This window comes from Cyprinodon tularosa, unplaced genomic scaffold (assembly GCF_016077235.1).
Source record: "Cyprinodon tularosa strain WSP-4 unplaced genomic scaffold, ASM1607723v1 ctg921, whole genome shotgun sequence".
Taxonomy (NCBI): domain Eukaryota; kingdom Metazoa; phylum Chordata; class Actinopteri; order Cyprinodontiformes; family Cyprinodontidae; genus Cyprinodon; species Cyprinodon tularosa.
In genome coordinates this window covers 1-71,459 of record NW_024039698.1, presented here as the reverse complement: position 1 = coordinate 71,459, position 71,459 = coordinate 1, and the positions used below count along the sequence as shown (strand labels likewise).

Here is a 71,459-nt window from a genome sequence, read left to right as displayed (position 1 = left end):
AGACAGCACCACTGTTAGCAAGAAAAATAAAGCAATAAGACTAAAAAAAAATTAATCCTTTTCTTTTTAATAACTGATCTAAATCCTGACACTCACTCTACAGACATGATGACGGCGTCCAGATCTTCTGCCATTTTCCGACAAAGAAGGTCATAGGAGCGCATCTCTGCAAAAGCAAACACAAGTGGCAGATGTTATAGTTTAAAAACTGATCAAATATGTTAATGTGGAATAAAACATCTGCAAATGACATTTATAATAATAGCCTTTTATAATCATTTATCATTTCAATTAAGTTTATTTATAGAGCACCAATTCAAGAAACATGACTCCAGGGATTTTATTCAATTCAATTAAACCAGATGATATTATTGTGAAAATAAAACATGTTTTTCTTGAAAGTATGCCACATCAATTTGTGTATAAGTGTAGCTTATCTAAAATGAGACTGTTTACAGTAAAGTTTATGATCACTGCAGCTGCTCTGCTTTACATTACATGGGAGCTGTTTTAAAAAAGGAAAAAAAGGATTTCATGTTACTTTTAGGTCAAAACTAAAAATAATAAGCATCTGGTTTAAGCTAAAGAAGACAAAACTGCAGAGGTAAACCTGGGAATTATATACAAGGGGTTAACATATTACATAATGGATTCAAATATGAATGAACTCAATGCGATTGGTGAATGGTGTCCAGGTCCTGAGGCTGCAAAACAAGCCCAAATCACTACAGGTGCTGGTCATAAAATTAGAATATCATGAAAAAGTAGATTGATTTCAGTAATTCCATTTAAAAAGTGAAACTTGTATATTATATTCATACATTACATACAAACTCATATATTTCAGATGTTTATTTTGTTTAATTTTGATGATTACAAATGACAACAAATGAAAATCTCAAATTCATCATATCAGAAAATTAGAATATTGTGAAAAGGTTCAAAATTGATGGCCCCTGGTGCCACACTCTAATCAGCTAATTAACTCAAACCACCTGCAAAAGCCTTTAAATGGTCTTTCAGTCTAGTTCTATAGGCTACACAATCATGGGGAAGACTGCTGACTTGACAGTTGTCCAAAAGACGACCATCGACACCTTGCACAAGGAGGGCAAGACACAAAAGGTCATCGCTAAAGAGGCTGGCTGTTCACAGAGCTCAGTGTCCAAGCACATTAATAGAGAGGCGAAGGGAAGGAAAAGATGTGGTCGAAAAAAGTGTACAAGCAAGAGAGATAACCGCACCCTGGAGAGGATTGTGAAACAAAACCCATTCAAAAATGTGGGGGAGATTCACAAAGAGTGGACTGCAGCTGGAGTGAGTGCTTCAAGAACCACCACACACAGACGTATGAAAGACATGGGTTTCTGCTGTCGCATTCCTTGTGTCAAGCCACTCTTGAACCACAGACAGCGTCAGAAGCGTCTTGCCTGGGCTAAAGAGAAACAGGACTGGACTGCTGGTGAGTGGTCCAAAGTCATGTTCTCTGATGAAAGTAAATTTTGCATTTCCTTTGGAAATCAAGGTCCCAGAGTCTGGAGGAAAAGAAGAGAGGCACTTCATCCACGTTGCTTGAAGTCCAGTGTAAAGTTTCCACAGTCAGTGATGGTTTGGGGTGCCATGTCATCTGCTGGTGTTGGTCCATTGTGTTTTCTGAGGTCCAGGGTCAACGCAGCCACATACCAGGAAGTTTTAGAGCACTTCATGCTTCCTGCAGCTGACCAACTTTTTGGAGATGCAGATTTCATTTTCCAACAGGACTTGGCACCTGCACACAGTGCCAAAGCTACCAGTACCTGGTTGAAGGACCATGGTATCCCTGTTCTTAATTGGCCAGCAAACTCTCCTGACCTTAACCCCATAGAAAATCTATGGGGTATTGTGAAGAAGAAGATGCAATACACCAGACCCAACAATTCAGAAGAGCTAAAAGCCACTATTAGAGCAACCTGGGCTATCATAACACCTGAGCAGTGCCACAGACTGATCGACTCCATGCCACGCCGCATTGCTGCAGTAATACAGGCCAAAGGAGGCCCAACTAAATACTGAGTGCTGTACATGCTCATACTTTTCATGTTCATACTTTTCAGTTGGCCAACATTTCTATAAATCCTTTGTTTTTATTGGTCTTCAGTAATATTCTAATTTTCTGATATGATGAATTTGAGATTTTCATTTGTTGTCATTTGTAATCATCAAAATTAAACCAAATAAACATCTGAAATATATGAGTTTGTATGTAATGTATGAATATAATATACAAGTTTCACTTTTTAAATGGAATTACTGAAATCAATCTACTTTTTCATGATATTCTAATTTTATGACCAGCACCTGTAATCTGTCCTCCACTGACTTTGGTCCATCTGTTCTTAGAACAGCATTCCAGAAATCTTGTGATTCACTCAAATTTTGTAAATAACTGTGAAAAACTAAGTTCATACTAACCTGAGCTTTGCTTCCATATTTGATCTAAAGAGCCTTCCTCCTTCAATCATCCCTAGCAGGATCTTAAACATGAACCACAAAGGCCTGTAGATCTAGAAAGCAGTTTTTTTTTTTTTGCAGGGTTGTAGCCAGATGTGGGTGCCAGGGGTCGCCATTGCCACCCTCAACCAATTACTGGCCACCCAGACAAAAAAAAAAAAAATTCTCCAGAAGCCTTAAGGCTGGTTTATGCTCAGAAACCAGTAGGGGTGTAAATAATAATCGTTTTGTATTGATGCATTAAACCAACAGCCGACGATCCGATGCATCGACACGTCCGCAAGATAATCGATTCATGTTTTTTTTTTCCCTCTGGTCTCCTGCACGTAATTCTCCCTCCCGTGCTGCGGTGGCGCTAAACCTATTTTGTCCTCCTACCTCGCTTCCTGGTTATACTCTTACAGCAGTGTGTTGCAGTGAGCTTGACACAGACATTTTTAAATTATGCTCAATATTGAAGCGTGGTCTGTGCTACACACTGTGGGTCTAGATACGGCCGAGGAAGTGGGGGCGCGTTTAGTCGACGACGGAGGGACATGAGGGCCAAAAAAGGCGGAGATCCCGGTGGAAAAAGGGTCCGAGCGTTCTCGTGCACCTCGCTCTTCTTGCAGGTCAAACTTCATGAGTTGTTTTCCGCAATTTCGGTCATAAAAACAAAACAAGCCGGCCTCCTGTCTGCGGTCAGCTACAATTTGGGAGAGGAGCAGCGGAGCGTCTGTGGAGGGGGCGGGACGTTTGGAGCCGAGGTATTGCATTGCACTCATTGCACTGATTTTGTGCAGGATTTTTGATGCAAAGCCTTATAGAATCTATAACGCAGGGGTATTAATATTTTTCAGTGAATGAGGTTTTAATAGGAATAGATGGAGTGCAACTTTTCTACTTCTGTTATTTGCTGTTGTTTCTCAAAAAAAAATGCATAACGATATTAGGTGTGTGCAAAATAATCGTCATGATGATGCATCGTGATTCTAATTTTCGTGATCTACTGCATCGATTCTTGATGCCAAGTATCGATTATTAATTTAAAAAAATGAATAAATAAAATTGCATGAATGGTTGGCGAACATCAGCCAAAAACAAGTGTAATACAACTTCCAGTCCAGTAGATGTCGCTGCAAATGGGTTGACGCACGCTGCCTTGTGTCACAAGCATTTCCGGCCGCGGGATACTGTGCCGAGTCATTCAAAAACAAAACATTGAGGAGAAAATATTGCAATGCATCGCAATAATTCAAGTATTGTGATGCATCATGATAGAATCGCATCGTGGCCTGTGAATCGTGATTCGAATCGAATCGTGACTTCTTTGGCAATACCCACCCCTAAACGATATTACAGCTTTCATTTATTTATTTCAAATTTGAAACATTGTCTAGCCTGTAAGGTGTAAAAAAAAAAAAAAAATGAACCCATTAATCGAATCGAATCGTGGTGTATTCTTGAGTATCGAAAACAATCGAATCATTGGGTCAAGAAATCGATACTGAATCGAATCGCCATGATGGATGTGATTTACACCCCTAGAAACCAGGTCGCCTGCGTATGTGTCACAGTGAACGCAGATAAGCGCCCTCCCCTTCCGCAGACACTCTGCTGCACATCTTCCAAATTGTAGGTGACCGCAGACAGGAGGCTTCTGATTGGTCAAATCTACATCCACGCTACAGTATGTGTATTACCTGTTTGGAAGCTTACCGGCTTGTTTCGTTTGTGTGACCACCATTGTTGAACATGAATTGTGAAGTTGGACCAGCTAGAAGAGTGAGGTGCACTAGAACACTGGGACCCTTTTTCCACCTGGACCCTCGCTCTTTTTCGCCCTCATTGTCCTTCCGTTGTCACAACTTGCCATTTGCGTTTTTCTACTTCCTTGCCTCTGTATCTAGACCCACAGCTAGTTCGTGATTGTGCCTCTAGCGTTGTGGAGTGGAACAACATAGCGCAGACCACACTTGAAAATTGAGCATAAATCAAAAATATCAGCATCTTACCTGCGACCAGCTCACTGCGACACTCTGCTGCAGGAGTATAACCAGCCCTTTAGTCCTCAACACTGCAAACCCGGATTCAAATCCGACCTGCGGTCCTTGTGCCACTAGTGCTGTGTTCTAACTAATTTGAAGTTTAAAAAAATATATTGACCATAAACAGAAAACAGAAATACTGTAGTTAATTATTTAAATCACTATAACAATATTAAAGGTGGCAAAATAAAAATTCTTGCGACTGTTGTCCACTTTTAAAGTGAGAGCAGTGAAGCTACGAATAATATCTAAAACTGAAGCCAACTGGACGCATAGATGCTAGAAGTGTGCAGACACAGCAAGAGGAAATGAGCTCATCATAATGATTGGCATGGGGAACAACCAATGGATGAGGTGATCCCACCTGGAACTCAAAACCAAAGATTGTCCATTATGCCTTAATTCAGACAGCATGGATGTTGATTCATTGGCAACAGTTTTAGGCTAAATCTGGTGTTTCTTCAGCGATCTATTCAGAAAATGTGGACGTTGTGCTTGTTGGCAGAATGGGCACTGAACTTATCCATTTTTCCCCCACCTCATTGGTCCAGCCGGGCCACCCCCATGAAAAATGTGGACCTTTTTTTGCCATTTGTATTATCATATGGCGAATTACTAGTAAGTCCACCCCGTGAAGGTTATCAGCTTCCAAAGATATTTTAGCAGAATAAGATCTGATAATGAGTCGATACAGTGATTTATGCCTTTTCTGAACATGTCTGAAGTTTTAGTTAAATCTAAATAAAGTTAATCCATTTGTTCTAACTGAATTACACAAAAATAAAAAGAAATGACTTCTTAAACCATGCTATTTTTACTTTTGATGGAGAAAATACTGAATTGAACAGAATCAAACCCACTTGCACTGCCCAGCGCCCAGCCTCCTCCGTGGAAATAGATCACGCCTCTTCTCAGCTTCTTTTCCCCTTTCGGCTGAAACACCCGGGTGGGGACACCTCCCAGTGTGGAGTCAGTCACGTTCACAGCGGAGCAGGAGCGAGCCTCTATCACCTCCACCCAGGACACCACCCGGTTCAGCAGGTGAACACGGTGGCACACACCCAGGGTGTGGGCTGCATCACTCTGAAATGCACAAACAAGCCACGTTCATCAACTTTAAGCCCCAAAGGGTTCTCCTGAAGTTTGTGCAAAAAATAAGAACCAGAATAAAAGGTTTCCCTGCATCTTCAACCTATCTAAACAAGCTTGATATCAAAATAAAACAAACACTTAAGAGATGCTATCAGGGTTACAACAGAGAAAATGTTGGAACTGAGAAAAATAGGAGGATTTTTTTTCTCCTCGCATGAGATTTTATTTGCATTATTCAATAAATTAAAATGTAGACATATTATAATAAAGGCTAAAAACTTCTGGAAACCTGAGATCCAGGAGTGACATTACCCATGCAAGCTTCATGCAGCTGAGGGAAATTTAAGGAAAGTTACAGAGGTTTTAGTAACGATATATTGGAATTCAGGTGAAGATTCTCAGTCATCCAGGTCATAGTCATTCCAGAAAAGTAAAAAAAAAAAAACACTGGAATTTGTTTCGAAGTTTAAAGATATTTTGCTTCCCATCCAGAAGGTTTTTTCAATTCAAAATTGTTCAGTTCAATTTGCATGTTTTCTAAGCAAAAAACAGGCTTTGTTTTTGTTCTATTCTATAAAGCAGAGGTCATGGATTAGCAGACCGCGGACCGAACCTGATTTAAAATATTTATAAATTACTGTCATGTTTGTCCCATGATAGTGTCTAACTTCACTTGCGCCGCTTCTCCTTTTAATATGTTAAAGCCTTCCAGAGTGTCTGTGACCAGGCTGCAGGTGATCCAAATGATCCAATGAGCTGCTGTCAGTCTGGGTTGCTGCTGCTGCTATTTTTAGACACAGCAGGCAAACCTGCAGCAAGCCGGGCGATGGGAAAGAAGGAGAAGATGATGAGAAAAAGAGAGCAGAGAAAGTGTGGACTGCTGGAAGAACTGCGGTGAACTGCTGAAAGAAAAGTGAAATGGTGCTCAAAGATGGTCCTGAACATTTAGAGGATGTTTGGTCAACCTGCTGCTGTGAAGCAGGATTCTCCACCATGAACAGAATCAACAATAAATATGGATGCAGGATCAAAATGAGCTCCTTGATATGTGCTTTAGAATGGCTTAGTCTCCATTAAACAAGGTTTAAAGCCTTGCAGGGCAGCAGAAAGCCCACTGCCAACATTAAGACAGAAAATAGAAAAAATTAAAACAAATGGTCAGTTCAGGTGTTTAATAAAATATGTGAATCAGGAAATTGACTATATACCAAACTGAACGACTGTTGATCTGTTGTTCTCTACTTCAAAAAACACTTTAGATTTTAAACTGGAAAAATGTTCTATTTTTTTATTTTATTTTAAAAGTCAATGTATAACATGGATGCATAAAAAACTCATTTTATTTCAGTGTTAAATTCTGTTTAAAGTAACATTATAATTAAAAATGTTTCTGGACCTTTACTGGTTTTTGATTTTCTTTATTCGGACCCCAATGATTTTTAATTGGTTTCTGACATTTTGAATTGAGAAAGCTTTCTGGATGGGAAGCAAAATGTCTTCAAACTTGGAAACAAAGTCCAGTGGATTGTTTTTTAAACTTTTTTGCAATGACATATTGAAATTTGTTGCACAGTTTGGCACCATTTAGAAAAATGGAGTCTCCTTCAAGCTTTACTTGCAAAACTTGATACATTCTCTTTATACATCTAAAATATCATCTAATACTAATCACACCGTTTCAATAATAGAAACAGCTATGTTTGACTCCAGATAGATTAATCTTTAAAACATCCAGCTTAGAAAAACTTAATCTTTAAATCATCACAAACTCCCAAAGCATTCACTCCTCTGACAGCTAAAAACTATTCGTTTTGAATGTGAAATCATCTTCCCTACGACTTTAAGTGGAAAGTTTCCATCCCACTGACGAATGAAGGTGAAATCACTGAACAAGGAGTCAAACCTGTCCTCTGACAGGACTTACAGCACTTGTAAAACTTGTTCTTTTTTAAATAAATATACGGGCGCGGCATCTGCTGCTGGGAGCCAGTAATTAACATGTAAAACAACAGTTTCTGCCCCGACATGTGTGTCTCTGTAAAAGCTGAGCAACATAAAGGCCTTTTGGCTGCACAGACAGAGGATTATTTTATCATCTCATGTCACCTGCAGAGCAGCTTTAAAGAACAAGAAGTTCCACTTAGACCACAAAAGACTGAGGATCAGACAGTTTCACCTTAAGTAGCTGGTAAAACACTGAAAATATCTGATTTTATGTAATAAAGAAAATACATCAAAACTAAGGATTAACAATTCTTCAGTTTGCTTAATGCATAACTAGCTATTTCTCCATCCACCTGATTTTTGGCTCATCAAAAGGCAGATAAAGACAAAGGGACGAATAGTTTAAAGCTGGAACTGAAATGATGACATAATTCCTTAGTTTTATTTGACTGGAGATTGTTGGTCATGTTTTACAAACTTTTAAAAAAGACCAAGAATCAGATCAAAAACCAATCTAAATAAATAAATTCCTAACGCCTAAAAGAAATATGTAATTTAATAATCTTGATTAACACGTTTAATTTGTAAATCACTGCTTCTACTGCTGACTTTGAAGTTGTTTATTTAGTTATTCTGACAGAGAAAACCAGCTGTTTTTGCAGTTACTAATCTACCTGTATTCATTAAACCCAGCTATAAGTGCATTGAGAAGTATTTTCTTCCTACAGAAACCTAGGAACTGTTACTCTTACAGCATTTACAGCATTTCACCGTTATACTGACCTGCATGAAGGAACATATCCAAAAATAAAACATATCTAATTATTAAATTATTGAAGTTATTTCTCAAAATGCACCTTTAATGCTTTAATCAAGCCTTTATATGTTCTTAAATTTACCTCACAGAAAATTTACAGTAAAAACATTGTAAATTAGATTAGCTGAAAATTTAATGGCTGCAATTCAGATTACAGAGAACCTTTTGCACAGCATATCTATGCAGAAATATTTTAAAAAGACATAATTTAGAGTTTTTGAATTTTTTTTTTAGCTCTATAATATTTCCACATCTTTTCCATGTATTTAGTGTATCTCTATCAGTTTATATTAAGCCTTTTAACTCCATCCATCCGATTCAAAACAACGCACATTTGTAATAATAAACAAAAAAAAAAATAAAAAAATATATTAAATAATAATAATAAGCTTTCAGAAATACATCTTAAGATTAAATCACCTTAATACAGTTTTTATTTATAAATTTAACACATTTTAAGGAGCATACTATGAATATGTTTCAGATCCCAGACAGGTGTTTACGTCACCCGCGTGCCTCTAATCTGCCTTATCTGTCCCTGCGGGGCTCCAGAGCCTCCAACCTGTCCCCCGGTGTTCCACCTCCAGCAGCTCAGCGCATCCCTCAGCCACTCACCGCCTGCATGAAGCTCCGGAACAGGGCGTCCAGCAGCATCAGCTTCCAGGGCTCGCTCACGCCGCTAGGTAGCGGCAGGTACACGTAATAGGCGGCCGCCGCCAGCAGCACGGCTCCGGCCAAACGGAGCCTCATCACGCAGCGGGAGGAGGAGAGAACCTGCCCGGTTTCATACGGCACTGCCTGCTGTCAGGTAGCCAACGGTCAGGGAGGAGGGAGCGGGGTGAAGGAAGGCTCCTTCAGGGATCGACGAAACGCCGAGGAATGACCCTAGTTTGAAAATAAAAGCATAAAATGACACCTTGGTCGGCAGTTTTTACTATGGAGAAACCTGATGAAACTTTTATTTTGAAATGCCTCTACCGGAAGTCAGTTAGATCTTGCGTAAGGACTTTGCTTATGGGATTTGTAGTCCATAATAAGAAAAAAAATAAAAAAAACTTACCCCAAAAAAAATGACGTTTAACACATTATGTTGCCAACATTTCTTTAAAAATAAAATGACCCGTTTTAAGTAATACTCAGTTATTAACCTGAATATATAATTCAGGTTTGTTTAATAAATATATTCATAGTGTAGGTAGGGTGGAAATCACTGGCCAAGAAGTGTCCCTCATTTAATATTCATGAATCTGGCAACCCTATTCATGGCTAAACTCAGACATGAAGTTTTAGAAGGACATCATACCGACTTGATTTAAAAAAAAAAAAAGATTTGTAGGCTTATTTCACTACATAACTAACTACCACACAAAATTACGGAAAGTTATTTTTTCAACATCTCATGCAGACACTAAGGTTGTGAAACGCTGTGTTTTTGATAGATTTAATAAGATGCAAACCTTTAAAAAATTAAAACGACCAATTTTTTTCCCCCAACTTTCACAACTGTTTTTATTTAAACATAAGCTATTTTTAATTTAAAATGAATAAACAAGTACACACTAGATTCTCCTAGATGAAGATGCCCTTTACACATACTTAAGCACACAAGGGCTTAACTTTAATAATTTCCTTTTTGTAAAAGTAGTCAGTTTAATTGTCTACAGCCTTGGACTTAACAACCCTTTAACACTCCCCCATGAATGAGAGAAATTGATCTAAGCTTCTGAACGTAGTTGTAAAATTAAGGGGCCACATTTCTGCAAATTACCATTGTTTTTTTGTTTTTGTTTTTTTAATGTAAGGTCAGATGTAGCAGGCAGTGATAATAGGGAAAATATTAGATAAAAATCGAATTAATTAGATAAAAGGCTATAGTTAAATTTGGCAGGGGCTTATTGGCCCAGGTAACAGGTTCATCAGAGTATCACTATACCTGGAGCAAACCTAAACATCTGGATCACCATTTACAGAGTACTTGTATGTACAGGCGTGTGTGTGTGTAGTAAAGTCAAGTAGATAAGTAAGTAAAATAAAATAAAAAATCCCGTACAGTTAAATAATCTAACCTCCCAAAACATATTCATCTCATTTTGATGTTTCCGTTTTTACAATGGGCTGGTGTTTACTAATGGTATATTTGTCTATTTTGGGGTGTTTTTCATATTTTTCAAGTACCACTACTCTCACACTAGAAAGAATGGCTTAGGGGAGGAATACCAAGTTTTAGAAATGTAGAATAAAATTGTCGGACACTTAAAACATATTAGTATTTGCCTGGCAAATTAAAATAAAGGAAATAAGCTAATTTATGATTTTGGGGTTACATTGGCTGTGTCAGATTTTATTGAGGGGATGCACACATTGCTCATTATTATTGCAGAGTTCACCTCCTAAACTAAAGAAACTACAGTAAAATATTATTTTATCAACAGAAACACTGAACAAGTAATTTTTACAACAAACAATATCTGCAATAAAAAGTGACATTGAAACCACATTTAAAAATATAAAAGTATGCTTAAAATACACTCTAACTTTTCTTTACTTTGTATAGACACCAAACCACTAAGATAAATAATTTATTTCAGTATATATGAGGCAACAATATGTAAAATCATTCAAGAGTATAAATAGGACAAAATACATTCCATTCTTTAATAAGTGTCCTAATAATATGTGAAATGGAAAGAGCGTAATTTTGAAATCCATTCAGTAGAAAAAGAAACTTGACTAGTGACTAGATATATTTACTCGATTAAATCTTTTAAAAAATAAGTTCTCCATAGTCCATACTTTTACCTATAAGGGTTTCACTACCCTTATTTAAATTAAAAATGTATTTTTTACCAAATACTTTACCAAGTAATTTCTTGGAATGGCCACTTTTTAGTTTCACTTGAGTAAAATAATGTTGAGGTAGCGCTACTCTTAGTTGAGTACAATTGTAGGTTAATTGTTTGGCTGCCAGCTTCCAGCTGTTTCTAATTAGACAACAGGGAACATTAATATATATACTCCAGCCTCTCTTTCCAATTCAGTTTGCTGTTTGGTGTGGCTGAGGCCATGGGGAATTTCTTAAGGCAAGTTGAAATGTTATGTTTTACTGGAGGAAATGATTACTATGACAATAGTCACAAAAATGGAGCCTCCAAATTTCATGTTGCACTCTTTGTCAATTTCCATCTTAACTAAGAATAAGCCTTAATTTTGTTATTCAAAATCATGTTTGCTGTTTTTGCATAACCAGTTTGACTTAAATTAAAATTGATTTTGTTTTTTGGCTGTTTTAGGTTGCTACTGCTTTGTTTGTTGGCTATTGGAGTACACCACACATTCGGTAAGTACTGCTATAACTAATTGTCTGGCTAGTAATATTCACAAACTAATACTTTCTTCAAACAGCTGATGGTGATGAATCTCCAGAGGACAAGAGGGAAGATTCACTGGCTGCTGTCTCTGAAAAGGGTGCAAGCAGCAATAATACTGGGGATGAATTGCTACAAAGCACATTGCCACCTAATGAAGACTTCTTGAATGAAAATGACACCAGTTGCTACAATACAACTGCTGATGACTTGGAGGCTGAAACACCGAAGCAAAACACATCTGAGTCGGAACCCCCATGTCCAACCAGTTCCTCTCACAACCCACCAATGAAAGATTCTGCTCAGGGGCCAGCACAAGTTCGAAGCTCCTCTTCCCTAAATGCCCCTGACTCTGATTGCCCAACTGAGAAGCCAGCAAGTACAAGCCATCCACCCCAGATGGCGATACAGCACAGGCTGTCAAAGTCATTGTCTCAATTATCTGAATTACTTCATCGAATAAAGGTTGACTGTGGTCCAGAAGAAAAAGAGCAGCAGGAGAAGGGAGCTGAAGGGGAGAGTGCTGGTGAGGAGCCACAAAAATGGCTTCATGACCTACAGCAGCGTGGGTACCCACAAAAATGGCTTCATGACCTACAGCAGCGTGGGTACCCACAAAAATGGCTTCATGAACTTGAGCAGTATCATCTCCTAAAAAAGGCACTTAAGAATCCCAAGGCTAATGGTAACCAACCGGAGGTGCCCATTTCTCCCCAACTTCATGCTACTCAAGGTCATCAGTCCCAGTGGCATCTGAGTCACCCTTTCCCTCTGCATCATGAACCCCCTTCCCAAGGTATCCCCTCCAGGGACCACCTGTTCTATGGGTCACCCCTGGAAAAGCCTTGGCCCAAAGTGTCTCCAGAGCCTAAGCATTATTACTTCAATCCTAGTTTTCCCATGGTGCCACAACTTGCTCAAGGCTTTCGTCCCCAGTTGCCTGTGAAACCCCAACAAGAGCATGGCTTTGGCTTTCATCCCCAGCGAGAGTATGGCTTCCAACCCATGGAGCCCCAGTATCGGAACAGTCTCACAGTGCCTGTGAAACCCCATGATCATGGCTATGGGCCTATAAGCCCCATGGAGCCAGAGTTGCCCCAACAAGAGCAACAGAGTTTCCAGGCGTTTGGGAAACCCCATGAGCACATCTACAGGCCCACACTCCCCTTAGAGCCTCAGATGCCTAAACGGCAACCCCAAAGTTACCAGGGGCACAGAGCAGCGCGCCTTTTGGCCAGGTGGCCAAACTTTCTGCCCCAGAGGCCAAATTATGTAGTGCTAGCACCAGGCCACACAAATAGGCCAAACTACAAAGCCAGGCAAGGGGTTCTACCTCAGAGGGTGTATCATGTGCCAGCGTAAACCCATTCAGCCCATCAGGTCAGTCTGTAACCTTTAAGTTTTGATTTCACGGGCAATCAGTTGAGATGTTCAAATTGTGCTTCAACTGCAACAAGACCATCCAGGTGTACATGCAATTGTTTTTAATTTATTGTATTTGACTTCAAGCTTGTTGGCTGTGCTGATCTGTTGAATAAAGTATTCCATCTTGCCCTGATGTTTTGTCTTGTGTTTAAATTGTTTGGGTCCTTTATTTCTAGCTCACCAATGCTTATCCCTGTTTTTTAAACTCTGATAGACTAAAGGACTTATCAGCTTAGAAATTTTGCTATGGATGGAACATTTTAAACCATCAACTCTAATGAATGCACATGAAGAAAAATTTGTTAATCCAAGTTGCAGTCAAGAATACTAAAGTGTTCAATCTGCAACTGGTTTCTACTGTAGTTGGTATGTGGGATGTTGCCATCTTGACTGGCTTGTTGATCTAATTACATCAAAGGGATACATTTTGGACTACTCTCCTTCAGATATGAAGCTTAACCACATTTAGTTTAACTGAAAGTGTAGATTTTTCACAGGCAAAGTTAACTTGTAATGCACAATTCAAAGTCAACCTGATGTGATGCAGTAGCGTAATTAAAGCAAGTTTGGTCTAGACTGCTTCAGGTGAAGTTTAAATGACCATACAAGCACCTCCCTTTTTTTTTTTTTTTTTTAGGGTGTCCAGATTTTGATCTGGGTAACTGGAGCATAAGAACTAAATGCTGCTTCTACAGGTATAGGTCCTAAGGTGGTACCTAAATGCATTCTTGGAGTTGAAACTTGCCATCCAGTCCCAAAATTTGTATTTTGAAAAATGGATTTCATGCGTCGATGCAATCAACTGGTTTTCCTTCACACTTTGAATAAGTTTGAACTGTAAAGGGCCTTGAGATGTGGTGTGAATTGGTACTATATAAACTGAATTGAATGAGTCCTGTTTTGAACTACAGATGTTTGAATAAATGCTTTTTCTGTTGAGATGGTGCCTTAAACTATTCTGACACTAGAACTTCTAAAAACAATATTTTTTGGGGGGTAGTCCCAAGACTAGAGAATGTGCTCCATAGATCAAAGATCACTTACTCTTTGGTGAGAGGGCTTTAAAGATCATTGAAGCTTTTGATGAATGTGGTTGCTTTATTCCAGCTGTTAAACCAATTCCTCTGTACCAAGATGTAGTGCTGTCTCTCTACAGTGGTTTTTTTTTTATTCCTAAAGCTTCAGTGTTTCATTACTATCTCAGCAGCCACCCAATCTTGACTCCTTATTAGACCTGTGTTATTCCATTTTATTATATTTTTTTTAAGCCTTCGCATACTCTACCTTTTTTACAAATGGGTCTTTCTGATCTTTTATAAAGGTCCAGCAATCAACTGATTAAGAGAAGTTATGCACAGAGCACAAGCACAATGTTTTAAACGAAAATCTTTTCCTGAAAGTTGGACTTTGTAAAGTTAATTGAAATCTGAAATCAAAGTTGGACTGAAAATGTGTTTTAGCAAAACGAATGTTTTTGCTCGGTGTAATTCTTAAGAGAAGATAAAACTTGCATTTTCTGGTTGGTGGGGTGAGTGCTCCAGAGTTAGGGTGCCATGGAACAGGAAAAAGACTGTTGAAATATTTCAGATGTTGGGACTAAACAGTCTCCACTGACGGTGATAGAGCTTTGGCTTCTATAGTGAGAATAGAAAGCAATTGTGACAGTACTTAATGATTGTTCAAAGATGTAAAATTAAGCCTAAAAATGCTGTGAGTCAGGATTTGTTTTAGTTTCTGCCATTGCATGTCAATTAGGAGGGCAGCCATGTGAAACATTTTGAGCTAGAACTGTACAAAAAACAACTGATCTGCAAAAATGTAGTGCCTTTGGATTTAAGACTTTTAATTCTATTTCTACATATTTCTATAAACTTAAATATGTCCAACTCCGCCTCTCGCCCATTGACTGCTGGAGATAGGCACAAGCACCCCTCGCGACCCCACTCGGGACAAGCGTGTCAGATAATGGATGGATGGATAAATATGTCCAAGGTAAAATCATAGTGGCTGCATCGCAAAGTTTCTGCACAAATGCTCCACTGTTAATCAACAGCTCAGCTGTAGCGGTGGTCAGCAACACCAAATTCCCCGGGGATGCACATCACTGACAACCTCAAATGGACTGTAAACAGCACCTCACTGGTCAAAAGGGCACAGAAGCGCTTGTACTTCCTGGGGAGGATGAGGAGAGCCAACCTGTCCCCACCCATCCTTGCGAGCAGAAGAAGCAATGAGAGCGTTCTGACCAGCAGTCTCACTGCGTGGTGTGGAGGCTGCAGCGCTTCAGATGAAAAAGCGAGGAGCCATTTTATCACAGCGCTGCGTGTCCCGAGGCCAAAATATCATAAAAGACCCCTCACACCCCCACCATGTACTGTTCTCCGTGCTGCCCTTTGGGGAAAGGCTTCACAGCATTCAATGTAGGTCCAGTAGATTCTGCAACAGCGTCTTCCCCACCGCCATCAGACTGCTGAACTTTTGAGAAAAGTCTAAATCATGTCACAGACTCTGCATCACACTGTGAACACCAAACCAAAAATACTGCATATTTGCACCATATAAATTATTGCTCTGAACTTCTATATCAATGCATTTTTTTGCACCAAGTTGTTTTTTTTCTTCTCCCACAATGTTTACATTTGATCACTGCTGCATTTTATGGATTGGAAATGATCGTTTACTTTCTGGAAAGCTGTACTAAATTACATTTTGTTTTGTATACACTCTGGGCCGGATCTATCAAAGGTTTGCGTGTATTAAAACGTGAGCTATTTCACTGCGCACGCTAAAAAATGTACAAACTGATCTATCAACAGCGTGCTAAAAGGATTTGGTCTTTAAAACGTGCTAAATAGCGCCTCTTATCCATTTAGTACTTTTTCTGCAATGAATATGCAATATTGGGCGTTTACACGCAAAAGGGCGTCTTGTGGGAGGAGAACATGTAAATATATTAATTTAGAACTCGCAAAGTAATTTATCAAACCTGAAAGCAATTTTGCTAACGGTATCTGACTCTATATTTAACACGTTTCAAAAGAAGGTGCAAATGGTCTGTATGCGTAATTGCGCACACATGGCAGCGGTTATTGTCGCAAGAAGGAGACATCGAAATGAAGCAAGGAGACGCAGAGAACGCAGTTTTTCACTCCGTGTGAATATTTTTGGAATGAACGAGGAAACGATCATCAAAACATATCGTTTATCCAGCATTGCCATTTTGGAGCTGTTGGGGGAACTCCGAATGGATTTGGAGCCAGCCGCAAGGAGGACCCACGCAATACCAGATATCACTAAACTCCTTGCAACATTGCACTTTTTTTAATCTGGGTCATTCCAGCGTACGGTTGCAGCGAGAGCTGGGATCTCCCAATCTCGTTTTTCAGAAGTGCTGTCCGACGGGGTCGGGGTTCTCCCCCTGCGCCTGTGGAGCAACATGCCAATGCTGCGGGGATGCGTAATCTCATCCACAGTCACTTCTTGTGAGCCATTTGGTATGTGCATTTTTCTACAGGCCAATACAAAACACCTGTTTTTTTTTTTACTGCAGTGAAGTAGAAATTCAGCCACATACCACCTTAGGGAATAAAGGTTGCCAAAGTTTTTTCTTTATATATCACTGTAAGATTTAAATTTCTTAATGCACTAGTTTGTAGAAACTACAAACTACTTTGCCGCAAACCACAAAACGCGCAAAACCATCATTTAAATAGGGCGTCTCCAACAGTTTTGCACCTGCCACCAGTTACGCAATCACTCTGGTTAAATCAACCGCAAACCATGGTTCAGCCCCTCGCGCAAAATTCCAGTTTGCGAGCGAAAATTACTGCACGCAAAATTGGATCTTGATAAATCCGGCCCTCTGTGTATACATAATGACAATTAAAGTCATTTCAACTTTTCAAAACTGAACTTCTGATTTCTTTCATTTACATGGAGCCCTATAAATGTACTCCCATTTATTTTTCATTTCAAGCCTCTTTGTATAATTTAAATGAACATACGTCTTCATATTATGTGCCTTTTTTGGCTTGGAGGGACTGATATCTGAAATTTAAAATGTGTGTTATTGAGTTAAATGATAGAAAAACTACATTTTGTATTAATTTCAGTTATCTGTGTTTTAGTTTGTCTTGTGACCGTAAAACATTCTCACAACAACAACAAAAATGTAGAAAACTGTCTGCAAAATACAAATACCTTTTCATAGAAGTATCTATGTACCTTGACAAAAACCTACATGTATGTTGCATGTATTATTCTTCTGTGTTGAATACATGGATACAGATGGCAATTTCTTTGTGTAAATCAATGCTAAACCAATACAGTGTATTGGCTAAACACATTGAAGTATAAGTATTTATGAATCTATGCACTGTTTAATAGTTCATATTCATGTGATGTACTTTAAGATGTTTTCTCTATTTCTCATGTATAGCATTCTGTCGTTCAACTTAAAGGAATACTACACCCAAAACATGATTAGCCTTCATTTTCTACTCACCCCCATGCTGAACAACACTCTGGAGTACTTTTTTGATATCTCAAATGCATCTGGAGATCTGGGGGGCTTCTTGCTGTCTGCTGACATTCAAATAATGGAGGTCTATGGTGACCGAGACAGAAAGGTCCATAAAAGTCCACAAAAAACGTGTCAATATTCCTCCATACTGCTCTTCCAATGTATTCCAAGTGTCCTGAGTGGGTAGCATCCAGAATTTACTCGAAACGAAGTCATTTAGAATGTTTTTAGAGCATAAACAGTAGTGTATAGGTGATACAGTGAAATAGTGATATAGTGAAAGCGCGCACATGCACGCTCACAACGCTACGGAAGCCGGCAGACCAAACCAGCGCATTCAGCTCGGCAAAGAACTCATGCTCTTCCTCAACACTGAAGTCCTCAGACATTTTTCTTTCGTTGTTTCTTTCTTTGCACAGGTAAACAGCACATTTCTTCTTCTACGCTTGCATTATTGGCAGAGCAGACGCTGAATGCGCACTTTCATCTGGTTTGGTCTGCCGGCTTCCGTAGCGTCGTGAGCGCGCATGTGCGCGCTTTCAGGAAATCCTATACACTACTGTTTATGCTCTAAAAACATTCTAAATGACTTCGTTTCGAGTAAATTCTGAATGCTACCCACTCAGGACACTTGGAATACATTGGACGAGCAGTATGGAGGAATATTGACACGTTTTTTGTGGACTTTTATGGACCTTTCTGTCTCGGTCACCATAGACCTCCATTATTTGAATGTCAGCAGACAGCAAGAAGCCTCCCAGATCTCCAGATGCATTTGAGATATCAAAAAAGTACTCCGGAGTGTTGTTCAGCATGGGGGTGAGTAGAAAATGAAGGCTAATCATGTTTTGGGTGTACTATTCCTTTAAACTGTAGTCCAGAATTATACCAAACAAATCTAAATTCAAAACGCTTCAATTGTTGTGTATTTGGTTTATGATTTCTATGTTTTGGACAGTTTCTAGAGTTTAGCTAAGTGTGATTACTTTCACTTTTCAGCTGGAATTTGCACTTTCTGCATCCTTTTCTATGCCCTCTTTTCTGTTTTTTTCTTTTTAGTGTTTATTTCTATCTGCAGAGTGCAGTGGAATGAGGTCAATTAGGGGCCAAAGGGAAATTAGTCTTCTTCACTGAATAAACCAGCTCTTAGAACCGGTCATCATTGCAGCATCCTCAGAAATCTGACCTCTGATATTTCCAAAAAGGCAATTCTGCCATGTTAAAAGATTCTCAGTAATTCCTAACCAAGTAATTCCTAATACATCCTATGCTTTAGACATTTTTATTTAAACCTTCCTCAAAGATCTTAACTCTCTATGTTAGTGAACATTTTCACCATGTTACCTAGCAACAGATTATATCTAATTTTTTATTTCTAATCTTAGATTTTGCGTGTGGAGTTTCATATTTAACCAGACCTTTAAATGTCAATATATATGACAGCAATAAGTTATAGGCATTTTAGTTAAAATTGAGACAAATAATTCTTGAATGAATTTAGCATTTTATTTCTTCTTTATATGTTCAGCACATTGGCTACTGTGTTGTCTGAAATGCTAAAAATCTAATTTGAATTTTAAGATTTATTATTTCTGTTGCTGTTGATCTGGTCCTAAACCAGAAGTTTATGTTTTACTATAAATGTATTCTGAGAGTTTCCTTTTTAGTATAAATGAAAGGAAAGATTTTTTTTTAAGTGGGGTTTATTTCCACCTGTATGGAGTAGTAAAACTAGAAACTTTTTTTATTTATAATTACCTGCATATAAGTCATACAAATAATTTAAAAGCGATGTATATAAATTAAATAAATTCAAGAGAGGATCAAGCCAAATTGTTGTTTGAGTTGTAATGTAGATGAAAAAAACCCTCTCCCTGTCTTTTTTTTTTTTTTTGCACTGCAGTAAACCTCTCTTGTAAGATAATTAGCCACACCTGACTTGAATTTGGACACCTGTCATTTACCAAACTATGGCCAGAGGATGATGTATAAAAGGCTTCAGAGCTGAATTGACAGTATGCACTTTATCTGACTGATGGCTGCCTGAGTACTGTGCTGGCTTTCAACTGGCTGACATTACATTATGGGGTTTTTGTTAAGGTATGTGTCAAGCTATAAAATAATTAAATGTGTTGGATAGTATTTTTACTGCCTACTTTTTGGTGTTTTTTTTTTTTTCTTTATTAGGTTGGCGGTTGCTTTCTTAGTATCAGTGGGGACAAGTAAAGTAAATGGTAAGCAGGCTGAGTTGTGTAAACTTTTTAAAATTATATATAAAAAGACTCCTCATCATGTGTTTTTTTTTTTTTTTTTTTTTTTTTTTTTAACAGCTAGGAGTGTGCCATCAAGAACTTTTAAATCTGACCTTTCCACTGAGGGGCCAGAGAAGCTGGGCTATTCGGCTTGGAAGAAAAGGCTCTTTCAGCCCCAGGAGAAACAAGGCATTAACTGGAATCGGTTTCCCAAGTCCCAGTACAAAGTTGGTTTTACCCCTCAAGTCCAGCAACCATGGTTTCAAGAAAAATATCCTTGTTCAATTGGAACTTGGGTAGGTTCTTGTGAGCCATCAAGGCTATCCTTTGACTCCAAATACCCAATGGGAGGACCCGCCCTTCAGGTGCAGCCACAGTTCCCTGGAAAGTTTTCTTGTTCAATGGGATCTCAAGCAGGTCCTTGTGGTCTTGCGCTCCAAAGAGGTGGTCGCTTTCCTCAGGTGCAACCATCAGTGCTTCCTGTAGAGCCCAAATTTCCAATAAGAGCTCCAGTCCCTGGGGTCCAGCCACCAAGGCTTCCTGGAGAGCCCAATTATCCAATTGGAGGTCCCATCCTTCAAATGCAGCAACACTTTCCTGGAAAGTTTACTTGTTCAATGGGATCTCAAGCAGGTTCTTGTGTGCCATTAAGGCCTTCTTTTGATCCTACACTTCAAAGAGGTGGTCCCGTCCCTGTGGTCCAGCCACCGAGGTTTCCTGTAGAGCCCAAATTTCCAATAGGAGGTCCCGTCCCTGGGGTCCAGCCACCGAGGTTTCCTGTAGAGCCCAAATTTCCAATAGGAGGTCCCGTCCCTGGGGTCCAGCCACCGAGGTTTCCTGTAGAGCCCAAATTTCCAATAGGAGGTCCCGTCCCTGGGGTCCAGCCACCGAGGTTTCCTGTAGAGCCCAAATTTCCAATAGGAGGTCCCGTCCCTGGGGTCCAGCCACCGAGGTTTCCTGTAGAGCCCAAATTTCCAATAGGAGGTCCCGTCCCTGGGGTCCAGCCACCGAGGTTTCCTGTAGAGCCCAAATTTCCAATAGGAGGTCCCGTCCCTGGGGTCCAGTCACCGAGGTTTCCTGTAGAGCCCAAATTTCCAATAGGAGGTCCCGTCCCTGGGGTCCAGCCACCGAGGTTTCCTGTAGAGCCCAAATTTCCAATTGGAGGTCCCGTCCTTCAAATGCAGCCACACTTTCCTGGAATGTTTCCTTGTTCAATGGGGACTGGAGCAGGTCCTTGCAGCCCACCAGGGCTTCCTTTTGATCCTAGGCTCCAACGAAATCGTGTCCCTCAGGTCCAGCCACCACACTCTTCTGGAAAGTTTCTTTGCTCAAGTGGGACTTCAACAGCTCCCTGTCTTTCACATACATTTGATGCTGGGACCATGCACCCTTCAACAAGTCAAAGCAAACAACTGCCTTCTACTGAATCCCTCTACCCAGTAGGGGGCCCAGCAAGCCACAGAATTGTGCCCCTGATGTTCAACATGAAGCCTAGAGAGGCTTCAAAAAGAACCTTGAACCATGGATATCCACTAAAGAGTCCAGGCTGCAAGAGCGAATGGCCATTTCTGACTCCAATTGCCTGTTAAGATCTGAATCAGGTTAGTACCAACTTAAGTTGTGTGTGTGTGTGTGGTTTTATTTTTTTATAAATGTCAGAGTTTAATTTTTTTTTTTTTTTTTTTTTCTTTAACAGGTGCAGTAGTGGTAAAGTCTGAAGGGTCATTCATCTTAAAATAAAGCAAACTTTTCATTACACAAGCCTGTTCTGTTTGATGCTTAGTTTTACTGGGCTACAAATGCTTCTCAAATCATGGATGCAAAATATCCTTCAAATGTATAAATTGTCCTAAACAAAATGGATGGCTACAAATGAAGGCTTCGCCAACTATTTAGGAGTAATTGTGGTTATAGCTCCACAAACCACTTGGAGAGGCAAAGGACATTCTTCTGCACATTAGCTGCTTTCATGCCAACCTTCAGAAGGCTACTCCTTCCAGAAGCAATTTTCCTGACCACAATAATAGTGGGAAATGGCTTTCAGTGTGCTGAAAGCCAGAAGTGACTTGATCTTGTGGTGCTCTCTGGAGTAGTGAAGCAATGCAGGTACATAACTTCATTAAAGCAGTAAAGTCAAACATTAAGCCAGTCAATTTCCATAAATGCAATGTTATCTTTCTGCGAAACTAGTCAGCCACTCCAAACTTTAATTTATATTCCAACTTCCTATGCTTTCTGTCAGTGAATGTAAATTAAGTGGGGAAATTATGCAATCTCACTCCAGAGTCCAGGGAGGGTTTTTTGTGGTGAGCCCTTTTATTGATGGGGCTTGAATTCAACTTGTACAGCAGGGGTTTCTGAAGCTGGAAGATCTTCAATCATGCAGGTTTCATAAAGCATCCCTACTCCAAAACAACCATATCAAATGAATGGCTTGTCAGGCCTTTGCCAACTTGATGGCATGCTGGAGTACTAATTCAAACTTTGAAGTGACGCTAAGAACTTGAATATCACCTGTGTCCAATGAATCACTCTCCCATACTTCTGTTAATTTTTAACAGACTACATTGGGGGGGAAAACAGGCCGATCTCTGACATAAACAAAGGTGTTGATGGCAACAGCGCAGCTGATATTTCTCTCCAGGAAGGGGTCAAAGCCAAACGGGAACAGACCAGACGAAGCTATGAGGAAAGAGAATAGTTACAGATTGAACTAAAAGATTCTGCTGAGAGAATGATATAGGGGTCCCTATGTCCTCCAGCAGTCCAAGCCTATAGTGCAATAACTATAGAGATAGCTGAGCCACTCTACCTATAAGCCTTGTCAAAAGAGAAAGTTTTAAGCATACCCTTATAAGTAGACAGGACTGCCTCACAAAATAAAACTGGTAGTTGGTTCCACAGGAGAGGAGGCTGATAACTAAAAGATCAGCCTCCCATTCTTTTAGAAATTCTAGGAACCACTAATAACCTGCAGATTGAGAGTGAAGTGCTCTGTTAGGAACATAAGGAACAATCATATCTGATATCAGATGGAGCTTGGTCATTTAAGGCTTTATATGTGAGAAGGAGGATTTTAAATTCTTTTCTTGATTTAACAGGAAGCCAATGAAGAGAAGCCAGGATAGGAGAGATATGATCTCTTTCATTTTCATCAGAACTCTGGCTGCAGCATTTTGGATCAGCTGAAGGCTTTTAACTACAGTTTGTGGACTCTGATAGTAAAGAATTACAATAGTCCAGCCTTGAAGTAACAAATGCATGGACTAGTTTCTCAGCATCAACCCTGGACAGGATATTTCTAATTTTTTGCAATATCCCGCAGATGAAAGAAGGAAATTCTAGAAACCTATTTGATATGGGATTAAAATTTGATTAAATGATAAAAAAACACCAAGATTTTTTACTTTATCTGAAATCAGTTTAATCCCATTCAAATGAAGTGGCTGACTAATCAGTTTATTTTTCAAAGACTCTGTTTTGTCTGCATTCAGAAGGAGAAAGTTAAGAGTCATCCAGGTTTTTATGTCTTCAAGACATGCCTGTAATTTATGTAATGGGTTAGCTTCATCTGGATTTATAGACAGCTGGGTATCATCAGCATAACAGTGGAAATTAATCCCATGCTGTCTAATAATTCTACCGATTAGGAGCGTATATATGGTAAAGACAATTGGTCCTAGCACTGATCCCTGTGGTACTCCACAGGTAACCTTTGAGCATGTTGAAGATCTGTCATCAACATGAACAAACTGAAATCAATCAGATAGATAAGATTTAAACCAGTCTAGTACTGTTCCTTTAATCCCAACAAAATATTTAAGTCTTTCTAAAAGAATATTATGGTCAACTGTATCAAATGAAGAACTAATATAATCTATTAACCTATAGCATAAGCAGGGTATGGCTGTTACATGTCAGGTACACCGGTCTTTGACCTTGACCAAGGCACCTTGTAGTAGAACTGTCAAGTCCCTGGACTGGCATGGCTATTACTGCCACTACATAGGGACAAATTCCCACTAGGATCAGCTTCATAATCATGGTAGGCCACTAATTTGATTTTTTATTTTTTATTTTGCTCATGCTACTCATAAGCCCACAGCATGCCAAATGTTGAAAGGGCAATATCATTGCTGTTAATATATAGCAGAAATTTTACACATTCAGTAGTAAAATGTCACAGGGGATGGTATGGGGGGGATGGTCATTTAAGAAGGGGGTTGATTTTGAAGATTTTTGTGGGATGTCATCCCACCTCAACTCCAGTACTATATATATATATATATATATATATATATAAATATATATATATATATAAATATAAATATATATATATATATAAATATATATATATATATATATATATATAGAGAGAGAGAGAGAGAGAGAGAGAGAGCTTCCTCCCGAGCTTGGAGGACGAAAGAGGGAGACCGCTCTGTGGGTGAGGATGAGTTTTTATATAAAAACAAAAACATATATATATATGTGTGTTTTTTTGTTTTGTTTTTTTTTTATATGGAAACTCATCCTCACCCACAGAGCGGTCTCCCTCTTTCGTCCTCCAAGCTCGGGAGGAAGCTCACTCCAAGCTCAGCTCTCTCTCTCTATATATATATATATAGATATATATATAGATATATATATAGATATATATATGTGTATATATATAGATATATATATGTGTATATATATATCTATATATATATATATATATATATGTGTATATATATATATATATATATATATGTGTATATATATATATATATCTATATATATATAGATATATATATATATAGATATATATATATATATATATATAATTATTTTTGTCAATTTAAATTTATTTCACTGGCAGCTGGTCCTTTTATGTAAGGGTATGTACACATTTAAGCAAAACTGTGCCCCCTATTGGCCTAATTGCATGGTGTCAGCTACATATCACAGAGAGAATTTTATCCAATAAAATGTTCTATGCAATTATTTTTAAAGTACACAGATATATAGAATATAGCCTTCATAACTTTGCAATTTATTCATCATACATACAAAATATCTGAATGTGATGCCTTTTTTGCCTTGTGAAATTTCATTCAACTGGGAAGTAAGGTATAAATCTGGTTTGAAATCTGTGAAGTACTGTATGTCCCAAGCTTGGTATCCTACAACCTGGTTGGTGAAAGAGATGTACTCTGTAGAACAATTAGCTCCACCTGTCCTCAGCTAATTACACCTGCTGTGTCCATTTTAAGCATGTTAATGAGACATAGCAACCTTAGAAAAACACTGGTGTCACATTAGTTGCTGTTTTTGAACAGATATTACTGAATCTGCTGCTTAGCAACTCCCATAGCTTTGGTTAAGTTATGGGATATTTTCATGGGTAAGTTTGGTGAGGCGCATTTATATATTTTTATATTCCAAATTGCAAAGATTTTAAACACTACTGAGACCAACACAAATTGGATACATTTTTTTTTCTCCCAGGTTGCTGCTTTTATCAGTAGCTGCTGTTGAAATACTGCAAGTAAATGGTAAGGGTATATTATTATGATGGATAAGTGATTGGTTATGTAGTGACTAAAACTCTCTTTGAACAGGTGATTATACCGGTTTTGACAAAAAGTATCTAAATGAAGAAACCCACCTACTTGGTTCTGGACCACATTCTAAAGGGCTTCAATTTTCATTTGAACCTAAATACACAAAAGAGGATCCAGGGGGCACCCAGTATCTGCAGAAGGGGCCCAACATACCCACGCACTATTATGCCCAGCCACCACAGAATGTGCAGTCGCCCAATAAATTGTATCAAGGCTACCCGTCCAAGGGTTTTCAGTATCAACAGCAATATGGTTACTCTCCCCAGGGCCCGGTAGTGCAACAGTATGAGGACTTGGTTATTCCACAACATTTGCAGCAGCGCGGTGGCCCTATGCCACCCCAAGGTCATCAGCTGCAGCGTGGTGGCCCCATGCCGCCCCAAGGTCATCAGCTACAGCGTGGTGGCCCCATGCCACCCCAAGGTCATCAGCTGCAGCGTGGTGGCCCCATGCCACCCCAAGGTCATCAGCTGCAGCGTGGTGGCCCCATCCCGCCCCAAGGTAATCAGCAGCAGCGTGGTGGCCCCATGCCGCCCCAAGGTAATCAGCAGCAGCGTGGTGGCCCCATGCCGCCCCAAGGTAATCAGCAGCAGCGTGGTGGCCCCATGCCGCCCCAAGGTCATCAGCTGCAGCGTGGTGGCCCCGTGCCACCCCAAGGTAATCAGCAGCAGCGTGGTGGCCCCATCCCGCCCCAAGGTAATCAGCAGCAGCGTGGTGGCCCCATGCCGCCCCAAGGTAATCAGCAGCAGCGTGGTGGCCCCATGCCGCCCCAAGGTAATCAGCAGCAGCGTGGTGGCCCCATGCCGCCCCAAGGTCATCAGCTGCAGCGTGGTGGCCCCATGCCACCCCAAGGTCATCAGCTGCAGCGTGGTGGCCCCGTGCCGCCCCAAGGTCATCAGCTGCAGCGTGGTGGCCCCGTGCCGCCCCAAGGTCATCAGCTGCAGCGTGGTGGCCCCGTGCCGCCCCAAGGTCATCAGCAGCAGCGTGGTGGCCCCATGCCGCCCCAAGGTAATCAGCAGCAGCGTGGTGGCCCCATGCCGCCCCAAGGTCATCAGCAGCAGCGTGGTGGCCCCATGCTGCCCCAAGGTCATCAGCAGCAGCGTGGTGGCCCCATGCCGCCCCAAGGTCATCAGCAGCAGCATAGTGGCCCTATGGGGCACCAAGGTCATCAGCAGCAGCATGGTGGTCCCGTGCTGCCCCAAGGTCATCAGCAGCAGCATGGTGGCCCCATGCCACCCCATCGGTATCAGCATCAGCATAGTGGCCCTATGGGGCCCCAAGGTCATCAGCAGCAGCATGGTGGCCCCGTGCTGCCCCAAGGTCATCAGCAGCAGCGTGGTGGCCCCGTGCCGCCCCAAGGTCATCAGCAGCAGCGTGGTGGCCCCATGCCACCCCATCGGTATCAGCATCAGCATAGTGGCCCTATGGGGCCCCAAGGTCATCAGCAGCAGCATGGTGGCCCCGTGCTGCCCCAAGGTCATCAGCAGCAGCGTGGTGGCCCCGTGCCGCCCCAAGGTCATCAGCTGCAGCGTGGAGGCCCCGTGCCGCCCCAAGGTCATCAGCAGCAGCGTGGTGGCCCCATGCCACCCCAAGGTAATCAGCAGCAGCGCGGTGGCCCCGTGCCGCCCCAAGGCAATCAGCAGCAGCGTGGTGGCCCCGTGCCGCCCCAAGGTCATCAGCTGCAGCGTGGTGGCCCCATGCCGCCCAAGCAGCAGCAGCAAGGCGGCCCTGTCCTGCCCCAAGGTAATCAGCTGCAGCACGGCGGCCCCGTGCTTTCCCAACATCATAATAATCAGCGGCGTGGTGGCCCTGTGATGTCCCATCGTCAGCAGCCTCATGGCACCCTGGCTCAGAATCTTTTGGTACCCCAAAATCTAAAACCCCATTACGGCTACAATATGTATGACAAGCAGCAACAATGGCACGGAGGCCCCATGGTGCCCCTACAACACCCCCTGTCTCAGAACCCTTCAGTTCCCCAAAATCAGCAACGCCATTTTGGTTACCAACCACTGGGACTATTCGTGTCCCAAGACTTTAACCAGGCACCCCAGCGACTGTGGAGACAACAGCAATTGGATGTCCTGCCTGAGGTTTCCACTGTATCACAAAATCAGGGTTATGAAACACAAATGTCCCAACATGGAGGCATCCTTCCCCAGGATCAAAAACAGATGTTGCAAAATCGTGTTTTACGCTTGGAGCCTGAGGTACCGAAGTATCTGGACTTTTTGTCTCATTTGGCTGAAGAACCAGAGGCACAGACACCAAATGCCCAATATCTCAGCTACTCACTCCAGCTGCCATATATAAGAGAACAATATAACAGCTACAACACACTGAAGAATCCCCGAAAAAACAGCTACTCAGAAATGGTTCCTGAGAAACGTTACCGGGGCAGGCTTCAAGGGCAGGTAATGAAATTGCCTGAGAAACCTAAAATTGCCATCCTCCAACCAAGTCAGTTGTTTAAGAGACACCACTAATAAGAATGTCCTTGTGTTATGTATGTATGTAAGATTTGAGTTTGCTCAAATTCAATAAAAAGTTGTCTTCAACCCGCTTCTAAATCAAGATTTCTTTCTTTGTATGCTTTATGACAACACTTTAAATTCCAACTTTACAGCATAGTTAAGATCATGCTCAACATTTCTGGTGGAAGGATTGTTGTAGTTGTTTTTTTTTTGTTTTGTTTTTCCCCCATTAGAAATACTTCAGGTGGATTATAACAAAGTTGCCTTAGATGTTTGGACCAGCATATTCTAAATTCCTCATGGGCAAAATGGACTGTAGAGAAATACTTTCTTTTGAAATTGTAGTATGGAAAACTGTAGAAGTTATCAGGAGCAACAGTGGCGTTGGATGGAGTTAGCTCTGCATGTAGGGTGTGTGTGTGTGTGTGATGGGGTTAAATAACGAAATGAAATAATGAAATGGCTTTTTTTTTTTCTTTGAATGGACTGGGATTTGACTCTCCGCATGACAGCCTTATGTTCAAATCTCATAGATATGGCATCATCCATTTGCAAAGACAGATGGGGACAGACACAAAAACCAGGTGGAGATTATTTCTATTATGGTTCAGTCAGTGCATTTGCATTTGTTTTGCAGAAATCTTTTCTTAAGTTTGAATTGAATCAAAAGATAGAGGATTCTTCTTTTAAAACTAAACACATATATACAATTTGGGTATAAGGTTCCTCATAAGAACACCAAATGCCAAGAATTTAACACACAAACAATTTGCCAATTATGATTTTTATTTTAGAAGTGAAATGCATTTTTAATTTCCAACTAGAGGATGCCTTTCCTTTGGCGGTGTTCTATCCTTTATAGTATCATCAATAGTATTGTTCAATAGTTCCTAATTTCTATCCTCTTTGGCTTTTGCATTTGTTTTAAACAAAAGTGCAAAAACTGAATTTGAAAGAGGCTAGTGCTGTTTTTCTTCTGGGAGGAACAAAACTATATTTTACAGAAATACAAATAACAAAAAAAAAACTGTCCTAATAATGAGTCAAACATGGTGACAGCATTAGAAATACTAAATAGTGCGGCAAAGGACTGCTGTCTGCGTAAATTAGCAAGTTACACGTCAGTGTAATTTAACACAGCCTGCACTCCAATAACTGTGCTGCATGTTAATTGCGTTTCCCTCTGGAGTAAAGAGGACCTGGAAGCAGATGAAAATAAAACAAAAAAACATTTCATCTGGTTAGGTGGACTTTTGAATTCAATAATGCATGGGCTACAATAAAGCTGGAATCTGGTGCTGCATCATATTAATTAAAGACATGGATCATCTGAGTGAAATCATCCCGTTTTCTGAGCTGCATCAGAACTTCTATTTGTCTTCTATGAAAGCCCCATGGGAGCAGCTTCAGCGTAACATTTCCCTTCTCATGAATGCTGTTACAGAAAAAAACATGAGATTTCACAGAAATCCAGGTATTGACTCACCTGTAATGGCATAAAATCCATCTTTTATAGAGTTCAGCATCAGCATCAGTGGCTCAGCATCCCTGATGGTGTACATGAAGCTGCGGGTTCCATAATATCTCATGGCCATACATACAGTCTGTGGCACAGTTAGGAAAGCATTACTGCGGGATATGCTAGCAGATACGCTAGTCTGGCCCTGAATCCAGTATCACTCAAATAAATGTCATAGTCATCTGATTCATGTTATATATTTTTTAGCTTCAATTTATTCAACCTTTTACTATCCTTTATTTATGCTTCCCTGTATAATGTCCTATAATGTACACCAAAGGTATTTACTTGTTTTTCGTAAAAAAAATTATGTTTAAAGCTAAATAAAATAAAAAGCTATCTTAAAGAAAATAAAACCCAGCCTTGAATTAATTAATAATATTAATTCTATTAATATTATTTCTGCTTAAATAAGTCTTGCATAAACAAAACAGAAAGGTCCTCCATTTTATGCATTATTAAAAAACTTTTTTTCTCTCCAGAGCAAAGATTTCCATGACTAACACGCTTGTATTGGTTAATCCACTTGTACAGTTTTATTGTTATTTAATTTCTTTTCTCAATATTTTGTTTAGTGTTATTTTTTTCCTTTGAAAAAAAAACCAACTACGCCACCGTTATTCTTGACTGTTTGGTGTAAAGTTTCAAAGAAAAATAACAAATCAAGCCATATGACCTGGTTGCAAGCTAATAATAATGAAAATAAATAAAACATCCCATTGAAACTAATTTACGTGCCGAATTGTGGTTGAAACTCATACAGAAGCTTGAAACTCTCCACCTACACCAGGTTTTAGACCCCAGCTCCTATTCCTTCCCCTTTTGTAGGGTGATCAGTGAGAACACAATTGTACGTAGGAAAGGAGCTCTAAACCGCTGTGCTGAATGAATACAGCCTTTAGCCTCCTGAACATCCTTATGCAATGGAAAGGCACCAAAATGATGCCTGTCAAATTGGGATTGCAGGCTTCTTGAAAAGAACTAAAAAATCAAATTAACATCGGCAAATAGCTGAAGCTATCCATTGTAAAACCCCAGTCAAATGAAGTATATACAAAAGTAACAGTGTATTCTCATTATCAGTTCGTATGAAATCGTACGAAAAGTTATGCACAGTATTTCGTATGTTTTTGACGTTTTTTTTTCGTAGAATTTCGTCGTATTTTTACGTCTTGCCTCGAGACAAGATATCAGACCCTAACCCTAACCCTAACATACAAAACAGCAAGCAACCTAGTGAGAGACATCATGAAGTAATTATTGCACTGTCGAAAGTTCGTCCGTCCCAGTTTTACGTCCGTCCGCTGATCTGCTTTTTTCATCTGGCTGGCTGCGCATGCGCACTGATATGTTTTTTCGTGGAAAATCGTCAAAAACCCACGAAATACTGTGCATAACTTTTCGTACGATTTCATACGAACTGATAATGACAATATTTGAAAGTAATGCGCCTATCTGTCCTATTACACAAAGGATTATAGAAAAACCTAGAGCTCCTCTTTGCCAGATAGGAACGTCAACATGTCTCGATACTAAATGAAGTATTATTAGGAAGCCTCTTGCTTCCTCTCCCTAACTCTGTTATCTACTTTCTTACCTCCAGCACTATTTGGACAACACTTTGGGTATCATCGTGACCACTGATGACTTTTCCCTTTGGCGTAAGTGCCCCTAGTGATTTGCATAACTTGGATTAACCCTTATGCTGTGTTTTCACCAAATGTGTTTTCAGCGTCAAAGAGGCATCGTTCTTGGAGGCTTATGCATTATGTGGATGTGCAATACTCCAGTCGTTGAGCTGCTCTGTTCTTTCATTGCAGTATAGAGCTTTAGTTGGTTTGATGAGTGAGAAAATAAAATTGTTTTAAATGTTTCTTTAGCGTCAACCTACATTTCAAAGTGTCATGTGTGCAGTACGTTCATAGGGGCATGGTCCAACAGAAATATTCTGCATACTGGGATAGAGTAGTACTGGGAGTCCCCAGTGAAAGCTCTTCTAAGCCTGCCAGCCTGTTGGGAATTTCCCCTGCCGTGCATAGCGACTGAAGTGAATAAAGGATTTTTTTACATTTATGGTTAATATTTATAGCCAATCCAATCCAGAATATGAAATCATATACTTTTCATCAGTTAATGTTAATGCGCTGTTTCTAAAAGGTCTCAGCATGGTTTAGTGATAAGATGCTTTAGTAATGTAATAATGATCAGAGCACCCTCTTTTCCTTCTAAATTAATCCATTCTTTCGACTTTTTAAAAGCCTGCAGAGTTTAAGCCCCGTTGTCGTTGGCGGTGTTATTTGCTTTTCATATGCTGGCAGCTCTGCAGAAGCAACCAGAGCTTACATTTAGGGCCGGATCTATCAAAGGTTTGCGTGTATAAAAACGTGAGCTATTTCACTGCGCACGCTAAAAAATGTACAAACTGATCTATCAACAGAGTGCTAAAAGGATTTGGTCTTTAAAACGTGCTAAATAGCGCCTCTTATCCATTTAGTACTTTTTCTGCAATGAATATGCAATATGGGGCGTTTACACGCAAAAGTGCGTCTTGTGGGAGGAGAACATGTAAATATATTAATTTAGCACTCGCAAAGTGATTTATTAAACCTGAAAGCAATTTTGCGAACGGTATCTGACTCTATATTTAACACGTTTCAAAAGAAGGTGCAAATGGTCTGTATGCATAATTGCGCACACATGGCAGTGGTTATTGTCGCAAGAAGGAGACATCGAAATGAAGCAAGGAGCCATGGATTTGGAGCCAGCCACAAGAAGGACCCACGCAATACCAGATATCACAAAACTCCTTGCAACATTACACTTTTTTGCATCTGGGATCTCCCAGTCTCGTATTTCAGAAGTGCTGTCCGACGTTCTAAATGCCATGTCGCCCTGACGCCCTACCGGAGAACCCCGACCTCCCCCCTGCGCCTGTGGAGCAACATGCCAATGCTGCGGGGATGCGTACGCGCAGTAATCTTATCCACAGTCACTTCTTGTGATCCATTTGGTATGTGCATTTTTCTACAGGCCAATACAAAACACCTGTTTCTTTTTTTTTTTTTTTTTTTACTGCAGGGAAGTAGAAATTCAGCCACATACCACCTTAGGGAGTTTATATATATATATATATATATATTTTTTTTTTTTTTTTTTTTGGAGGGGGTGGGGGTGTCTCTGTAAGATTAAAATTTCTTAATGCACTAGTTTACACAAACTACAAACTACTTTGCCAAACCACAAAACGTGCAAAACCATCATTTAAATAGGGCGTCTCCAACAGTTTTGCACCTGCCACCAGTTACGCAATCACTCTTGTTAAATCACCCGCAAATCATGGTTCAGCCCCTCGCGCAAAATTCCAGTTTGCGAGCGTAAATTACTGCACGCAAAATTGGATCTTGATCAATCCGGCCCTTAGTGTCTGTCTCCCAGATAACTCCTGGATTAACTTTCGAGATTGGTTGACACTCCACATTTAGCATCCAAAAATTAAGATTTCTAAACTCCCGCATCAAACGCTGGGAAACTAGGATGTTCCGCTCCCGACGCTGGAATGCAATGCAGGATTTACAGATATAAATAAGATGCTCTGACGCCCGTAACAGTTTTGGTTTAAACACACCATGTGGCTCAATCCGAATACATAAAGGTGTAGCCGTGACAGTTCATAGCTCATCTCTTCACATTTCACAGGTTTAACAGACTCCTTACAGATATTATTATGCGATGGATGCACACATGGGCTGCACTGTGTCACAGTGGATAGTGCTCCCTACATACAGGTGCTGGTCATAAAATTAGAATATCATGAAAAAGTAGATTGATTTCAGTAATTCCATTTAAAAAGTGAAACTTGTATATTATATTCATACATTACATACAAACTCATATATTTCAGATGTTTATTTTGTTTAATTTTGATGATTACAAATGACAACAAATTAAAATCTCAAATTCATCATATCAGAAAATTAGAATATTGTGAAAAGGTTCAAAATTGATGGCCCCTGGTGCCACACTCTAATCAGCTAATTAACTCAAACCACCTGCAAAAGCCTTTAAATGGTCTTTCAGTCTAGTTCTATAGGCTACACAATCATGGGGAAGACTGCTGACTTGACAGTTGTCCAAAAGACGACCATCGACACCTTGCACAAGGAGGGCAAGACACAAAAGGTCATCGCTAAAGAGGCTGGCTGTTCACAGAGCTCAGTGTCCAAGCACATTAATAGAGAGGCGAAGGGAAGGAAAAGATGTGGTCGAAAAAAGTGTACAAGCAAGAGAGATAACCGCACCCTGGAGAGGATTGTGAAACAAAACCCATTCAAAAATGTGGGGGAGATTCACAAAGAGTGGACTGCAGCTGGAGTGAGTGCTTCAAGAACCACCACACACAGACGTATGAAAGACATGGGTTTCTGCTGTCGCATTCCTTGTGTCAAGCCACTCTTGAACCACAGACAGCGTCAGAAGCGTCTTGCCTGGGCTAAAGAGAAACAGGACTGGACTGCTGGTGAGTGGTCCAAAGTCATGTTCTCTGATGAAAGTAAATTTTGCATTTCCTTTGGAAATCAAGGTCCCAGAGTCTGGAGGAAAAGAAGAGAGGCACTTCATCCACGTTGCTTGAAGTCCAGTGTAAAGTTTCCACAGTCAGTGATGGTTTGGGGTGCCATGTCATCTGCTGGTGTTGGTCCATTGTGTTTTCTGAGGTCCAGGGTCAACGCAGCCACATACCAGGAAGTTTTAGAGCACTTCATGCTTCCTGCAGCTGACCAACTTTTTGGAGATGCAGATTTCATTTTCCAACAGGACTTGGCACCTGCACACAGTGCCAAAGCTACCAGTACCTGGTTGAAGGACCATGGTATCCCTGTTCTTAATTGGCCAGCAAACTCTCCTGACCTTAACCCCATAGAAAATCTATGGGGTATTGTGAAGAAGAAGATGCAATACACCAGACCCAACAATTCAGAAGAGCTAAAAGCCACTATTAGAGCAACCTGGGCTATCATAACACCTGAGCAGTGCCACAGACTGATCGACTCCATGCCACGCCGCATTGCTGCAGTAATACAGGCCAAAGGAGGCCCAACTAAATACTGAGTGCTGTACATGCTCATACTTTTCATGTTCATACTTTTCAGTTGGCCAACATTTCTATAAATCCTTTGTTTTTATTGGTCTTCAGTAATATTCTAATTTTCTGATATGATGAATTTGAGATTTTCATTTGTTGTCATTTGTAATCATCAAAATTAAACAAAATAAACATCTGAAATATATGAGTTTGTATGTAATGTATGAATATAATATACAAGTTTCACTTTTTAAATGGAATTACTGAAATCAATCTACTTTTTCATGATATTCTAATTTTATGACTAGCACCTGTATTTATGTGTAATCTGAAAAAATTTTAAGTAGTCCTTCATGTACTGTAAAAATACATAAAAGTAAAATGATCCGCATGTCGCTCATATTTAACAAACCAAAAACAAATAAATCTTATATCCTGTCAACTGAGTTGTAGAAGCCTCTCCCTATAAATATTTAATTCTCAGTGAAAAAATGTTGATCGTTGTCAAACGGACATGCAATGCTTGTTTTTAACACCTAATCTGTCTAGCGGACCTTGAGATTGATTTTATTTTTAATGTGCAAAACTATGACAAGATCTGAGGAATAAAACAATGTGACTGGCTGCAAGGAGAGCAGAGACAGAGGACACTAAGGCTTTGGTTGAATTTATTGGCTGCTTCTTCCAAGGACACGGTCTACCTGGACTGGATCCTTAAAGTCTCTTTAAATTCCCACTCTTAGAAGTGGGAAGAGTTTTGCTGTGAATTTAAACAGGTCCAGTCTTCCACGGCTTTTAACACACAAAACAGTAAAAACATGAATAATGAACTTTTCAAAAATTTTTCTTTTTAATTTTAGTTTTAGTTTTTTACTGTAAAGTGACAAAAGACTATATTTAAACTCTTCCCTGTTATGTTATTCTGCTGTTGAAGGTTCTCAGTCATAGTCATTCCAAAGAATTTCCAAAAAAAATTAAAAACAATCCAGTTAACTTGATTCACAAGGGTGGGGCTCCCCTGTACAGGATAGTGGAGGACATCATCTATTCAGCCAGTCCAACAATCCCCTTTCATGACTGACCTTTCAGACACTTAGATGGTATATTGCAACCATCAAAATGTCATTTAGGCATGTTCAGGGCTATTGAAATAACCCAGATGTTTCCAAACTGTTTAGTTTCTGCACTATAATAAAATAATTCACTTAATTAATTATCATATCAGGACAGGAGGACCCAGTATTAAAGGTGAGACAGACCGTGGGATAACTCAAAGTGTTTATTAAGAGCACATGAAAAGAGAAACAGTAACTTCTAGAAATCTACTTCAATACCTGTATGAGAACACAAAAACAGGAAACATAACATCAAAAAGAAGACAACAGACAACAAAAGTAAACATGAAGAAAAGCCTAAATACGCACACCATTAATGTCGGATCTGTTGGGACATCAGCGGCCAAAATCAAATATAATTTATCTTTGTTTTAAAATGATCAACTGGATTTCATTTTTTTTTTTTGTACTGGAAAAAAACGTCATTCTGCGTCTAATAAGTTTAAAATTGAAAATGGTCTTCCTCCATTTTTTTTACACCTCACAACTAAGTAGGCCACTTGTGTTGATCTTTTTAGATCTAAAAGAATACAGCAGGTTGCTGAGAGGTGAGCCCAGAGGTGAGCTGATGCCTTCTGTAAACTCTAAGCAACTTCTCTGATCTGAGTAAGACTACAATTTATATGAAAATGTGTTGTCATGTCTCCTGGTTATTTAATACCGGTACATGTAAGTTATGAAGTATTATTTACATTTTTTTTAAATCACTATGACACAGTTTTCACTAAATTTAACAGGTTTCCTAAACTCTTAACGCACCAACACACCTAAAACACACAATTGGCAAAACGGTTAATTTCATGTTCAAATTCACACATTGTAAATTAAACTCCAAAACTAATTTTCAAAATACAATAATACACTAACACAACACACCATGTCCTACAAAACATGTTTCAAAATAAAAACATGTTTCAAAATAAAATAATTAATCAAAACACTAACAAATGTTCTCTTCCAACAGGAACATTTAGTTAATCATAACATAATGACAAAAAAAACACTATCATCAGCTGAAATTACAGAAACTGCATTATTTTAGCTGTGTAAGGTGTTCCCTTATACAATAGACAGTAACTGTACAAGGACACACCTGTGTTTTGCACATGCATTTTGTTTCGTTTGCTGCAGAAAGTAGCTTTATAGAACGTAAATTTTATGAAACAAAAGACAGAGACAGAATTGCTGCAGTATAAATACTTTATTTGCAAAAGGAAATTACTGCAAAATATACAATTAGAAATACTCCGGAATACCGGGAAAAAAAAAAAACTTTCAATTTACTCGGTCTTCTGCATTTGGCCCCATGTTCTCATCCACATCACACCTGATATTGTGTCTTTCAAGGCATTGTGGGAAGACAACCCAGTCGTATAGGCAGAAGAAATGTAACAGTACCACAAAAAAATGGCCATTAATGTACCTCCACTACGTTTTGCGGTGTGGACCAACGTAGTGGAGGTACATTTTCCCATGAGACTGGGATGTTGCATGCCTTATAGCCACAGTGTTTAGATATTTTTATAATTCTATTTACCCTATTCCATATTATATGCGTCATGGTCTGGCTGTGTTTGTGAATGAGAGATGGTGCGGCTCGGCTCATGTTCACGTGAAGCAGCAGATATGCAGCCCAGATGTGGAATTACTCGCAGTGAGTTTAAGACTTTATTATCTGCCGCAGGAGTTTGGTCACGTGATCGTGCTGTGCGTTTCCAAAGCGTGGTAAACAAGTTTCAGACTAGAGTCTGAGACGGGAGTGGATTTTCACTCCTGTCCCGTCCCACTCCCACAGAAAAAAATTGTGTCCCGTCCCGATCCCGGGCCAGAGTAGAAATCTAAATCCTGTCCCGTCCCACTCCTGGTGAAATTACTCCCACTCCCATTCAGAATGACTCCCGCTGCTCCACCACTCCCATTCTTTCTTTTTTTTTTTTTTTGAGCTCGGGAGAAAAACTCAGAGTGGAAGCACTCATGTTTTTGGGTCGTGTAGTTTTTTTGACTCGCATTATAGTGTAGGCTTCAAGGAAAAAAACTACAAAATGGCGGCACAGCGCCAGTACTGGATTTTTTTTCTTTCTATTTTATTTTATTTTTTGGCATCGATCCTAGTTTTTTTTTTTGTTATTATTGGTTTGCTCCCGTCTGCTCCCGTTAGTGTTTAATCCTGTACCGTCCCAATCACGTGATCGTTACTAATACTGACTCCCATCCCACAATACTTCAATGTCTTTTTTTTTTTTTTTTTTTGACAATATGATCATTAGACGGGTAAAACTTATGAATTATTTTTAAATGATATTGCTTTAATTTTGGTGTTCAGCAAATATCGGTTGGGTAAGAGCCAGACCTTCTTCCAGTCAATGTTTTGCACAAATGTATTCCAGTATGGAATCACATATGGAACTGTAATGAAGTCTGCTTTGAACAGGGATCTAATTATTTTATTGTTCTTACCATTATTACAAGAAAAACAAATCTTACCAACTGGAGTGTCAGTCAGTACTGATAAGGTTTGTTGTTGTGTGTCCAATCTTGGTTGAGCTTTAAATAACATGAAAATACCAGAAGAAATTGCTCCAAAGACTTTGGCATAATCTATAGGAGACACAGGAATTTTGTATTCTTCTAGAAACTCTTTATAAGAGTAAAGAAGACCCTCTTAGTTAAATAATTGGTCAACCAAAATAATGTTATTATTAAACCAATAATCAATAAATAAGGATTTATGTTTAAACAATATGTCTTTATTGTTCCAGATGAAATATTTGTTGGGTGAAAAGTTGTGTTTGAAAATAAGGGACCATGAAAGGAAGGCCTGGCGGTGAAAGGCTGACATTTTTATCGGGACTTTATCAATATCATAGTTAAGAAAAAGCTCAAACCACCCAGTTTTGACAGCAAGTGACATGGTATAACGTTCCACATAGAGTTAGGGTTTTTAAAGAACTGTTTCAGCCAATTTATTTTAAAGGTATTATTTAGAGTACAGAAATCGATAAAGTTTAATCCACCCTTTTCATAGGGATTTGTTAGAACAGACTTCTTCACTCTGCTCCACTCTCCCCACGCTCACACAATACGTCACATGCAACCAGGAACAATAAAAGGCTGGACCTTTTTAATGCAAATGTTAAGGATGCATACACCTCTGCCCCCCTCCCCCCACTGGGTCATTCAGATCACAACCGTGTCTACCTGCCCCCCCATTACATTCCACTGGTGAGAAGGACAATTGCACAGTCAGTGAAAGTTTAGTCGGATGACGCCACTGAGGAGCTGAGGGATTGTTTCAGCACCACAGACTGGAGCATGTTCCAAAGCTCTCATGGTGAGGACATCAACAGCCTGACTGAATGCATCACTGACTACATGACCTTCTGTGTGGAGAGCATTGCTTATTTTATTGTTGAGTAACTGATAGCTTAGCTCACTACACTGGACAAGTAGCTTGCCCAACACTGCTGGTATTCTGATCATTAGCAGGCCCCTGTGGGCAGGGGCGGGGCTTGTGGACAGGCAAGCCAGGCAGTTGCTTGGAGCCCCGGCCTCTAGGGGGCCCCCAAGGGCTGACAAATTGTACTTCACAGCAACGACAAGACTGGGGATTTACTTTACAATGAAATGACACCGTAGTCAAAAACCCCCTTGTTGGGCCCCCACCCCATGCCTTCAGCCTGCATCTGACGCTGCTGGCGCGACTCTGCAAAAGGTGAACTTCTATGGTAAAGCTTCCCAACCTTCCATGAGAGAGTCATGAAGAGGAGTTATCCCAGTGGGGCAGAAAAAAAAGAGACAGAGAAAAGAAAAAGAGGAAAAACGAAAGAAAGACAGTGGTAAGAGCATTTTACCTACTGACTTACTGTATTGTCACCGACTCCAAAGGGACATACAGTAGCTAACAATTAATCATGATGAATGCTGCTTAACAAGAAACATCAATATTAGCAGCTAACCTGCTAATATTGAGCCTAATTTTTTATTATTTATTTAATTTAGTATTATTTATCTCCACTGCACGTGTTAAGGCTATTACATTTTTTATATGGCTTCCTACATTGTTTAATTATTTACTAGATTTTACTTCTTATATTTGAAGTTTAACAATTTACAGTGCACTTTTGTAATAAACTAAAGTTAATATTTTACATATTTTGTTGGTGTCAGATTATTTACAATGATTATTGATAGGTCTGGGCTGTCATGGACTTCTGTTGGACCTCACTTTGAGAACCACTAATCTATTCTAGTCTATTTTTTTTTCAGTAAACATCTTAAATGCTCTAGAAATTGTGCATTTATTTCTCCCAAAAACGTTTTTTTTTTTCTTTTGCGTGCAGAGGTGGGGTGGAGGCCCCAGAAATGTCTTGCTTGGAGCCCCATTAAACCCTAGCAATGCCACTGCCTGTGGGTTAGAATAATAGCAGGTATATCTTACCTCTCCACTGCACTCTGCCAGCCTGAGAAAAATCCGTTGCCGGTTTTGCTGCCGCCGAAGCCGTCAAAGCGACTCTCCTCCATCAATAACAAGTAAATAAAAAAAAATTAAATAAAGATTTCCATATCCATTTTTTTTATTTGTTGTAGGATTTTCATCTTTATCATCCGATCCACACCGCCGCTTACCGGGCGCAGCCATCTTTGTTTACATGCCGGCCTCATCACTACCGTTGTGGCGGATGGAATGACGTTGCATGAACCCCCCTCCCTCCCTCTGGGATTCCCAATGGATTGCAGATGCCACACACGCACACAAAATGACAGAAAGATCCGAGCGTTTTAGTTTACCACAGATTGGTGGATTTAGATCAAGATATAAGAAGCATTATTTCTGCATAACATGGCATCAAATATCCTGTAGCTATAAGTAGCCTATAATAATCTACTATTAATTAATACACTGAATTTCAATGAAGGTTAAAAGAAGAACGCCCGAAACGTCACGGCATTAAAAAAATAGATACTCACGGGTGTGGATTTCTTCTTTTCATCTGCATTTCTAAACTTCACCATGGACCAATTTTGCATTAATGACTGAAACGATGGTGACGAAATTAAAACCCACTGATGAAAGAAAAGAGGCCTGATGAGACCGATTCATTCAGAGTCGCTGAAAACCTAGAAATGATCCATGAGCACGCGACCGATCGAATGGACGGATGATCCACAGACCTTTGTTGATTCAGTTATTTGTTTTGCCAAAAAGATTAATTATAATCATTTTTCATTAAATAATTAAGATGCAGATAAATAGAAATAAACAGTTCTCAGATAAGATCAGAGGTGTATGAAATAAGATAATGCAGTCACTATGTTAAATTAATTCATTAACTATATTTTAATCAAGAACATCATATCATCATAAGATTTTGGTTGTTTATACAAATGGTCTCAATAAACTTTTCAGTTGACTGCAGGCCCACAAACGTCACCTTTAGCAAGGCAGAGCTCCCAAGTGCTGCCTGGTGGTTGTCCGGGTACATTGCAGTTCTTTTTGAAAAAAAAAAAACTGGCCTCAGGAAATACATCGTGATTCACGCAGGAATCACACAGGAATCACGCAGGAAACCATCCATTTCCAACCAGTGCCCACAGTAGTAAATACCTGACCTGTTTTCCATTTACCAACATGTCACTTTACTAATGATGCATAAAAGGAAATGTTCCAATACTTTTTTGTGTGTTTTGTCATCGTTTGGTTCCATTCAGAGCGAGTTGCTGGTCCGGTCCATGGATCAGTCCAGGGATCTGTAAAAGTACCAAACTGTATTATCCCAAACAGAGTAGCTGCTCTGCAGCACAGTAGCAATGAAAACAAGATCAGCCTCACATTGTACCAACACATGAAAGCTTTTCCTGGAATGTTAAAAGATCATGAAGACATTTTCTGATTTGATTTTACACACAGATCTTTAGACTGGACCAAACGCCATGCAGTTACAACTGATTATCTCTGGGTTAGAATTGCAATAATGTTCTGCAGTCGCCATCATAGATGAGATTTATAAGATTTCTAAAATGTAATTTCTATTAAAATGGTGGAACTTGCTGAGTTAAGTGTGTTGTTATCTGTTCCTCTAGTAGATTCAGGTTTAAAGTTAATATTTAACTTAATCTTCTGACGAGTGGTTATATGAACGGCCCAGTCAGAAAATTCCCAAACTTTAATCCGATGAGGGAAACTTAGAAGGTGCAAAGCTATCAAGGTGATGCCAACATGTGATGGAATGTTGAATAAATAAAGGAATATTTCTCCTCAACCTGACATCTGAAGGCTGAGATTATTTCCTGGTTAATAATGAACAGCAGCTCATGGCCCCTCTTCATCCATCCCCCTGGGAAGTCCCATATCATTGCTTCATGGCCTGTATTTAAGGAGGGAGCTCAGCTCATGCTGTAGCAGTCAGTGAGCTCCTTCAAACCTGCCACACCTCTTCAGCTTCTCTCCAGTCAAAGTGAGAACACCGGTCGAGTGAGAATGGCAAACAGACAAGCATGCCTCTCTGCAGCTCTCTGCTCCCTCCTCATTGTTGCCAGCTTCATCTGCGGCTCTGAGTCCGGTAAGGGAGAGAGATCTGGAACATCTCTAATGTGTCTGTGTTGAAGTCAGGGTTGAAGTGTTGTTTTTAGGTGGGATGTAAAGATGTGGATCATTGACAGATGTTTTGTGCTTGTTCACAGCGAGCTGCTGCATGAGATACACCAGGGGGAAGATCCCCTGCAAGGCGCTGACGGGCTACAACATTCAGACCATCAATGGCTCCTGTGACATCAGTGCCATCATGTGAGTCAGGAATCAAATAGTAGAAATCCATGAACCTTTCAGTGCTGCAGCTCTGTTAAAGACAGAAACTAGGCAACAGCTGCTTTTCTCTGCAGTTAAGGTGCTATATAAGTACAGACCATTTACCATTTTAAACACACTGCAGCAAACAGAGCAGGTTAGAGAAGCCGTCCTTAAAGATAAAACAGCTTCTAATGAAAGGTAATTACTGACCAAATCTAATGGGTGATGAGTTAAAGCTGGCTAAACATCCAGCAGAGACACTGAGCAGGTTTTCCACAGCAGCTGTAGGTAGTGACGGCTCATTCATGTGCTTGTTCCTCTCTGTGTTCCAGCTTCCACCTCGGCGGCAGGTTCGTGTGTGCTGACCCTTTGAAAGCTTGGACCTTGAGAGCAATGAAGTGTGTAGAGTAAGTCAATGAAACATTCCTTCTCTGGGTGTCATTTTCTGCTCTTTTGCATCCAGTTATTGATCAAAGCTCTGCTGATCGACGAAGGTACTTTTTATCAGTTTGATTAAACGGTATAATTCAACATGGAAAAAACAGAAAAACGCCCGTTTTCTCCTTTTTCTCCTCAGAAAACGATTCGTTTTCCCGTTTTGTGGTTTCTGCACATAAAACCAAAATCCAATAAACGGCTTGATTTTTGTTTTTTTTGTTTTCGCCCCCTAAACGGAAAAACCAGTCAATTTTCGGTTTTAGAAGTGGGCGTGGCTTTCAAGCCCGCCGGTCCAGTGCCCTTCAAAATAAAGGCATGGCATGGAGAAACTTTCGCTGTATTTCCTGCCCTCATCGTAGCTTTTGCTTGTGTTCGAAATTAAAGCAGGTCTTATACATATATAAATATATACATATATTTAGATGTAATATATATTTATATTTTTTATAGCTACAGGGTTTACTCGGAATAAAGTCATCAGAGAGATTTAACTGCGACAGAACAGACATGGTAAATTTGACACTCACGACAGGTATTTTAAATGACCAGCAGATGTCGCTGTGCATCTATGGGACAATTAATCGCAATGTCAAGCGTATTTTACCACCTCATAGTCAATAAATGGAACATTTATGAAACGGAGTGCTGTGTGAGTAACTTCATTTTTGTGGCGGTAAAAAATCTGGAATTTTTTTTTAGATATATCTGGGAAAACAGCCAATACAAACAGGAGTGAGGTGAAAAAAATTATCCCTGCATTTCCATGCCTGAGATGTTTGTACCTCTACGGCAAGATAATATTCTTATGTAAATACATACTGATAGGATACTATGCAAACTCAATTTTAACAGTCTTGCCGGGGCTGGGTGATTTGATTCTGCGCTGGCACATCGTCCTGCGCTTAAATTCAGATGTGCATAAAGGTACATGTTGATTCGCACTTTTTACTCGCATATGAGGGGACATGTAACATCAGGGGCTTTGGCTCAGACCCGTCATTTGTCCTTGTCCCTTTACAGTCTTTACGAATTAATTCCGTCCGCTCCAACAAAATCTGAGAACGTGAAACTGAGTCTTTGGCATGCGTAATTACAAAACAGCCAATACAAACAGGAGTGAGGTGAAAAAAATTATAGATCTCTCTCTCTATATATATATATATATATATATACAGGTGCTGGTCATAAAATTAGAATATCATGAAAAAGTAGATTGATTTCAGTAATTCCATTTAAAAAGTGAAACTTGTATATTATATTCATACATTACATACAAACTCATATATTTCAGATGTTTATTTTGTTTAATTTTGATGATTACAAATGACAACAAATGAAAATCTCAAATTCATCATATCAGAAAATTAGAATATTGTGAAAAGGTTCAAAATTGATGGCCCCTGGTGCCACACTCTAATCAGCTAATTAACTCAAACCACCTGCAAAAGCCTTTAAATGGTCTTTCAGTCTAGTTCTATAGGCTACACAATCATGGGGAAGACTGCTGACTTGACAGTTGTCCAAAAGACGACCATCGACACCTTGCACAAGGAGGGCAAGACACAAAAGGTCATCGCTAAAGAGGCTGGCTGTTCACAGAGCTCAGTGTCCAAGCACATTAATAGAGAGGCGAAGGGAAGGAAAAGATGTGGTCGAAAAAAGTGTACAAGCAAGAGAGATAACCACACCCTGGAGAGGATTGTGAAACAAAACCCATTCAAAAATGTGGGGGAGATTCACAAAGAGTGGACTGCAGCTGGAGTGAGTGCTTCAAGAACCACCACACACAGACGTATGAAAGACATGGGTTTCTGCTGTCGCATTCCTTGTGTCAAGCCACTCTTGAACCACAGACAGCGTCAGAAGCGTCTTGCCTGGGCTAAAGAGAAACAGGACTGGACTGCTGGTGAGTGGTCCAAAGTCATGTTCTCTGATGAAAGTAAATTTTGCATTTCCTTTGGAAATCAAGGTCCCAGAGTCTGGAGGAAAAGAAGAGAGGCACTTCATCCACGTTGCTTGAAGTCCAGTGTAAAGTTTCCACAGTCAGTGATGGTTTGGGGTGCCATGTCATCTGCTGGTGTTGGTCCATTGTGTTTTCTGAGGTCCAGGGTCAACGCAGCCACATACCAGGAAGTTTTAGAGCACTTCATGCTTCCTGCAGCTGACCAACTTTTTGGAGATGCAGATTTCATTTTCCAACAGGACTTGGCACCTGCACACAGTGCCAAAGCTACCAGTACCTGGTTGAAGGACCATGGTATCCCTGTTCTTAATTGGCCAGCAAACTCTCCTGACCTTAACCCCATAGAAAATCTATGGGGTATTGTGAAGAAGAAGATGCAATACACCAGACCCAACAATTCAGAAGAGCTAAAAGCCACTATTAGAGCAACCTGGGCTATCATAACACCTGAGCAGTGCCACAGACTGATCGACTCCATGCCACGCCGCATTGCTGCAGTAATACAGGCCAAAGGAGGCCCAACTAAATACTGAGTGCTGTACATGCTCATACTTTTCATGTTCATACTTTTCAGTTGGCCAACATTTCTATAAATCCTTTGTTTTTATTGGTCTTCAGTAATATTCTAATTTTCTGATATGATGAATTTGAGATTTTCATTTGTTGTCATTTGTAATCATCAAAATTAAACAAAATAAACATCTGAAATATATGAGTTTGTATGTAATGTATGAATATAATATACAAGTTTCACTTTTTAAATGGAATTACTGAAATCAATCTACTTTTTCATGATATTCTAATTTTATGACCAGCACCTGTATGTATATATATATATATATATATATATATATATATATATATGTATATATATATATATATATATGTATATATATATATATATATATATATATATATATATTCACTTTGAATGTTGAATTCACTGTGCTTTAACACATGTGGAATTATATAATTATCAAAAAAGTGTGAAACTGCAAATATATCTTATATTCTAGGTTCTTCAAAGTAGCCACCTTTTGCTCTGATTACTGCTTTACACACACTCTGCATTCTCTTGATGAGCTTCAAGAGGTACTAGTTTGCCCTTTTGCTTTCACTCTGTGGTCCAGCTCACCCCAAACCATCCTGATTGGGTTCAGTTCCGGTGATTGTGGAGGCCAGATCATCTGGTGCAGCCCCCTATCACTCTCCTTCTTGGTCAAATAGCCCTTACACAGCCTGGAGGTGTGTTTGGGGTCATTGTCCTGTTGAAAAATAAATGATGGTCCAACTAAACCAAATCGGATTGAATAGCATGTAGCTGCAAGATGCTGTGGTAGCCATGCTGGTTCAGTATGCCTTTAAGTTTGAATAAATCCCCTAACCCAGCAAAGCACCCCCACACCATCACACCTTCTCCTCCTTACTTCACGGTGGGAACGAGGCATGTAGAGTCCATCCGTTCACCTTTTCTCCTTCGTAAAAAGACGATGGTTGGAACCAAAGATTTCAAATTTGGACTCATCGGACCAAAGCACAGATTTCCTCTGGTTTAATGTCCATTCATTGTGTTCTTTAGCCTAATCAAGTCTCTTTCGCTTGTTGGCTGTCCTTAGCAGTGGTTTCCTAGCAGCTATTTTACCATGAAGGCCTGATTCACACAGTCTCCTCTTAACAGTTATTCTAGAGATGTGTCTGCTGCTAGAACTCTGTGTGGCCTCTGTTGACCTGCTCTCTAATCTGAGGTGCTGTTAACCTGTGATTTCTGAAGCTGGTGACTCTGATGAACTTATCCTCTGCAGCAGAGGTGACTCTAGGTCTTCCTTTCCTGGGGCGGTCCTCATGTCAGCCAGTTTCTTTGTAGTGTTTCATGGTTTTTGCCACTGTACTTGTGGACACTTTCAAAGTTTTCCCAATTTTTCAGACTGACTGGCCTTAATTTCTTAAAGTAATGATTAATTTCTTAAAGTAATGAATTTTTCTTTACTTAGAATTTGTATTATGGCAATAAAAAAGCAGCTAACAGTCTATTCAGTAGAACTATCAGCTGTGTATCCACCTGACTTCTGCACAACACAACTGAGGGTCCCAACCCATTTATAAGGCAAGAAATCCACTTATTAAACCTGACAGTGGACACCTGTGAAATGAGAACCATTTCAGGTGACTACATCTTGAAGCTCATCAAGAGAATGCAGAGTGTGTTCAAAGCAGTAATCAGAGCAAAATGTGGCTACTTTGAAGAACCTAGAGTATAACACTTATATTCAGATGTTTCTTTCTTTATTCTTAAGTATATAATTCCAAATGTGTTAATTCATAGTTGTGATGCCTCCAGTGTGAATCTACAATCCTCATAATCATGAAAATAAAGAAAACTCTTTAAATGAGCAGTTGTGTTCAAACTTGTGGTCTGTACTGATTACACATATATATATATATATATATATATATATATATATATATATATATATATATATATATATATATATATATATATATATATATATATATATATATACTGTCTATATACCTATCAAGGAGGTTTGGTGTGTTATAACAAGGCCACTGCTTTTCTTTCCTCATTTTTATTTTAAAAAATTACAATGCGATTTTGAGCCCCTAAAAGAACATTAAAGAGCAAAAAAAGTACTTTCTTGTGCACACTAGTTGTGCACAGTAATTACATTCCTGTGCACAACAAATACTCAAGCTGTAGAATGTCATATTTTAAATTAAAATTGTGTTGTCACATATTTGAAATTTAGCATGGTCTTGAAGAGGCTAGACATAAAGGTAAAATAAGAACAGAACCTGGTGACAAACAACTACCTTTAACACTGCAAAGCTGTCACAAGTTGTACAACAAGGCAAAACAAGACCAAAACAACAAACCTCCAAAAACATAAATAATAATAGACTTGAAGAAACTGGCTCTGTGCTGTGAATAGCTCTGGATGTTAGAGTCTAGATAGGATGTTGCACAAGCTGCTGTAAGTGAAGAACTATTCACACCCTCTCTACACAACTGAAGAGACAATTAAGTGTTCACCACCAGTGTGTTGTAACATTAGAATAGCTCATGATCAAACAGTCGTTGAGATGGTTCACTAACAATTACCAAATTTGATGGCAAAACAAAATTTATTATTTTACTAAATGACAGTATAGTTCTCTCTCCTGACAGTTGCAGATTAAGTCATATTCTTTCTGGAGTTCAAAGACCTCCCATACAGGTAAAAAAATGCCCAGGTTAAAGTTATTTAGAAAGGCAAAAATGTTTTTTAAATATCTCAAACTTATTCAAGCTGAACCATAGGCTGACATTTCAATAACTTCACAGCATTATTTAAGACAAAGTTTTATTAAAGTGGAATGAAATGTAAAAACTAGTTACATAAGGCAATAGCTTAAAGTTTACAATAGAACATAACATATTTCCAGTTTTTGTACATAATTAAGTAATGTGCCATTAAGGTTTAAAGGCAATTCATGTAATTATGACATGAAATTAAAGTAAACATTTTTTACTTTTTGCATTATGTTAAACTACGCACTAAAACAATATATTTGATGCCAGTTGTCTCTGGATAAACGTTTACAAATAAAATGAAGCAATACTCTATGCATTAAAGAAACGGCTTCACAAATAAGTAACTCCACTAGTAGTGTGAATTTAATTTCTAAATTTCTTTATGGGGCAGTGATAAATTTTACATTCAAACTGGAACAGTGTTTTTTAAATATGTAGTGAAAAGTTTACAACACTGTCAGAGTTAAAACATTCATTACAGAAATATTTTCCTCCTCTAGGAAGACAGAATCATGACAGTAACTTTCACTTCAGGGTGTTTTCTTTTGTGTAGAGTTTAAATTGATCCATCTCCAGCAAGAGTTCTTAGAGGACTTTAAAAGTGTAGCACAAAATAGGAGGGTATGCACAGTTCAGGGCATAAATCAGTCCCATAAGCAGTGGACAAGCTTTCGCTGTACTCTTGCATCCTGGGACAATCTCATAGCTGTCAGATTTTGAAAACAGAGTTACTGACATCACTGTGCTGTCCTCGCCCTGAGTTTTCCCAACTTTTCAGCCGGCTAGACAGCCAGACAACGACGCTCCAATAACCAAACTTCTTTCTCTTTTCAGTTGTTTATTGAAGAGTGGCCTCTGACCACTGCCATCGCTTTAGCCATCGTAAACTGTAACATACAACCATTACAAATCCATCACTCTTGTAGCAAGCCAATAAGTTCAGCATACAATTATTTACACCACAGTTACATAAGGCAAAATGACTTATGCTAGATATTGTTACAGATTAACGCTTCAGAAACATCAAATCAAAAACTAATAAAGTCAGAAACAGCTTCTTCCCCTGTGCTGTGAGGGTATCCCATCTGATGTGAGACAGTGGTCTAACACATTTTTCTTTCTATACAATATTTGAATTTGAAATATTAAAAACTATATAAAATAAAGCAGGAAACCTAAACCTAGCCGGAGTGTCTGAAAGAAATTTCACAATGGTAACATGCTGCGATAATTACCCATTTATGAATCACTTTCAAACACTATGTCACTTTAAATGAACCCCTTGTTCAAGATTATTTTTAAATGTTTGAAAACATGACCTACCAAGCAGTCCTAAACAAGTCATATTCCTTCTTCCCATGGTACAGTATAAGGCTGGAGATAATGGCTTCTCTTCTCACCTCAATGCTCTGTTTCTGTGAACAGATTAAGAACATAAACATAAGCATTATAAATACACAATGAGCATGTGAGGGAAGTTTAAGACTTAGGGGTGTCTTGAACCGATTGTGTGACCAGATATCAGAGAAAGAGCGAGATGAAGTGGGTGACTGAGGGAGCAATGGAGAAGGAGCAAAGTCAGTCAGTGAGGTGGGGACAGACAGGCAGCTGAGGGCAGCAAGACATCGTATTTTATTTCATAAATATAAGTAATAAGTTACGTCAATGCTGATACATCAATGGTGTCTTACAATGCAATAAATGTCACAGGCTTGTTATTGAGGTAGGTAGAGTAGTATTGTAATATTGTTACATCCCTAGTAGAGCACAAAGAACAGAAAAATACTGGGATGGTCCTGTTAATCTACATGAAACACTTTACTGCATTGCCAAAGAATTTGGTCTGTCTGTGAATCAGAAAAAAGTAGGTCCATCTCCCTGTAAAATATATAAACAAGCAAAACCAGCACACCTGACTCAGTCGGTCCAGGAGCAAACTCGTCTTGGGCCCCAAAACTCCCCCCCCTGGCTTTCATCAGCTTTCGTGTGTATTTGTCAAGTTTTTGCCTGGTTTGATCCACTGGAATGGTTGTTGTTCTCCTGAATTCCTCTTTGATCTGAATCAACAAAAGATTCACAAGTACAACTATATTTTGATTGAAATTTACATGTTCAAATGGAGCATGAATTAGTTAATTAAAAATTATTCATTAAGCATAGTTACAGCTTAACAAAGTTAAATGCTTAAGGGCCACAAGAGAAAATAGGTCCTACAAAACAGTGAAATAACTTTTTATCTGTTATTTAAAAAAAAAACAGTTAGAACAATAATAAATAAAACAGAACAATAATAACTTACCTGTGAAATGACTCAAGTGCTACATGTTGCTCTGTGATCCTCAGACGTCTGGACACAGAAAGTCGGTCCTGTTGTAGCCACAGTGCGCATGCGTTGTGCGTTCGTCTCAAAACCCTGCATTTTCATAGTAAAGTTTGTTTAGAATGTAAGTGTATGTACATACAATAATTCATATTTAATGGTATAAGGAAACCTAAATACATCTCACTCTAACTATATAATTCACGTATTACTTAAAAATATTGAAAAACTCTATATCTTACTGAATCTTAAACTATAAATTAGAATGACAGTTATTCTAATAGAATTTACTGCAACAAAAAGTATTTTTTTCCCAACTCCAATCACTTCTAACCTCTTAACGTTTATAATCATTTTCATCCCCTTTCACAGCGACAGGTTTGTCACCTCAATCGCTACCTTGATCAGACAAATCTCTATTGCGCAGGGTGCTCTGCGTAATTACGCATGCCAAAGACTCAGTTTCACGTTCTCAGATTTTGTTGCAGCGGACGGAATTAATTCGTAAAGACTGTAAAGGGACAAGAACAAATGACGGGTCTGAGCCAAAGCCCCTGATGTTACATGTCCCCTCATATGCGACTAAAAAGTGCGAATCAACATGTACCTTTATGCACATCTGAATTCAAGCGCAGGACGATGTGCCAGCGCAGAATCAAATCACCCAGCCCCGGCAAGACTGTTAAAATTGAATTTGCATAGTATCCTATCAGTATGTATTTACATAACAATATTATCTTGCTGTAGAGGTACAAACATCTCAGGCATGGAAATGCAGGGATAATTTTTTTCACCTCACTCGTGATTTTATTGGCTGTTTTCCCAGATATATCTCTAAAAACATTCCAGATTTTTTACCGCCACAAAAATGAAGTTCCTCACACAGCACTCCGTTTCATAAATGTTCCATTTATTGACTATGAGGAGGTAAAATACGCTTGATATTGCGATTAATTGTCCCATTGATGCACAGCGACATCTACTGCTCACCTGTCGTGAGTGTCAAATTTACCATGTCTGTTCTGTCGCAGTTAAATCTCTCTGATGACTTTATTCCGAGTAAACCCTGTAGCTATAAAAAATATAAATATATATTACATCTAAATATATGTATATATTTATATATGTATAAAACCTGCTTTAATTTTGAACACAAGCAAAAGCTACGATGAGGGCAGGAAATACAGCGAAAGTTTCTCCATGCCATGCCTTTATTTTGAAGGGCACCGGACCGGCGGGCTTGAAAGCCACGCCCACTTCTGAAACTGAAAATTGACTGGTGTTTCCGTTTTGGGGGCGAAAACGAAAAAACCAAAATCAAGCCGTTTAATGGATTTTGGTTTTATGTGCAGAAACCACAAAACGGGAAAACGAATCGTTTTCTGAGGAGAAAAAGGAGAAAACGGGCGTTTTTCTGTTTTTTCCATGTTGAATTATACCGTTTAATCAAACTGATAAAAAGTACCTTCGTCCTGATCTTTGCAGTGAAAAGAGGAGGAAGGTTGAACGGATCCTGGAAGAGAGAAACTAAGAAACTAAGCTCTACAGCCTGGAGCTAAAACTGCTGAAGAAAATGAGAGAAATTGTTTTTAAGCTTCTCTTTATGTTTCCCTGAAGGGTAATGCAGATTAATGGGAAGATTGTTTATCTGGGAACTTTTATCTCCTCTGTTTTATAAACAGGAATGTTTGGTATTTATAATACCCCAAGTAAAGCTTTAAAATGCTGTTTAATAACCTGTTGGAGGTTCATGTTTTTCTGTGTTTTTTTTGCTGTGAGAGAAAAACTAAATCTTTAAAACATTTTTAATAAATGTGTCTAAAATAACTTTACTATTAAAGCGTTTTATGTGTTTATATTAAACTGAGGCATCTGTGTTAAACAATAAAAGGTTCTAAAGGAAAAAATTTCTGCTTTTTAATTTGTTTATCTCAAATTTATTTAAAGAAATGAACATTTAAGGATTTTAAAATAAGGTTTAAAAAACAACTATAGTAACTGACACAAATAATTCTATGTAACATTATTTAAAATTAACCTATTTTTCATCTTCTACACACTAAATTGTTTCTTAAACTTAAATAAATTAGATTTAAGTCTCAGTTTGCACAATAGTTATTTTAATGACATTTAGTTGAACTCTTATGCAAAAATAATTAATCTGATTGAGAGAACCTCATCCAAGCAAACAGACCGACTCGATTGAACAACAGAGTTTTTGATAAACAAATCAATCATCAGATATTATAGGAAATATTTATGGAGGGATTTATGTTGAAATGATGGAATGAACCAAAATGCATAAAAAGCTGGACCTGAAAGAGAGAAATAATAAAATTCATTATAAATGGAAAATGTATAGAACATCATTTCTATTGAAATTATTTATCTAATTTATAGAATTACTAGAAATGTATGTGGTATATATATATGATATATATATGATCCTAGAAATAAAAAGTTACATATATTTAGTGAATGAATAAAAATAAGTGCATATATTTAACACTAAAACACAGTCACAAAATCAGAAACTGAACTATTTCTGAGTATCAGTAAATAATGCATAAAAAGGGAGAAAGCAAAGTTGGTGATTAACAAAGGTAACCAGCTTCTGCTCCTAAACATGAAAAAAAGTAAAGTAATGGTCTCTCTACCACCAGTTAACAAAGAATCTCCCACTTACAGTTCAGACACTAGAGCATTTTCTCCCTCCTACAAACAGCTTTCAGCTGCCTGTTTACGAAACGTTTAAAAAACGTTGACACCGCCAACATTGTTACTCCTGTATGTCTTCTATGACAAAGTCATGGAAAATATGACCTGCTGGTGCTGGAGGCATAATGCTGACATTTTATTTACAAAATAGTGCCTAATATACCAGTACATTATATTACTGGGATTGTTGATATCCGCTAGTTAGCTTCAAAGCTACTATGATCCGATACTGATAGCAATCTGATAATATCGTGGATCCCTATTTCATAATACACCATGAAGCATTTTGTGATGTTTTAATCTGTGAAAAGATCCCATTTATTTAAAATGTGCACTAAATATAACATCTCTAATTAGATCCTTGTGTGTTATTAAAAATAAAATCTAGCACTGATGCTTGATAAAATGCATTGAAATAATTGCGTAATTTATACATGAGAATGCTCTGAAGAATTTTTTTGCACCTCAACAGTTAGGAGTTGAGGACTTGAGATGCAATTAGTATTATAAACAAACATTTTACATTAATGTTGATGATGAAATTAATCAACTTTGAAGAATGTCCAAGTGTAAAAAAAGTACCGTATTTTGCACACTGTAACGCGCACCTAAAAGTGCTAAATTTTCTCCAAAACTGACAGTGTGCCTGCACCCTATGTTTGGAACAAGGTTATGCTTCAACAGGTCTCGCAACTACAGGGAGCTGCCGCCGACTCCATTTTCTCCTGCAGATGAAGTAGCGCAGGGTGCATACTGGTATATATGTCTGCAAAAATCTGAAATTTTCATTTACATTCATGTGTGTTAGGACTCCATAATGGCTCCTTTCAAGAGACACACATAGGACGCAGAGTTTAAACTCAATGCTATCAGTAACGCAGAAAAACATTGGAATAGAGCAGCAGCTCCAGAATTAAACGTTAATGAGGCAATCATGCTGAATTGTTGACTAGTAAACTAGCCCCATCCGCCAGCTTCCAAAATATTTTCTAGTCTAATTTCTGGATGCAAAGCGGGCGGGGTTTTGAGGCCACGACGACAAAGCTGCATGATGCTGGAAACAGCACAACAAGGAAGCAAAACTACTGAACAGTTCTCGTTTGACTCAGCTTTAGAATCAGTTCTGGAAGAATTAGACTTGGGGTTTTCGTTGAAACGTGAGCAGGAAGAGGCTCTACGCTCATTCATTTTTAAGAAGGACATATTCACCGTTTTACCAACAGGCTGTTTGTTTACACTCCCCCATCAGCTTTCTGTTGCACTTACTACGTCACAGTCAGTTGTGCTCATTGGTCAGAGCGTTGGCCAATAGGCCCAGACATGGTTTGAAAGCCAACGGGTTGTTCTCATCAACAATCTTCAAATGTCTCATTCAGACTTAATTACACATTTAATCTCACATTTAGTCTGGTTTATCAGGCTATCAAAATTGGAGGAAGCAAGTAGATGACCTGCACCAAGTAAAAAAGACAAAACAGAATTTACTTAGTAACAAAGCAATGAATACAGTTAGGGCCGGATTTATCAAGATCCAATTTTGCGTGCAGTAATTTGCGCTCGCAAACTGGAATTTTGCGCGAGGGGCTGAACCATGGTTTGCGGTTGATTTAACAAGAGTGATTGCGTAACTGGTGGCAGGTGCAAAACTGTTGGAGACGCCCTATTTAAATGATGGTTTTGCGCGTTTTGTGGTTTGCGGCAAAGTAGTTTGTAGTTTGTGCAAACTAGTGCATTAAGAAATTTAAATCTTACAGTGACACCCCCACCCCCTCCAAAACCTTTATTCCCTAAGGTGGTATGTGGCTGAATTTCTACTTCACTGCAGTAAAAAGAAAAAAAAAAAAAGTGGGAAGTCGGGGTTCTCCGTCAGGGCGACATGGCATTTAGAACGTCGGACAGCACTTCTGAAAAATGAGATTGGGAGATCCCAGATGCAAAAAAGTGCAATGTTGCAAGGAGTTTAGTGATATCTGGTATTGCGTGGGTCCTCCTTGCGGCTGGCTCCAAATCCATTCGGAGTTCCCCCAACAGCTCCAAAATGGCAATGCTGGATAAACGATATGTTTTGATGATCGTTTCCTCGTTCATTCCAAAAATATTCACACGGAGTGAAAAACTGCGTTCTCTGCGTCTCCTTGCTTCATTTCGATGTCTCCTTTTTGCGACAATAACCGCTGCCATGTGTGCACAATTACGCATACAGACCATTTGCACCTTCTTTTGAAACGTGTTAAATATAGAGTCAGATACCGTTAGCAAAATTGCTTTCAGGTTTGATAAATCACTTTGCGAGTGCTAAATTAATATATTTACATGTTCTCCTCCCACACGACGCACTTTTGCGTGTAAACGCCCCATATTGCATATTCATTGCAGAAAAAGTACTAAATAGATAAGAGGCGCTATTTAGCACGTTTTAAAGACCAAATCCTTTTAGCACGCTGTTGATAGATCAGTTTGTACATTTTTTAGCGTGCGCAGTGAAATAGCTCACGTTTTAATACACGCAAACCTTTGATAGATCCGGCCCTTAGAGGACAAACTTGAACAGTGGGTTATTGAAGAGAGAGCAGCAAGTAGAAGAGTCTCAACAGTCACTATTCGAATAAAGGCAACAGCGGAACACGTGAACTCATCATCAATGACTTTCCTTCTCGATGCTTTCAGTTTATGAAAGGACGTAACCTCTCCATCCGCACACAAACTACTGTTTCGCAGCAACTGCCAAAAGACTACCAAGAAAAGGTGGCCTCTTTCTGCAATAAAAATAAGATCAGAGAAAAAAAGATCCAGCCAGAGCACATCATCAACATGAATGAGGTTCCACTCACCATCGATGCTCCTGTGAACCGCAATGAGGATAAAACGGGAGCAAACGTACGGTGAATGCTTATATATATGAAAAGAAAATTTTAATAAACAATTCATTGAATGTGTGCCTTATATTCCGGTGCCTCTTATAGTGTAGAAAATATGGTAATTAGAGTTACTGATCCAAACTGTTTATTTCAGCACAGCTTCAGAAAAGGGCTTCATGTTCAATTTTGGATTTATTTTTGCTTACTGCGATGCAGCTTAACAGAATCCTATTTATTCTCCCTCTTCTTTTACATTCATTAACACTTACAGGTATAGTGGAGAATTTTTGAGAAGATATGCCCTCTTCAGTGTCCATGCACAACCCTGTGCCTGATCCCATGAGGGCATGCACAAACCCTTTTTTCCTTGTAAATGCTCTGTTTAAAAGTTGCTGTTCGCATAGCTCATACAAGCTTACTGTGTCCAAATTTCTGCCCTTACCCCTTAATCCCTCAATCAGCATATAGAGCGGGGGCTAATATCGAACTCAATTAACTGTTCAGACAGATAATCACTACTTTTTGCAGTGAGAAAGGTGACCTTTAATGACTGGCTGAAATCAAAGCTCACCACAGATTTATGCCTGAAAGTGCACATGCAGAGATAAAAGATAGCTAACTGGGGATGACCACGTAGGACGGTCTTACGTAAACATATCACGAATCAAGTACTTGGTTAAATGGCTCCCTATGTAGTGAGGTAGCCATTTAACCAGTACATTTGATAACAGGTGTACTGGTTCAATGGCATCTTAACAGAGTTTGCAGAGTCTACTTTTAGTCCAAGTTTCTTCTGAGCTCTCTCAGCGCTAACCAGGTTTTTGTATTTGATTCTCCGGCAGCAAATCACAGATCCACTGGATAAGCCCAGCCCTTCTAGTCTGGAAGGGACTCACTCGTCACACTGAGGAGACAGATCTCCTCATCTGAACGCCAAGCACTTCAGGAACCAAGTGTCAGTCTGCTCAGCTGCTCCTCAGGACCACCATAGTCTGCCTGTCCGCCCTCCAACGATCTAAACCTTCTACAGATCAAGCCTCCACAAACGGGAACTCAGATACCATCCCTAACAACCGCAGTGAGTCCAAGTTTACCCTGTATTCAGACAATCGACCAGATTTCCCGCAGTCCTTGAACTCACCACTCTGATCTCCTCCTAGAGCTTCCGGTTCACCTGACCGCAGGAACCTCCCCAAGCTGAAGAACTGTTTTTCCCTAGTCTCTGTACAGTTATCCTTCAATAAACTGTCTCTGTGAGGGCAATGTGGGTCAAACACATTAGACCCATCATGACAGTGATCAAGCAGCCAGTTATGTGCAAATTTTGATAGTTACATGTATAAAATAAGATTTAAATACATAAATAAATGAAAAGCATGACTGCAAAGTAAACTTTTTTCAACATAAAGTTATAAAACCAATATTTCAGAAGGAAATCAATATTTTTCATGCATATACAGTACTTACTGAATGCTCACCTGAGCTCCAATAGCTCCAGTTACTCGCAGTGAGCAAATAAGAGCAGCAAAGCTCTCATAAGAATATCCCTTGGGTAAAAAGTAAAGAACAGTACAAGGACTCCTAAAAGTACATTTCTTTGTAAGTTACTCAAGTGTTAGGTTTAAACACCAAGCACCTTATTCAGCAACCTGCACGAAGAATGACACAGAGAATTGAGTATATTTTACTTGCAAGGAGAGGGGATCAGAAACTGCATTCAGTTACAACTTCAAACCCACTCTGAAGCAGTATCTGCTCTCCAAGCCCTTTATTGAAAAAACGCCCTGATTACAATGTGGTTTCAACCGCTAAAGGGGGAGGGAACAGAACCCAGTTGAAACCAGAATTTTCGTACAACATCATACAACATCATACAACATCATAGGATAAGGAGAACCCCTCTCCTTATCTAGTTGCACAGTTCTCCATTCTCCTCCACACCCTTAACGACATCTGTTAACAGCAGTCGCAGTCAGCATCCCTCCTGCACAGACTTAAAAAACATTAATGACACAGCAAACAAAACTAAATGTTTTAACACTCTTTGTAATATGAGTAAGATAGAGATAACAAAATGTGTAAGTATAATATGATTAAAGTAATATGATTAAAGTAGAATAACTTATGTACAATTAATTAACCCAACATTTCCCTCCTGTTTATTCACTTTAAGCTATTTATTTTATCATTCAATAGTTACTTCTTTTCAGATTTTCAACTAAGAAATCATTCTTTTTTTTTTTTTTGCTGTAAAGGGTACACTCAGAGGTACTTTAAACTGGTGGGTTATTGTCGTTGGGATTAGGATAAAAGTCAGGAAAGTGTAAAGAGAATTCATCCTCTTCGCTGTCTTCATCATCCGATGGGTGTTCCTCAGTGGACATAAGGGCATACATTTCTGTTTTCATGGGTTGTATTGCAGTGGTAATTAGTCTATTTAGCAGCGCTCTAATACATGGAATACAACAACATCCACATAAGGTCAGGATGGCGGCAAATATAGCTACAGACATCAAAATAGAAAGTACCAGTTGTTTGTATTTACCAAAAATGTCTCCAGATCCATCCCACATTTTTGTGTCAACTCCAGAATGGTCTTTCATTTTGCTGTTAAGAGAGCGAAGGCCTTCAAGGGCCTTTGTGAGGCTGCCATCTGCAGCGGTGTTGTTGGGAATAAAGGTGCAACACTGATCTCCAAAAATAGAGCACACACCACCTTTTTCAGCTAACAACATGTCAACAGCAATACGGTTCTGGAAAGCCATCAGAGAGGTAGCTGACAATTGTTCATGGATGGCGGAGAAGCCTTGTTCTGTTTTATTTCCCAGCCTCTGGACGTTATAGTGGATGTAATTGATCCTGTCTACATTTTTATTTATAGTATACCACCAGCATAAGAAAGATTCAAATCCTGCAGAAACTTGATTCACTAGTTTATACTCATCTGGAACACCTCTGGGTACTCCAATACTGTCAATATAAGTAGGGTCATCTGGACTCCACGCATTTTCAGATGCCCTCCTTCTTCTAGTATGCCATGTGTGAGGAAAAATTCTGTTTACAGTCGTTAACAATTCATCCATTGTGAGTGAAGTAATAGAAACAGGTAAAATCAAGGTGACTGCAGCACACAATCCAGTGGTGTTGCATGGAAGTCTGTCAAACAATCTGTCATCTCCACACCATCCAAAGATGGATACCAGTAAAATGCTTGCACATTGTGTTTCATTTAGTGTACCCAATTTTGGGCCCACTCCGGTCCTGTTTACACAGGTGAAATTTGCCACAGCCACTTTCTTCAAAAAGATTGGTTTTTTCTTCTCATCTGTGGTCAGGGGATAGATCTTATCCCAATAGGTGCAATTATCAGTTGGAACTGTATAATTCATTATATTTAGAAGACATTGAGGAGTTATGGCAGCAGGAACCACACGTAACAGCGGTCTGGCTCCCATACACACAAGACAATCATTAGACACTGTTTTAGCTGCTTGTTCTGCCATTAAAAGCCAGTTGTTTGTTTGCCCAGAGATTCCAGTGGTGACTTGAAACAATTCATCCGTTTTAAGCGGGTCATTAATATTTTGAATTTTTATCTGTTCACCTTGGGCAGAAGTAAGAATCCCTTGTATCTCATTTTCTTCTTGTGTAACATTTGCAGAGCACAGATACAATGTCCAACATAGATCGGTTTCACTAGACCGTGCACATATAAATGAGGAAGAACAGCCTTCCTTCTCAAGAGGTTCTGCTGTGGAGTTTATTGTCATAGTGAAAACTTTGGAGGCATGGTTAACAGTGAACCCTGATATTCTACTCATCCATTTCTTAGCTAAAGATGTCCATCCATATGATCCTTTTTTCCACCGTCCAGTGGTTCTGAAAACGTCTCCCCAACCATTATGAGTTCTTTGAACTACACGGGGATATAGGTAGAAATCATAACCTCGCCAATCTCCCGGGTCAATTTTAAATCTTTGCGAGAATGTTTGAAAAGGAATAGTCACCAAACTGATTACTCTAGTAGAGTTATAGCAGAGATAGACGTCCCTTTTACAAATAGCTGGATCATGAGGGCAACAAGAATCCTTGCCCTGAGTGAGAGCTAAAGACAAAACTAATATGAAAAGTTGCAACATTATCTAGGTTCAAACTTCAAAAAGTTTCCTATGGGTAATCTTTTACACAGTGGTCTACTTCCTCCTGATAAAACACAGTGGATTCTTTACTTTTATTCTTTTTACTTTTTATGACTTTCTCTGCATGCAGGGCGTGATTTATATAATTTTGAAGTGTTCCACCACTCATCTCTATGTGGTGACGATTTACCCATTTTTGAATTATACATTCTTCCACATCTTGCTTTGGAGAGGGAATTCCTTCTACTGTTTTTCTTTGTCTCTCCTCTCTCCCTCTCTTAACTCCACGCTCTCCCTCTTCTCTCTGTCCTGCTAATTTCATCCAGACCATGGTTTGCATGTAACCTTCTTTTGCCATCAAAGTGTCTTTATTTTTGTTTTTTGTTTTTATTTTTTGTTGCAATTCCTTTATGTTTGTGGTGCTCAATTTACCATTAAAACCGTAGTTTTTTATCCAGTAACACAACAGCTCTACCGCCGATGGGTCATCATTTTCAACTGCTTTCTAGTCTTTACACTGGAGTTCCTCCAATAACTTCTGTTTTTCTTTACTTTGCCCCTTTCCCATTTTGAACTAAATTTGGGCCCAGTGGGTTTTCAACACCTGTCGTGTTCTAAACACTGGGGCTTCAGACAAGATGGTGATCAACGACTTTTTGTGGTAAAACTCACTTCAACCTTTACAGGTGGAGTTTTCTTGTCTACAAACATCCACAAAAGCTCACCATTTAACCCTTGTCTTTTTGGTATGAAATACAGATATCTAGTGATATCTATATTTCCTTTCACACACACACACTCACACTGCGCAGTTAACTTTTACTTTATTTTAAACACAGAGGACGCCGCCATCCTACGCAGAATTTAACTAGTTTACAACTCGGGGAGCCTGCCCTTACAAACTAGGGGAGCCTGCCCTCCCGCGGACTTTAACTGTTTTAAAATTTCTGTTTTACCTGATAGAGTCTAGAATTGTCAGGGTTTTAGCACAACAGGGGGACCTCGTCACCCCACGCGGAATTTAACTATTAAAAATAGAGGACACCGCCGTCCTTCACGAGGTTTAAACTGTTTGCTGTTTTTTCTCTCACGGTTCTCACTCACTCCTTATTAAAGGAAAAAACTACTCACAATTCTCTGCGTCCTTGAAATGCTTCAACCGTCGGACCCCAGCCTGTAAGGGAGAGACCAGTCCCGTAAAGGGTCTATTTGCTGCGGCCGCAGGCTTATCTGGGTCTCGCTTACCTGCTGGGAATCGTCAGGTGTCTTGCAATCCGGCTCGAAGGACCAATTAATGTTAGGTTTAAACACCAAACACCTTATTCAGCAACCTGCACGAAGAATGACACAGAGAATTGAGTATATTTTACTTGCAAGGAGAGGGGATCAGAAACTGCATTCAGTTACAACTTCAAACCCACTCTGAAGCAGTATCTGCTCTCCAAGCCCTTTATTGAAAAAACGCCCTGATTACAATGTGGTTTCAACCGCTAAAGGGGGAGGGAACAGAACCCAGTTGAAACCAGAATTTTCGTACAACATCATACAACATCATACAACATCATAGGATAAGGAGAACCCCTCTCCTTATCTAGTTGCACAGTTCTCCATTCTCCTCCACACCCTTAACGACATCTGTTAACAGCAGTCGCAGTCAGCATCCCTCCTGCACAGACTTAAAAAACATTAATGACACAGCAAACAAAACTAAATGTTTTAACACTCTTTGTAATATGAGTAAGATAGAGATAACAAAATGTGTAAGTATAATATGATTAAAGTAATATGATTAAAGTAGAATAACTTATGTACAATTAATTAACCCAACATCAAGTCAATGTAATTAGTTACTAAGCAGCTGTGCATGTTTCTTATACTGACATGGAGATACAGTAGTTTATTTAAAGCTCTAAATCCCCAAATGATGGTGACACCATTTCTGCTGCCCACAGACTGGTTCTGCAGGTCAAACTGTTCATTCAGCCCATTGGCCTGACCAGACAAGCTGAGGGGAAAATTATCCCTGTCAGACAAAATGCTGATAGATGTTCCACATCTCTGTCTGCTGCTGGTTCCTGCATGTAAATCTGTTCTGTTGTTGATGGAAATGTAACGACTCCCTCTGGTGTTGTGCTACTTGTTAGCATTCATTAGCATGCAGCAGTTTAATCATCTTGTTTGTCTCTGAAAGGCCTCATGAATAAAGAAGATTTATCAAAGCTCCTTACAGACGCTCACTAACTGACAGGAGTTTTTACATTGTTGGGTTTCTTTTAGAGTTTGTGAGACACAAAGAAGCCGAATCTTTAAGAAAAACAGAAAAAGCACCAGTTGTTGGACCGGTGTGATCCCTGGTTGGTCTTATAAAGCATTTTGTGAAGTTTATGTCAACGAGCAGAAGGTTTAAGTCTCCCAAAGTCTGTTTTTCAGGTGAATTTATTTAAAATACTTAATGACAGACTGCACTGGTCTTTTGATTCATGAAGACCTCACATTTCCTAATATAAATCAGAGGAATTGATATTTTAATTGATGGCTTTGTTCATGATGCAGGTTAAAATGTCTGGACTCTTTGAATAATATTGATCTAGTTATTTTATATGTCTTTCTGTTATCTTAGTAAATTCTTTGTTTACATAATTCCTCTGCAAGTGCCTCAGTGCTCAGTGCTTGGATGAAATCTCTTCGCATTTCTGCTTTACTAGTTTGTCAGAGAGGCTGGTTGTGCTTCTGTGGTGCAGTGGTTAGCTTGCACGACTCATCTGCAGAGGCCTTAGTCCTTACGGATCCCAAACCCAGGTTCAAATCCAACCTGTGGTCTTTTGCTGTCCTCTTTCATATCCCCTTTCCTGTCAGCCTACTGTCAAAAAAACTAATCCTGTAAAAACTCAAATAAAAGATAGACCTAAGTATTGCTATAATGATGATACCTATATTAAAATATAAATCCTAATTAACCCAGTCAGGTCTTACATACTGTAAGTGTAATTGGAAAATGTCTTTTAAAAAGGCTTTTTATTTGACTCCTGAACCCTGTTTTTCTTAATTTACTTTGGGTCAGAAGTTCCAACAATGTTTGGCGGATGTGACTTCAAGTGTGTCCATATTTAATAGGTCGGACCTACAAACAATCAAAGGGTTAAATTCAAGGTGGATTTTGTGGATACTCAGAATAGATGGACATCCAACATAACTCTATTTTATCAGGTCATCCTAAAAGCTATCTGAAAGTACTATAACCTTTACAACTATAGAAGTCTAATATTTTGGACTCTGATGTTAAGGAAGTCTGTAATGTGGTTAATTTGATGTACTGTGGTAATCTTTCCTCTCTAGAGTAATAGTATCTCAATCCTTCACATCTTCAAACTTTCGTTTGAAGCATTTTGTGTAAATTGATTTAATAATTACTCAGTTTTCTATTTTTTTATTCTGATTTCCCTTCATCAAAGGAATTAAATAATCATATTTCTGCAAACAAACACAAGTTTCAGAAGTTTTTTTGTTCTTTTGTTTTGAACAGTTTATGCATCATAAATTTATAATTTTCAGTCTGACAGCACAGCGCTTAGATCCTTGTGACTGACAGAAAATCAAATCTACTGATGTTTGATTGATCGCTGAGATGAAAGAGACCCAAAAAGTTTGGTGCATATTTAAATGTATTTAAATCTGTTCCTTCTTTTCAATCTTTCTGCCCAGAAAACGCACAGATTGAGTTATTAATACATCAAAAAGCTCTAAAGTCTTTTTGGCATCTCAACAGTTTTTAATAGAATGGAGGACGCTAACATAAGATGCTGATTTTTGATAAACTGCTATTTTTTTTCTGTATGTTTTTTGCTTATTTAGTCAAACTTTAAATAAAAAGTTCCTAAAAATCTACAAGGAATTGAGTTTATGTTAAATCCAGATTTTCAGATAGACTTTAATGTTAAAATCGACCAAATTTGAAGGAGACCCAGGCGTGTAAAAGTGCTCAGAGTGATCCAAACAATCAATTCTCTGTAAATCAACTGCTTTTTTTCTTTTAAAAAATAGCACAAACAAAATTAAATTAAAAAACTATTTCAATAAAACATAAATTTTTCACTTATTTTGATCAATTCTGTCTTTATATATACCTATATATTATTGATGTATTTTATTTTAAATAGCTGTTTGTCTGAAATGCTCAAATTTAATGATTTAAACAAGTATATATATTGTCAATGTTCAAGTAATTAATCTTATTATATTTAGATGCAAAGATAGAATTGAAATAAAAACATGCTTAGAAAAATTAAAAATTTGAACATTTTCTATAGACAGATAAACAACAGAAGGATTTCAGTCTGAACATACTGGACCAAAGAGAAGTTTATCTTTTATTTCTGTAATTTAACTTCTCAGTTAAAATATCTGCTAATTAATTTCAGAAAAGCTTGGAAAGACTTTACTTTTGAATTGATGGTGTATCTTTTCACATTAGTGGTGCTTAATATGGCTGAGAACAATCAGAATTATAGTACTATGTTTTATTTTTAAAATTCATTAAAATGCAGAATTTTCTCCTCTCTTCAGGATTTCCTTTAAAGTGTTTTTACATTTTTTTTTCTGATTCATTGAGAATTTATTTATTTTAAACAAAAAAAACAACAGTAATAATTACTTTATGACACCTCTGAAGACATAGTGGGCTTTGACACAAGCTCAGTGAAACAAAAGTCTGTTTTTTCTTACAGGTTTTGAAGAAGTGGAGCATTTAGCAGGAAACTGCGGGATATTTCCCTTTTGCAATGTCTTGCCTCCATATTACCCATGGGCCAATTAGAAAGGAGACAGACTTTTACAAGCTCTCTGATTGGATGAGAGTAAAGGACAGACCTTTGGAAACAGGAGAAAGAGAACAAATATGGATTTTGGTGTTGAATTCTGTCATTCATCAAAAGCAGGGAAGGAAATCAGAAAATCAACTATTTGAAGTTCCTTTGGTTGTTCTTCTTCTAACTTTCCCCTGGAAGTTGGAATCGTCTGTTTCTGCATTTGGACCAGGGAGGACAGAGATCTTCTCTGGAGGAAGATCTCAGATTAAAAGTTTCTTTAACTATTGATAGGGAGCTGCATATTTCTGAATGCTTCTCCTTCTCTCTCCTCTCTCTGAATATTGGGACACACCTGAGATGAGAATCTGCAGTTGGCTCTGGGGAACCACCTTCAGCGTGATGCTCCTCATCCTTCCTGGAACAGCTCAGTACGAGGATGGGAGTTTGGTTCCAGGGCGAGGCTCCTGCCAGCCCATCTCCATCCCCTTCTGCACAGACATCGCCTACAACCAGACCATCATGCCCAACCTGCTGGGTCACTCCAACCAGGAAGAAGCCGGCCTGGAGGTCCACCAGTTTTACCCACTGGTCCAAACCCAGTGCTCTGCAGAGCTGCAGTTCTTCCTGTGCACCATGTATGCCCCGGTGTGTACAGTGCTGGAGCGGGCCATCCCGCCCTGCAGGTCTCTATGTGAGCAGGCTCGGCAGGGCTGTGAGGAGCTCATGAACAAGTTTGGCTTCCAGTGGCCCGACAGGCTGCGCTGCCAGAACTTCCCTCTCCATGGAGCTGGAGAGATCTGTGTGGGTCAGAACACGAGTGATGCTGAAGGCTCTGCCTCCGAGCTTATCCCGGCCACAGTCCCTCCCCTTATATGGAGCGACCGTCCATTCTCCTGCCCCGTGCAGCTTCAGGTGCCCCCCTACCTCGGGTACTACTTCCTTGGGGCCAAGAACTGTGGTGCCCCCTGTGAGCCGTCCAAACCAGGTGGACTAATGTACTTCAGTGAGCAGCAGGTAAAGTTCAGCCGGCTCTGGGTTGGAACCTGGTCCATTTTGTGCTGCCTCAGCACTCTCTTCACCACACTGACCTATTTACTGGACAGAGGGAGGTTCCTCTACCCAGAAAGACCCATCATCTTCCTGTCTGGCTGCTACTTCATGGTAGGAATGGCCTACAGCGCCGGCTTCCTGCTGGGGGACAAGGCGGTGTGTGTGGACAGGTTGAAGAAGGACGGCTACAGGATGGTGGTCCAAGGTACGGAGCAGGACGTCTGCACTCTGCTCTTCATTGTCGCCTATTTCTTCAGCATGTCCAGCTCCATGTGGTGGCTCATCCTGTCCTTCAGCTGGTTCCTATCTGCTGGGATGAAGTGGGGCCATGAGGCCATCGAAGCCAACTCTCATTACTTTCACCTGGCAGCCTGGGTGCTTCCAGCGCTGAAGACTATCAGCGTGCTGGCCATGGAGCAGGTGGAGGGCGATCTGCTCAGCGGTGTCTGCTCTGTGGGAATCTACAGTGTGGAAGGGCTGCGAGGCTTCATCCTGGCTCCGCTCTTCATCTACCTCCTCATCGGCGACTCCCTCCTGCTGACCGGCTTCCTGTCATTGTTTCGGGTCCGATCCATCATGAAACATAATGGTACCAACACCAATAAACTGGAGAAGCTTATGGTTCGGACCGGTGTCTTCAGTTTGCTCTACACGGTGTCTAATGCAGTCACCATCGCCTGTCTGGTATATGAGCAGGCATCTCGACCCCGATGGGACGCCACCTGGCGATTGCAGACCTGCCGTCATTTTTCTCTGCCCTGCCCAGCCAAAAATACACCTCCTGCATCGCCAAGCTTCACAATATTCTTAATCAAGTATCTGATGACCTTAATGGTGGGGATAACATCTGGTTTCTGGATCTGGTCAGATAAGACTATTCAGTCCTGGCTCCGGTTTTCAAAGAGAGCTCTGATCAACCAGGATAAGGTGGGAAGGAGGTGCAGCAACAGGAGACAACTCAATCTGCATCTTCACAAGCCAAACAAACTAACATACAGAAACTGAACAAGCTAAATTAGGACAGTACTGAGGTTTAGAGTTCTGTCTGGGTTTCTCACCAGAAATGCTTTGAGAGGAAACCTTCCAACTCTGATGATAATCATTTAAATCAGGTCAAAAACTTGTGAGCCGTTCGGCTGGCAGCTGACTGGGAAGGACCATTTTGAATGGCTGGTACTGTATCTATAAAAGACAGCGTAACTATGGGATGCAGGGGGTTGGTGGCAGTTAATGTTGAGCAATAGGGATGTACAGTGTGCAAAACTTGACCAATAAGCTGTAAGCTATTTTAAACACAATTATCTACACAATTATCAACTATGCTTTGTTCATGCTTACAAGAAGGAGTCCAAGACATTGAAAACGTTGCATTGGGCAGATTGGTCCACAGTTTTCATGATGTCATCGCAAACAGTTCCAATTGAGGAGTGATGAATTACAGAAAAACCAGCAACGACTCTTCATCCAGTGTTTGGTTATGATTTAATTCAGACTGCACAAACAGAGCAGGCTGTTTACAGACGGGTCAATTGTGAATGTGGAGCCGTCCTCTGGTCTCAGACTTCCTCTGAAGGAGCATTTTGGAGGAGTTGAGTGAATAGTGAGCTAACGTGGCACTTTATAGTCAAGTGAAATAGTGAAATAAAACATTCAATAGGAAATGTAATGTAATATGACACGAACCCAACAAACATCTAATAAACATTATCATGAAATATTTCTTCATTTCTGGAAACAGATTCGGAATCGTAGAACTGTGTCGTCATTAGAATTATGATAGAGTAGAATTAAATTATACTTTACCACCAAAATATTCTTATTAAACTTCATCCCGTTGGAGCAGCTTAAGGTTTGTCAATAAAATAAAAACAAAGATTCCTTTAAGGTACAGAGCAACTCATTTGTATCCACAAATTAATTATTGCAGAGTAATTTCAAATATAAGTTTTCTTTTATTTTTTAAGGGATTTCTTTGTACTATGTTTACCAAAACATTAATATTGATACAATGATTATGTGTTACACTATGTAAAAACAATGTAGGTGTAGAGTTTAAGGTCAAGTCACTTTTTTTTTCTGAAAAAGAAAGTAATTATTAGAGTAGCCTTAGCCTTAGCCTTAGTCCGTCTACAGTAGTGCAGTAGTTTTACTGCACCATAACTTTATATTTGCTTAAATAAAAATACCAGAAAGAGCTACTAGTTTACAGACAAAGTTTCAGGGGAATCTCACTGTGATAACATGCTTGTTTTAACCTTTCTTTTTCTTTGAACCTTTCAACATTTCTCCATCCTTAAGGTTTGCACAAACAAAAAGGCAAGTTTGAATCAATAGTGGAGTAATCATAAACAAGCTTAACTTTTCAGATGTTTTTTATACACACAAATCCTGTCTAGACTCGTATAGATGAAAATAAAATAAAATTAAAATAAAGTAAATACATGAATTTCTCCCTCCATCAAGGTGTTGCAGAACTGGTGCCTATCTTCAGAAGTCTAGGAGCAAACGGCAGGATGCACCCTGGACAGGACGGCAGTGTAAAAATGAGATGTAATTAGTAATAAAACAATTAATTACTATATATAAATAAATACTATTTTTTCTATCAAATAATTACACCAATTATTAATAATCATAATATTCCACTTTATTTTTTTAACTCTTGAATGTTAAATGTATTTATATCTTTGTGTTTTATTTTTCACTCTCATTTTTTCTGCCTGTCCTTTTTTCCATTTCTGTTTGCATTTCTACTAATGAGGAGGGGACGGCTTTAAGGCGACACTTTCTGCCTATCCATTGGTTAGAATGCACAGACTCTACATACTTTCACACCGTCTAAACTCCAAACAAACATGGCTACCTTCCATGAGGTTAACAATAAACTGAAGTATTATATAACTTTATTTGAAAACAGAGGACATGTGGACACTCTGACTAAACACGCGTTTCAGATTGCTGCATGCGTTAACACTTGACCTTTATCTCTGCTCATTCCCAACAGAAACTGCAGGCCCTGCATCAGGACACACTTTGCAAAAGGGTTGAATCAATTCTCCCCTCTAATTTCCATTCATCCTAAAGTTAAAATAAGGATGCTATTTATTAAAGGTGCACAACTGTCTTAAAACGTCACCTGTTTGTTCTGGCTGAATTCTGGGTCCTTATTCTCTGAACGTTAAAAAAAAGCCGCACCTCAGATCATGAATGCAAAGCTTTTAACTGTTTTAAGTCCACACTGCAAACCAAAGAGGAGCTGATCCGTGTTCATTGGTATTTTTTTTGCATTGTGCATCAGTACTAACACCTAAGTGGAAAAATAAAATGTCTACAGCTGCTAAAAGATGTCAAATCTACACCACTGGAACAGTTATGTCTCTTTTCTTTCATTTTTCATGTGCTTGAAGCCAATAAAAAGTATTAAATATTAAAAATCAGGTCAGTTTGTTCCCATGCTGACCTTTTGGTTTGAAAGTAAAATAAAAATAGTTTGCAGACATTACCTTTGGCCTCATTGGGAAGCTATGATGCTGAGTAATTAAGTTATAAAATATAGAAAAGCAATTATAGGCACAATCTATTGAACAACAGAGCAGATCTTTTTATTCTATTCTATGGTTCATCTTTTTAACACTTGGATTTACATATAATATATAGTGTGGGTGATTTAGATGTAATAAAGAACAGAAGATCCTGGATACTTTCAGGGGTGTCCTTTTCTGTAATAAGAGGTTTTTTGTGACGAAAGCAAGAGTCTCTCTGAGTGCATGAAGCCCTGATCAGGACTTTAGCGTTACTCAGCTGCCACCACAGCAACACAGGCTTTAGGTTTTCCAAACTGATTTTCTTTTTTTGATTTCATAACTTTTGTTCATATAACAAAAAAACAAACAAACAAAAAATACTTTAAAAAACTTAAAAGTTGGCCTTAAATATCTAAACATCAGGATACAAAAGTTGGTGTACATTTATCTTTTCTTCCTGTCAGTATTCAATTTCAGCAAACGGGCAATCGGTAACTGCAAAGTCTGCTTATACTTCCAGCCGGCTCTGCTTAAGGCTTATAACCCCAGTTAGTCTGTTAACAGATACACAATGCTGCCTCTCTAGTGTTTTTCTAAATGTTGCATCCTCCTTTGGATGATTAACAAACACCCATACTGTACCATGTAAAACTAAGCTCTGCAAACAATTACATTGTTTTTATTAACTTAAAATACTTTATATTATGGCTTAATTTATTTGTCTAAAGGTAAAAATGTACAACCTCAGCTTGCAAAGAATAAAATGCTAAAACAAAAATGAATTGCTTTTTATATTATCATGAGCCTGTAGTTACAAAACATGCCCACAAGGTGGCAGCCAAGGATATTTGAGAAAATGACCCATTGCACAGCTTCTGAACTGAGAACCCGAATCATGTCTTCTAGGAAGGTAATTAGTTAGTTCTGTAATAATCTAAGCATTGGTTATCTTTTGTTTTGGCAGTTTAGATAAAAACTGTTCTCATCATGTGCAGCTGTGCACATTTCCTGCTGACTGACAGCAACATCTGTCCCCTCCTGTTCAGTCTTTTTATTTCTGGCAGATCTTACGGATGCCACCCAGATGTTTCTGTTAATACTAAAACAAATGCACCTGGGATATTTGGTAAGAATCTTAGCACAAGACACATGTCTACCTCGCAGGACCGTTGTCCCAAACACACAGACAAACTCCTATTTGGTAACAGAGACTAGAACTGATGGATAATGAACAAAAAAAACAGCTTACCTTTATCCAATAAAATAAGACTATATGAAAAGAACTAGAAAAAAAATCATGGTGTACAGCAGAGGCGTAGCCAGAACATTTTTATAAGGGTGGCCAGTCAATAAACAATGTAGACTGAGGGGTGGCAGAAAGTAGATAGGTACCAGATTCTCAGGGTCCATCTATACTCCTCCAACAGGAAAATTAGCAGGCAAAACTTCTATGTTTTCTAAATAAAGACAAACTATACTTTCCTACAGCCTTTGCTAAATAATATACGCATATATTGAAATATCTGTGCTTTCTAAATAAAAGGTATAGTGGATAAAACTCTTTCAGGATTGAGATCTGGGGCATAAATCTTTTCCATTGTCATTACTTACCTACTTTTATCAATAAACATTCTGCATAAAATGATTATTTACCAGTACTAATATCTACAAAAATTTATTATTTTATACGTTTTTATTAAAATTGTTATTTATCTATGATTTCACTGAAGACTCCTAGATGACTTGCAGAGACATATAATTTTCTCTATACCCCATATTACACAAAATCTAGTTATGAAAAGAGTATTAATTTTGCATT

The 71,459-nt window shown here is 39.2% G+C and overlaps 5 protein-coding genes and 2 long non-coding RNA genes across 9 annotated transcripts in view; 4 read left to right on the top strand and 3 right to left on the bottom strand.

Moving 5' to 3' along the window:
* Positions 1-9,254, bottom strand: part of LOC119776285 (neutral cholesterol ester hydrolase 1-like) — an 11,902-nt gene extending 2,648 nt beyond the window's left edge. The window contains exons 1-3 of the mRNA XM_038274602.1: positions 8,986-9,254; positions 5,378-5,600; positions 97-166 (exon numbers count right to left, since the gene is read on the bottom strand). Coding sequence (XP_038130530.1) covers positions 97-166; positions 5,378-5,600; positions 8,986-9,120 — 428 coding nt within the window. The 5' untranslated portion in view covers positions 9,121-9,254. The remainder of the gene's footprint in view (positions 1-96; positions 167-5,377; positions 5,601-8,985) is intronic.
* Positions 9,255-11,661: 2,407 nt separating this feature from the next.
* On the top strand, positions 11,662-13,284 carry LOC119776295. The gene is made up of 3 exons (XM_038274613.1): positions 11,662-11,707; positions 11,773-12,830; positions 12,870-13,284. The coding sequence occupies exons 2-3, from the start codon at positions 12,024-12,026 to the stop codon at positions 13,095-13,097; spliced, it is 1,035 nt and encodes a 344-aa protein (XP_038130541.1). The 5' UTR covers positions 11,662-11,707; positions 11,773-12,023; the 3' UTR covers positions 13,098-13,284.
* Positions 13,285-19,730: 6,446 nt separating this feature from the next.
* LOC119776291 (tetra-peptide repeat homeobox protein 1-like) lies at positions 19,731-21,686 on the top strand. 3 transcript variants are annotated; one of them, XM_038274609.1, is made up of 5 exons: positions 19,731-19,782; positions 19,870-19,916; positions 20,013-20,618; positions 20,679-21,535; positions 21,631-21,686. In XM_038274609.1, the coding sequence occupies exons 1-4, from the start codon at positions 19,766-19,768 to the stop codon at positions 21,521-21,523; spliced, it is 1,515 nt and encodes a 504-aa protein (XP_038130537.1). In that variant the 5' UTR covers positions 19,731-19,765; the 3' UTR covers positions 21,524-21,535; positions 21,631-21,686. The 3 variants fall into 3 exon arrangements, with proteins under 3 accessions (XP_038130537.1, XP_038130538.1, XP_038130536.1); XM_038274610.1 differs by having other exon boundaries at positions 20,013-20,978; positions 21,099-21,535; XM_038274608.1 differs by having other exon boundaries at positions 20,013-21,535.
* A 20,420-nt stretch (positions 21,687-42,106) lies between these two features.
* Positions 42,107-52,321, top strand: LOC119776287 (C-C motif chemokine 20-like). The gene is made up of 4 exons (XM_038274603.1): positions 42,107-42,285; positions 42,407-42,509; positions 42,845-42,919; positions 52,032-52,321. The coding sequence occupies exons 1-4, from the start codon at positions 42,204-42,206 to the stop codon at positions 52,075-52,077; spliced, it is 306 nt and encodes a 101-aa protein (XP_038130531.1). The 5' UTR covers positions 42,107-42,203; the 3' UTR covers positions 52,078-52,321.
* Positions 48,139-50,191, bottom strand: LOC119776288. Its single transcript, XR_005279767.1, has 3 exons — positions 50,139-50,191; positions 49,550-49,641; positions 48,139-49,113 (listed from the first exon to the last, which is right to left on the bottom strand). It is a non-coding gene; the product is annotated as an uncharacterized LOC119776288 (long non-coding RNA).
* Positions 52,322-61,396: 9,075 nt separating the features above from the next.
* LOC119776284 lies at positions 61,397-61,702 on the bottom strand. The gene is made up of 3 exons (XR_005279766.1): positions 61,683-61,702; positions 61,507-61,592; positions 61,397-61,435 (listed from the first exon to the last, which is right to left on the bottom strand). It is a non-coding gene; the product is annotated as an uncharacterized LOC119776284 (long non-coding RNA).
* A 3,497-nt stretch (positions 61,703-65,199) lies between these two features.
* Positions 65,200-67,208, top strand: LOC119776293 (frizzled-7-A-like). Its single transcript, XM_038274611.1, has one exon. The coding sequence runs from the start codon at positions 65,376-65,378 to the stop codon at positions 67,119-67,121; it is 1,746 nt and encodes a 581-aa protein (XP_038130539.1). The 5' UTR covers positions 65,200-65,375; the 3' UTR covers positions 67,122-67,208.
* Positions 67,209-71,459: the final 4,251 nt, after the last annotated feature.

What these genes read in the sequence shown, in the direction of transcription:
- LOC119776295 (XM_038274613.1), top strand. Translation starts at nt 12,024, where the DNA reads ATGAAAGATTCTGCTCAGGGGCCAGCACAAGTTCGAAGCTCCTCTTCC. An exon ending in GCCCCATGGAGCCAGAGTTG is followed by an intron (nt 12,831 to 12,869) that starts CCCCAACAAGAG and finishes GCGTTTGGGAAA; the next exon opens with CCCCATGAGCACATCTACAG.
- LOC119776287 (XM_038274603.1), top strand. Translation starts at nt 42,204, where the DNA reads ATGGCAAACAGACAAGCATGCCTCTCTGCAGCTCTCTGCTCCCTCCTC. An exon ending in TGTGACATCAGTGCCATCAT is followed by an intron (nt 42,510 to 42,844) that starts GTGAGTCAGGAA and finishes TCTGTGTTCCAG; the next exon opens with CTTCCACCTCGGCGGCAGGT. An exon ending in AGAGCAATGAAGTGTGTAGA is followed by an intron (nt 42,920 to 52,031) that starts GTAAGTCAATGA and finishes TGATCTTTGCAG; the next exon opens with TGAAAAGAGGAGGAAGGTTG.
- LOC119776293 (XM_038274611.1), top strand. Translation starts at nt 65,376, where the DNA reads ATGCTTCTCCTTCTCTCTCCTCTCTCTGAATATTGGGACACACCTGAG.
- LOC119776291 (XM_038274608.1), top strand. An exon ending in GGGGACAAGTAAAGTAAATG is followed by an intron (nt 19,917 to 20,012) that starts GTAAGCAGGCTG and finishes TTTTTTTAACAG; the next exon opens with CTAGGAGTGTGCCATCAAGA.